This window comes from Monodelphis domestica, chromosome 6 (assembly GCF_027887165.1).
Source record: "Monodelphis domestica isolate mMonDom1 chromosome 6, mMonDom1.pri, whole genome shotgun sequence".
Classification (NCBI taxonomy): Eukaryota; Metazoa; Chordata; class Mammalia; order Didelphimorphia; family Didelphidae; genus Monodelphis; species Monodelphis domestica.
In genome coordinates, this window is record NC_077232.1 from 90,289,320 (window position 1) to 90,361,408 (window position 72,089).

The following is a 72,089-nucleotide window of genomic DNA, read 5'->3' on the forward strand; positions in this document are numbered from 1 at the left end:
ATCTTGTACCTTCAAGGTTGGTGATGATCAAGTGTGACAGCGAATACAGTCAACAAGTATTTAGCCAGCAATTGGGCTAAGCACATAATTCTAGGAAATTCAAAGGATTGTGATTAATATATTATTAAAATGATAACCTTTGAAATGGTTAACAGTGGATACTATGGTGCATTACTCAATGATCAAATTTACAATAATCAAAATGTGATATACATTATGAACTTAAAAACCATGTTCATTTGTATCACCTTGGGAAAAGAGAACAATTACTGTGAGGCTGTTGCTTGCTCCACAATACTTGATAATAGTATATGTTTTTAAATGAAACCATTACCATCTAGCTATTTGGATAACTTGTTCCTTCCCTATTCCATTCCAATTAAAATAATAGGCATTTACCAACAAGTAATGATGAATGTGTATCAGCTCTTTGGCTAGACTTTCCCTTTATGAACAAAGGGAATCGCCTCCATTCTAGCTAGGCGCCCTGAGAAATGTAGTTCATGCAAGAGTTTGGACTAAATGAGGGGTTTTTTACCTATTTTTATGACATGGACCCTTTTTGAATACATAAAGTAAAATGCATAAGATTATTATAAAAAACAATTAAACCAAAACCCAGCTATAAAAAAAATAATAAGGCTCACAGCCCCACATCAAGAATCCCAAGACTAGAGCCAGTTAGTTAGCACAATGGATAGAGCATCATGCCTGGAACATGGAGGACCTGGGTTCAAGTCTGCTTCAAATACTTCCTAGCTTTGTGAGCCTGGGAAAGTCACTTAACCCTAATTGCCTGCCTTTTCCGCTCTTCTGCCTTAGAACCAATATTTAGTATGATTTCTAAGTCAGAAAGTAAGGGCTAAAAAAAAAAAAAGAATCCAGGACTAAGACCACTCTGAGTTCTTACAATCTAGGAACTCTCCCAACTATGCTGATATTATTATTTAATATTGGATAGTATGGCCCTAAGGTGGTGATATTTATGATATAATAATATAAGATGATAAAATAATAAAAATAAGTTTATGAACATCATGGAGCTATTGCATGGTTTAAACAGCAAAGGTAGATTTTATACAACCAGATGAATAGCTCAAACAAATTCTGGAAGAATTATTAGAATCAGGAGCCAGATGGAAGGGGAGGCAGACTGTAATTGAGGCAGCATTGATGGATCAGGCTTGGCCACTGTCACCCATATGTCTACTTGGAACTCCTACCTGCCATGTCAGTCAAGTATTTTTAAACACCTACTATGTGTCTTGTTCCATATTAAAAACAGTATAGGGGCCAACTGAAGACTGCTCTGGCTCCCCAAGGAAACATCAACATGCTTCAGTTGTGCTACCTCCCCTGAGATAAAGCATCCAGGGCCATGACCTCGGGGGTGCAAAAACACCCAGAAAGGCAGGACCAGGAAACTCCAGACTTTCTTCAGTTTAGCCCTGGAGGGTTCTGGGAGCCCTTCCTACCATTGACTTCACCGCTCTCTCATACACTGCCCTGAAATATTCACAAGGATTGGACCAGTCAAAATGAATAATTATGGAAGTACAAAGCTATCCAAGATACCTACTGAATGTGTTGGAATAGGGCAAAGGAGGGCAGAGAGGTACCCAGCCCCATAAACCATACCAGTTCCAGGCGCTTTTTAACACTTCCTCATTCCCCTAGACCACTTCCTAAGCAATAAAGGATTTGCCCCCATGTTAGCTTGGAGTGATACTTTAAATTGGAAAGCAACTAGATATGTGTCAGGTTATTTAACAACTGAAGAACCTGTTTTGCTCATTTGATTTTACATATCTCTTGGTTCCACATAGCACATGCTGCCTCTTGAAAGACTGCACAGGTAGAAAATCATCTCTTGAGTTTTTTGTTTTGTTTTGTTTTGTTGGCAATTCGCCAAAAGTTGTTGAGAGTCAAGTGCAGTGATCAAAGTGAGGAATTGTTCAAAAATCAGGTGTGACAAAAAGGTAACTAGACAGATTAATTTGTGTTTCCTCTCCAGGGCTAAATCTATGATGTTCTAGTTTTGAAGGCAATTCTCAATGAACAAACAATGAATATTTATTAAATGCTTACTAATGATAACCACTGAGGAAACAAAAAAGAGGAAAGAGGCAGTCCCTGCCCTCAAGAGCTCAAACTCTGATGGAAGAGACCATATCCAGCACAATGATAATATCATTAGAGCGTAGCTGGGTGGCACACTGGATAGAGGGCCAGACCTAGAGTCAGGAAGACTCGTCTTCAAATGCAGCTTCAGATACTTACTAGCTGAGTGATCATGGGCAAGTTATTTAACCCTGTTTTCCTCTATTTCCTAATCTGTAAAATGAGCTGGAAAATAAAATGGCAAACCACTCCAGTATCTTTGCCAAGAAAATCCAAATGGGGACAGGAAGAATCAGACAAAACTGAAAAAACTTAACCAAAAAAAAATCATTAGAATAAATGTTGGTCTCCCAGGGAGACTAGTTTGAATGGAAGAACATTGTTTTGGATGGACAAGTAGCTCTGACCTGTTTAGTTCATTTATTTAAAAAAAAAAAAGGCATAAACATAGTTACCTTATCTAATAAACTCCATTAGCTTCCTATTAAATTCAGAATCAGAAATAAAATCCTTTTTTGGCTTTAAAATCCCTTCATAACCCAGCCCTTCCACCCTTTCCAATCTTCTTACACCTTCCTCTCTTCCATTTACTCTGAGATCCAATGACATTGGTCTTCTTGCTGTTCCTTCCACATGATACTCCATCACCCAACTCCAAGTATTTTCATTTTCTGTCTCCTCATACTTGGAATTCTCTCCCTTCTCATCTCCAGCTCCTAGCTTCCCTGGTTTCCTTCAAGTCTCAACTAAAGTAGTATCTTCTTCAAGTAGTCCTTTCCAGTCTTCCTTCATCTGAATATCTTCCCTTTGAATTTTCCCCAATTTACACTGTACACATCTTGTTTGTACACAGTTGTCTCATGAGTGTCTCACCCCAGTAGACTATGAGCTCCTTGAGAGCAGAGATTACTTGGGGATTTTCTTTGTATCCTTTGCATTCAGCACAATGACTGTGTAGTAGAGGCATGGAGAGAGAGAGGACTTGCAAGCCAAGCATGCAAGAAACAAGCAGGCAATGGCTGCAATGACCACCACACCAAAAACAATTTGTCTGAACATTTTTGTTTTTCTTCCTCCACTACCCTGCCTGAAGGAATGTGGGTACAGTCAGGCTTGAGGTGCCAAATGTAATAGATTTGATGATCTGTGTGAACTATTTCTGGTTGTTGCAGTGACTCATGTACTCTGGCTTGGGACTAGAGAGAGCTGTTAGTATGGGGACACACCTGAGGGTACCTAATTACACTGGAGATAGATGTACTTTGAGAGATACTGAGAGAGATGCTGCTTACAGATAGAGGGATGCTGCCACAGGGGAATGCTCTGGGGTCTGCCTACACATCACTATTGATGGCTAATGGATCAATATTTTCCTAATGTCCTCCTACCCTCTTCCTTCCTCACTCCCTCCCTTAACCACCCACTTCTTAAAGCCTTTTGGCTTCCTCCCTCCCCCCTGAGTGGACTATAAAATGCTATTGTTTTCTTTCTCAGGTAAGGAGTTTAATGGGAAACAACAGGATGGGAAATTGAGGTAAGATGGATGAGGTTTTCCCTAACCCATAATGAGGGATAGGAGGAATTTGGGAAATCAGTCCAGTTTCAGCTGTGACTCCAAGACAGCCAGAGAGAAGGACAACTGTTAAAATCTTCTTTTCTTCTTCACAAATCCACCAAGGTCTCTCAGCCTAATTTCAGAAGCCCCCCTCAAGGGTCCTTCAGCCTGAGACAAAAGCTAACAAGATTAGTTCTCAGCTTCTTCCCTCTTCATTCAGGCTTGCCTCCTGTCTTGGTCAGTCCCCCCAGAGAGAACAGAGGTTTCTTAGTTTCCCCTGGCCAGCTCAATTGCCTCCTCCTCCTGGGAACATTCCATTTGGAACCTTCTTGATTTTGCAGATCAGGTCCCAGCTTGTTTCTTGCATGCTTGGCTTGCAAGTCCTCTTTCTCTCCATGCCTCTACCACAACTGGCACATAATAAGCTCTTAATAAATGTTAATCAATTGACTGACTAGTCTTATAAAAATGGGACAAGGAAGGCTATATAGAAAAATGTCATTGACTATTGTTATTGTTATATGTTGTTGTCTTTACCTTGACACCAATCTTGGGATTAAACAATTTTGTCTTGTAATTTTTGTGGATTACACCAAAAGGACCGATGAAGAAAGGCTTTGCCCATATTTGAAACAACTTAGATAGTTTCATACTTGCCTCCTCTGTGGGCTGAAAGAAAGCCAGAATCTTTTTACAACAAGAAAAGGAAGTCAGTGTATCAAGGCAGAGCAGTAATGAACTGATGGAAGAAGAGACTACAATCTTTCTTAAGAGAACCCTTAGTTCCAAGACCAAGACAGGAATTATGAAAACAATGCTTAATGGTATTCTACAGATACCATGCTGAGAGATGATGATACAGATTAAAAGAATGTGTGGGAATGATGGTAGGGAATGCAGAAAAAAGACAATAAACCAGCCTTAGGACCCTAAGTAGCAGTACCAAATGGTGCTTTGAAGTTGAACCTTGTAGAGGGAGGATGAAACAGAGTTGATCTGATAACTGGGGAAAACTATTACCTTGTTTGTTTGATTTTTTTCCATTCTCTTCTGTCTTAAATATATCCATCCTATGGTTATGGCTTTTCTTAGTCAAAGAACTTATAGGTATCTATGCATCTTTTGAGAGATAAAAGTCTATCCTAATGTTCTGAGTAGAATCCTGGATTGGGACAAGTTGAACCTGAGATTTTATTATTCAGAAGATAGCTCAAGATTAATATTCATCCTTTGGAGCTCAAGATCTGACACTTGAGTTTTAAGTGCCTTGGTTCATAATTTGCTGAGGAAAGGGGCACTGGATGTGGATTTGAAGTACCTGTGTTTGAGTCCCTGGGAAGGATGACTAGATAGAGAGCATGGGAGATCTCCACTGTTTTAATATTTCATATTCTCTGTCTTAAAGACCTATATGGCTCTAACATTCTGTGTTCTAAGATTCCTTCCAGCTTTTTAAAGTAATTATGTGCACAAATCCTTTCCTTCTTTATTTTATTTTTAAAGATTTATTGTTGTGTTTTGTTTGACATAACAACCATCTGCAGGTTATTGCAATTCTGTGAGAGGTCTCATATAACAAAGTAAAATGTAAATAAAACTAACAATATAGTAACCTCATTTGAGAATGCATGCAATATTCCATTCTATGGTCTCGGTCTCTGTCTGTCTGTCTCTCTCTGTAAAATAAAAGAAAGCTATCATATAAATTGACCATATTGATAAACAATAAACTCCTATAAATCAATCGACAAAGTGTATCAATAGTGACAATCTCCAAACCCTGCCCCATAAACTAAGAAGGGCAGTTTCCTCACCAAAGCAAGGATTCCCCCAATTTCCCCAGTCCTAATTTAGCTGATATTCATGGGCCCAAGGAGCTTCCAGGTTTTGTACATTCAGGTTTCAGAAATGAGCCTCAGACCCAAGGCAATAGGGGTAGCAAAATCTGGATGTGGGACCTCAATCAAGTCACTCTGGACCTCAGTTTCCTTATCTGTCAAATGGGAGTTCTATTAAATAAACTATTAGGTCCTTTCCAACTTTGAATGTAACAAGCCATACAATGTTTTTGAAAAAGGAATAGATACATTGGGGAATTGAGTCATATATAGATAGCTGACCAGACCAACCCAATGAATACATTTTGAATGATCAAATTCAAAATATACTTATTAGGGGTAGGCTAGGTGGCACAGTAGATAGAAGGCCAGGCCTGGAGTCAGGAGGATCTGGGTTCAAATTTGACCTTAGACACTTGCTAGCTGTATGGTCCTGGGCAAGTTACTTAACCTGGTTTATTTAATCTTTGTTCTGTCTTAAAAATGGTTGCTAGGACAGTAGGTAAGAGTATGTCTACTATATATATATACATATATGTTATATTGTGTTTTATGTGTATGAACATATATGTGCATTGCATTTTCATTTTCTGACTCAGTCTCCCTTTTCCTACTCTCCTTTGTTTGCTTCTCTGATTTCATATATGTATGTATGCATATGCCTAGATACTTATGGGCTTTTAGAAATACAAAAATCAAGCTGAAATGGTACCTGAGCTTTTATTTTATAGGACAAGATAGTATGTGTACATGTATTTGCCAAATCCTACATACAAAATATGTCCAAAGGAGATATAAGGAAATATCAGGTGGAGAGGAACAAGCAGAAAAGGTCTCATATAAGCACTTGAGCTAACTAGAAGATAAAATAAGGATTCTAAAAAGTAAGGACGAGGGAGGTATATATTCCAGGCATGGGAGATATTTTGCACAATGAGGAAAACAAAAATAATTTTATAAAGTCTAACATTAAGTATTGATTGACTTCACCACAGTTCAATTCATTAAACTTTATTAAGCATTTCAGAAATGTAAGATCTTTAGCTTGACTGAAGGTTCAAAGAGAACAAGGAAACAGTCTTCCAATCTCAAGGGGACAGGATGGAACTACATATTTATTCATATTACATATATATACACATTTATATGAATAATTTTTGACATAAGGACTGATGAGGGGATATACACTTTGAGGACTGAGTATTCACTTTCATCCTCACTGAGATGATCTTTTAATATGGAAGATTCTTCTTCTGAGAAAATGACATCATCATCAGCCTTTGGAAAATTCATTGCAAAATGAAACATTGCCAAAAGCAAACATTAGCAGGCATGTTAGATTTCCTGTCGTATCTCATCTATGGGACAAAGTTGTCATGGGAACTTACCTCTCTCTTCCTGGAAAGGCAGTGAAATAATCCACTTTACCACTCTCCTGAGGGATCACATGGAGAGAGAGAGTTGATTTTTAGCTGGTAAATAGATCAGTGGTGTGCCGGTAGATGTTAACAACCAACCCTCAGAAGGGGGAAAATGGTACACTGGACATACTTCCAATTTATTTTTTTTTATTTTTTTTAAACCCTTACCTTCCATCTTGGAGTCAATACTGTGTATTGGCTCCAAGGCAGAAGAGTGGTAAGGGCTAGGCAATGGGGGTCAAGTGACTTGCCCAGGGTCACACAGCTGGGAAGTGTCTGAAGCCAGATTTGAACCTAGGACCTCCTGTCTCTAGGCCTGGCTCTCAATCTACTGAGCCACCCAGCTGCCCCCCATACTTCCAATTTAATCTGCATTGTCAACATTTTCTACATCACCTTCCTCAGTCTAGTCAGTCTTCTTCTTCATCATCATCATCATCATTATCATCATGCCTTGATTTAATTAAATTAATAATGATTTAAAGCATTTGCTGACTTCCAATGGGTAAATGCTCACATGACTGAAAATTTTAAAATTAGCTCCTATAAGCCCATTTCCCTTCAGAATTTGACTCATGCCAGTTCAGATTTATTAGGAGGCTCTATTATTGGAAGGCTACAATACTAGATGGACTCAGTCACCCCTGAGTTCAAATCCTTTCTTTGATTCTTGCTAACCATGTAATCATGGAAAAATCATTTAACATCGTTTAGCTCTGTTTGCCTTTTTTATAAAACCAGTATAATAATGCCTCCCTAAGAGGATTGCTGTGAGGCCTATAAAATACTTCACATAATTAAGGCACTGTATAATTTTGTTTGGGGGATTGGGAGGAGGAGGGACAGACCAATGATTTCATTGATAAAGAGAGAGGAGTTCTCTCTACTCATATAGGTCACATAATTATCCTAGCATTTATCATTTTTAAAAATTGTCTTTAGAACATAAAAAGTTAAGTGACTAGTCCAGGGTCATATAACCAGAAAGCATCAGAGATTGAACCCTAATCGCCCATATTCTGGAAACAGTTTTCTCTATTTCCCTATCCACTACTCCTCATTGTCTCTCACGTAAATGTATTTGAGATATATTTGTATAAACATCAGTTCCTTTTACTGTGGTGGCAAGTTCACCAGGAGCATATGGTGATCTGAGAAGCAACTATGGGCAGGGGAAAAAAGCATAAGGAGTAAAGACAGAGTCTCTACTCTTTGGAAAAGTACCCCACAGAGAATTTAGCATCAACATAAAAACAGAATATCATTCTCCAGTGGTCAGCACTGAGAAAGGGGATGAAAGGCAATGGTAAATGTGGCTTTTGTGAAAGGAACATATGTCTGGCAGGACAGCTGACAATTCATTCATTTTCCATAGATATTATTTTTTCTGACACCCAACAATTCACTTATGAACTCTGTCAGAGATTAGAAGAACTCATTCATTCGTGAAATAAATGTGGATCATGCTTCTATGAGCTCACTGTTGTGAAAGCTGGCCGATGCCTCTTGGTGGATATATGCATCCATTCACATTGTTCTTAGAATGAGGATGATGATGATCAGATTGATCTTTGTAGTTCTCAAAGCCCTTTTGCATATATTTCTCTCCTCTCATTCTTATCATAACCTTCTGAAGCTGGCCAGACAAGTTCTCTTCCATTTTCCAGATTAGAAACCCAAATCTCAGAGAGGCTAAGGAATAATAGCTAGCATTTATAGGGCACTTTAAGGTTTACAAAGTGCTTTATAAATATTATCTTATTTGATCCTCCCAACCAATACAGTAGATAGGTGCTATTATTAGCCCTAAATTATAGATGAGGAAACTGAGGCAGACAGAGTCTGTCTCACTAAGAGTTACCCAGCTAATAAGGGTCTGGTGCAGGATTTGAAAGCAGTATTGCCTGACTCCAATTCACTTTTCAATCCACTGCACCACCTACTTGTCCAAGTGCTAGAATAGGACCTGGAATACTCTGCTACAGGCTCCTACCTGATGAAAATGACTGCTGACGAGTCAACAATATGATTGGAAGTGAGAAGTTAAAGATTGGTTCCCCAAACTTCTTCATCCTGCTACCAGGAGTTATGGCTGAGCTGCTCAATGGACCACAGAGATAGATGAGCCAGAGACTGCAGATAGACTTTATTTTAATAATATAGCAGCTCAAGAACCAGGAGAACCTTATACATAGAGACAGATAAACTGTGGCACAATCGAATGTAATGGACTTCTCTACTAGCAGCAATGCAATGATCCAGGACAATTCTGAGGGACTTACGAGAATGCTATCCACATCCAGAGAAAGAAATGTGGAAGAAGAAACCCAGAAGAAAAACAACTGCTTGATCACATGGTTTGATGGGGATACGATTGGGGATGTAGACACTAAATGATCACCCTAGTGCAAATATCAATAATATGGAAATAGATTTTGATCAATGACACATGTAAAACCCAGTGGAACTACTTGTTGGCTACAGGAAGGGGGGTAGAAGGAGGGAAGGGAAAGAACATGAATCATTCAACCATGGAAAAGTATTCTAAATCAATTAATTAAATAAAATCTTTCAAATAAAAAATATAGAAGCTCAGTTTGGTTCTTTTGCATCTCAGCCTGACCTCCTCCAGCATCATCATTAGTTGGTGTTAAGGGTACAGCAGGTACTTAGTAAATGCCTGTTGATTGATGGGGTGATCTGTCTCTCTATTTTTCTGTTCTCTGTCTCTCTGTCCCTCTGTCTCTCTCTGTTTCTGTCTCTGTCTTTCTCTGTCTCTATCTCTCCGTCTCAGTTTTCTCACCTGTAAAATGAGAAAATCTTTTCTACATTTACTTCCTATGTTAGTATATATGTCCCTCAAGTATAGTATAATCTATGTAGTATATATACAAGGACAGTATATGAAGTTCTCTCAATAAACAAAATAAAAGGCTTAGAGTTTAAGCACATAATTTCTCACATTTATATAGCACTTCAGAGATTACAAAGCAGTATCCTCCTAATAATTGGTGAGATTACAAAAAAAGTTTTGTTTTTTGGAATTTAGAGGGGGGCTGGACAGTCAATAGAGTAAGGGGAAATGATATAGACCTATGATGTTACTAAAATGGGGAGACAAATGAGGAATTCATTAGTAATATTTAGTATACAGCTAGATCCCAATCTTTGCCAACAATGAATCTCCTGAAGTGGTAGTATGTATTTGAATTTGCATTATGCAAAATTATAATTATGTAAAATATGGTCATTAGTTCCATCCCAATGGAAGCATGTAGGGTAAATTCAAATAATGTGACCACTTCATTTGATTCATTATTTTCACTAATTGAGACCAACCTATTGGATTTTAGCAGGTATCCTGTGGCATTGATTGACTAAGTGATTTGCTTCTAGTCCCATCCTTAACATTTATCAGAGATAAGATTTGAACCTAGCTCTTCTTGGCTCTAGGACCAGCTACATATCTCACACAAATTCACCACCATCATGGTACCCTCAAAACAAAGTCATGCAAAATTGCCAGTGAGGCCTTTCCCAGATTGAAATATAAATGAGAAGTGTTTAATAAAATTCAAATACTATTCCACATAAATAATGTTCACTTGTGATTTTCTAGGTCAATATCAGGCCAGTTCTATTTCTTTTTGAATTAGACACTACTATGATTACACAGAGGGTATCTCCAAAAACAGGGCAGGGAGATTAAGCATAATTTTATGACCCCTTCTCTCCCATCTTCCTCCCCCCACCCAACAAAAAATAAATACAGAGAATCAGAGAAGTTGAGAGATTTGACTAGTCACACAAGTGAGTAAGTGATAGAGCAGGAAATTGAAGCCAGACCACATCCTCTGCTTTTTCCACTGATTCACATTGCTCTTCCAGTTTCCATTCCATAGGTACTATATGGATCTTTCTGTACATAGTCCCCTGAAACCCAAGAATAACCCAACCTTTGAAACAAGCAGAGATTGTTTATTCTAATTCCCAAAGTCATAAAGGGGCATATTTTTCCAGAGACCAATGGGTTCTTCCAACCACCACCTGTCCAACAAACCCTAGATTTGTTTTCCCTTTTACTAGGAGCCTATTTCTTTTTTTAAAATTTTATTTAATTGATTAATTTCTAATCTTTTTCCGTGGTTCCATTATTCATGTTCTTTCTCTCTCCTCCTCCCATCCCCTCCCATAGCCAAAACACAATTCCATTGGGTTTTACACGTGTAGGAGCATATTTCTTGAAGGATCCTGGGAGTCTCTAAGGTTCCAATAAGGCTAATTTAAGAGGCCCCAAATCTCAGGATGCATCCAAGCCTTCATGCTGATGACCACCCTTGTGACACTACTCTCCATATAGCAAATTCTTTCATTTTGTGGGGAAAAAAATGTGTTTTAATTTTCCTCACCTACGATCAAACATGGATCTGTGAATTGGAGTGATGACTCCCCAAAGACTTCCTGTAACCTGGCCATAAAAGTATTTTCAAAGGCTGGCTTGCCTGCTGGGTGGGAAGTAAGTGGGCCGCACATTCCACCTAAGGCTTCTTACATCATAAACTTTCATAATGGAGCTCGACTGAGGGTTAAGCATAGCCCAAGATGAAATTCCAGCCCTAATTCACACATTCCAGCAGTTGCTATGTTTGGGTGACACTTAATCACTTCTCCTATCCCTACCTATCTTTAGAACATTGCCAGAAATAACTTCTCTTGCCTGTTTTTTTTTTCCTATCATCTTTTTCCATTGTGTGTTGGAATCCTACACTCACTGGGGACAACAGACTCTGATTGAGGTGCATGCATATACACTTGGCTCTTGGGTGTGTATACCAAATCAGAAAGAATTGGAAGTTTGTTCCACAAGAGTTTCTGTCCGTCTAAAGGTTTTGAATCATTGTTATAATAGTTCTATTGGTGAACTCATTTAATGAGCATCAATTAAACACCTACTGTGTTCAGAGTATTGTGTTAGGTACTAAGAGAGACAGTCCTTGCCTTCCTGTTACTTACATTGAAGTTGATATAGTTTCTTCCTTTGATACTTCAAGAATCTTTGGTTTCATCACTGTGGTGGTTGCAACCCCTCTATACCTCATAGATGATTTCATAAATTGCTGTAGCAAAAAAAAAAAATATCTGATGACCATTCATCTTGGGACAAGTCAGTATAGATTCAACTAGGCTGTCTTTCAATAGCCACAGAACCCATCACCAGGCTGTATTTGATAAAATATGTCATAGCATGGCTTTGGAGAACAGTCTAGGCCATGATAAGACTCTGGAATGGGGATCTTTGGAGATAAATTAATTTGTCAATCAACAAGCATTTATTAAGCACTTTCTATGTGACAGGACCATGTTAAGCATTTAGCAATACCAAAAAGTAAGGCAAAAAATACATTCCCCAAAGAGATGAGATCTCCTTATAATGAGGAAGGCCACATGCAAAAAATTATGTGCTCACAAGATAGGATATAAAGTAAAAGTAATCCCAAAGAGATGTCACTGGGGGTGGTAGGGAGGGGACAGGAAATCAGGAAAGCCAAGAGGTGGGAGTTAGGAGGGAGACAATTTCAAGCATGAGGAACAGCCAGAGAAAAGACACAGAGATGGAATTTCAAGTGTGCAAAATAAACATCTACATGCCCTGAAGAGGACCAGAAGAGTCTACATTAGCTTCCTAACATTAAAAAAGTACATCTTTTTTTCCTTTTAAACATTATTTTATTTGGTCATTTTTAAACATTATTCACTGGGGAAAAAAGTACATCTTAAAAGTTGTATTACTGTTTCCCATATAGCTGTCCATCGTATACACTCCCATCCTGCCCTGCTAAATGCTAATTTGTTAGTTCTTCTACAAATAATAATATTACTTAAGTTGTGTTTTCTAACTTCAAAGTGATTTCTTATTTCATATTCCATTTCTTATATCTTATTGCAGTCTTCTGAGGCAGGTAAGATAGGATTTGTTACCATATTCTTTCAAGTGATAGAAGGAAGAGGATGGCAAAAAAGGAGAAGGAGGAAGAGGAGGAGGAGGAGGTCAAGAATAAGAAGAACAAAAACAAGAAGGAGGAGAAGGAGGAGGAAGAGGAAGAGGAAGAAGAAAGAAGAAGGAGAAGAAGGAGGAGGAGGAGGAGAAGGAGAAGAAGAAGGAGAAGAAGAAGGAGGAGGAGGAGGAGGAGGAGGAGGAGGAGGAGAAGGAGGAGAAGAAGAAGGAGAAGAAGAAGAAGAAGAAGAAGAAGGAGAAGAAGAAGGAGAAGAAGAAGAAGAAGAAGAAGAAGAAGAAGAAGAAGAAGAAGAAGAAGAAGAAGAAGAAGAAGAAGAAGAAGAAGAAGAAGAAGAAGAAGAAGAAGAAGAAGAAGAAGAAGAAGAAGAAGAAGAAGAAGAAGAAGAAGAAGAAGAAGAAGAAGAAGAAGAGGAAGAGGAAGAAGAGGAAGAGGAGGAAGAGGAAGAGGAGGAAGAGGAGGGGGGGTGAGCCTGGGTTCTCTTACTCTAGACCTGAAAATCTTCCAATTACACCATTATTCATCCCATATAGAACTGTCAGGAGATTAAAGCCATTCTAGATATTGCTTCTAGTCTATTGCCAGGTAAATTATGATTCGTGGGGTAAGATCTGGAATGTTATGCTCCAAGTTTGATTCTAATCAAATCTCAACCCTAGAAAAGGCTCAGTCTTAACCTCCTGCTATTCAAGCAATCACTTACACCAAAACTTTCAGAATCTTCTTCAAGAGATTTGTGATGACAAAGGAGGTTCAGAGGGTCCTGTAACATAAGGGAAAGGGGGTTTCAGCTCTATTTTCTGAAATGTCATCAGAGACAGGGCAGGCAATCTGATGTTGGGCTCCAGATATCTATCTATTAAACAGAATTTTAAATGAATCATTCTGTTGAGTGGGACAAAATATGGTCTGCTGAAGACTATAGACTGCAAACTAGATGTCTGTCATAAGTAGGAAATGCTCCCTTATAGGATACTAGCTTCCTGGGACAAAGCCCCAATCACCTGATTCTAGTTACTGCTCTACTATATGTGAGTATAATTTCATCGCTAATGAGAAGACTTTCATCAGCTTCCAAAAACCCCTCTCTATCTTGGTCCTGGGTTTAAAGAATTCCCATAGTCTAACATCATACAATCTACTCACAGCAGGGTTTGTTTTCAGAAGCTTTTCTAAAGGAGACATGGAAACAGAGAAGTTAACAGTTTCTCTATGGCTTTCAGTAGTCACAGTTACTACCCCCTCCTGGCCCTAGGAATCTTCTGAGTTTTAGAGATGTGATAGTACCAGAAGTTTCTTAGAACTGTTGGCCTGGCCTTCTTCCAGGAATCTGCAACTTAAATAGGACTACTCAACAGAAAGATATGTTCAGAGGAAACAGCCCCATTTCATCCTAGATCAGGTGGTATTTACCCCATGGAGTATTTTCTCTAGTCTGGGGTCAAGTACTAAGCACATACCCAAGGCCAGGGCCTCCGAAGCTCTAATAACTCACAACCTTCACACCTCTTTAAGTATATAATTCTGGAGTTGGAAGGGAGCTCAGAGGCCATGTAGTCTATCTCCTTAATTTGACACATGAAGAAATAGAATCCCAGAGATATGGAGCAATTTGCCCTAGGCCACAGAATGGAACAGGCATCAGAGGAAGTATTTGAACTTCTACAGCACTCACAAACCTCTTTTGTCAGAAATTTCCTTCAAAGATAGTCATTAAGGGGGAAAGTTATAACTTCCAACAACCAGATCGACCCCTTTCCACTAAATTATGATTATATAAATGACCATCACAAGGAGAGTATAGCCCTTTGAAAGACTTAGGAACTCTCAATGATCAAACACAATTCCAAAGAGCTCATAAGAAGACATGCTATTCCCCTCCCAATAGAGAAGTAAGAATGCTGATTAAGAAACAGTATATTTTTGGATGTGGTCTAATGTAGGAATTTGTTTTACTTGGCTTTATAGATTTGTAAGTGGATTTTGTTTTTCTTACCTCACTTTGGGGGTAGAAGGGAGAAAATGTGGATCTCCATGAATAGAAAATAAAAATGGAATTTAAGACAAAGAAATATAAATAGCTAAGAGGAGCAAATTCATTTATCCAAGCAAAATAGCAAATGGAGAAATTAGGATACACCATAAAAATACGTAAGAGCAAACAAATTCCCCTGATGGAAACAAGATAAAGCCTCAGTTGGAATCATTCAGAGAGATTCTAATCTTACCCTAAGGGAAATTATCCATAGTTCTTTTTCTCAAGATATTTTATTTCCCAACTACATTAATAACAATTTTCAACATGTTTTCTAAAGTTATAATATCTAAATTATCTTTTTCTTTCCCTCCCCAGCTTAGAGATGATAAGCAATTTGATCTGTAGTACTGTATCTGTATACATATATTATCTTACAAAACATACTTCTATATTTATCATTATTGTAAGAGAATATCCATATAAAACCAAAACCCCAAAATAAAACCATAAATAAACTAACGTGAAAAATAATTTGCTTTGATCTGCACCTGATTCCAACAGTTCTTTCTCTGGAGGGGGAGAACATTCTTTGTCATAAGTCCTTCAAAATTGTCCTGAATCTTTGTATTGCTGAGAATAGCTAAGTCTTTCACAGTTGATCATCGTACAATATTGCTGTTACTGTGTACAACATTCTCCTGAGTCTGCTTCTTTGCTTTGCATCAGTTCATGTCGGTCTTTCTAACATTTTTCTGAATTCATCCTGCTTATCATTTCTTATAGCAAAATAGTACTCCATTAGCAACATGTACCACAATTTATTCAGGCATTTCCCAGTTGAAAATTCCCTCAATTTCCAATTCTTTGCCACCACAAAGAGCAGCTATAAATATTTTTGTACAAGTAGGTCCTTTCCCCTTTTTATAATCTCTTTGGGATACAAGCCTAGTTGTAGTATTAGAGGATCAAAGTGTATGCACAGTTTTATAGCCCTTTGGGCATAATTCCAAATTGCCCTCCACAATGATTGGATTAGTTTACAACTCTACCAACAATATATTAGAGCCCCAATTTTGCTACATCTCCTCCAACGTTTATCACTTCCCTTTACCAATCTGATAGCTTTGAGGTAGAACCTCATAGTTGTTTTAATTTACATTTCTCTAATCAAAAGTGATTTTGGGGGGCAGCTGGGTGGCTCAGTGGATTGAGAGCCAGGCCTAGAGACGGGAGGTCCTAGGTTCAAATCTGGCCTCAGACACTTCCCAGGTGTGTGACCCTAGGCAAGTCACTTGACCCCCAATTGCCTATCCCTTTGGAGCCAATACACAGCATTGATTCCAAGATGGAAGGTAAGGGTTTAAAAAAAAAAAGAGTGATTTTTGAACATTTTTTCATATGATTATTGATAGCTTTGATTTCTTCATCTAAGAACTGCTTGTTCATATCCTTTGACTATTTGTCAATTGGGAAATTATCCTTAGTTTCTAAAACCTCTCAAGAGGTAAGATGGAAATCAGGACATTTTTAAGAAGCCAAACTTCCTCCATATTATCTCAAGGTTCAAAAATCTTTCTCTATCTCTGACCTGATATCAGTTCCAAAGAAGATCTAGAACCAAAGATTCCAGCTCTAACTCTAAAAACCTTAGGAACTAATTATGCCCTACATGCAGGCAGACAACATCTAATCTTCATTCCCTTCACCAGTCAGCATTCTTCTTAGCAGCACATGCAAAAATGCCCCCAAGTCTGTCTAGAAATCTGGGTTATACTATCATCTAACTTTGTTATATAATTCAATAGACAACAGAGAGCCCACTGAGGCAGCAGATGGTAAAATGAATAGAGCACTGGCCTTGGAGTCAAAAAGACCTGAATTCTAATTTCATCTCAAATATTTAGCAACAATAAGACTTTGGAAAAATTACTTACCTCCTTCCAGTCTCCTATTATGGAATCTAGGGATAATAATAGCACTTTCCTCACAGGGAAGGGCAGCTAGGTGGTGCAGTGGACAGAATGCCAAGCCAGAAGTCAAAAAGGCTCATCTTCACAAGTTCAAATCTGGTCTTGGACACATACTAGCTGTGTGACCTTGGGTAAGCACTTAACTCTGTTTGTCTCAGTTTCCACATCTATAAAATGAGCTAGAGAAGGAAATAGCAAACCACTCTAGTATCTTTGCCAAGAAAACCCCAGATAGGGAAACAAAAAGTCAGATATGACTGAAACAATTAAATGACAACAACTTCACAGGGTAGTTGTGCAAATCAAATGAAATAACATATATCAAGTGCTTTGTAAACAAGTGTTGAATAAATATAAGCTGCTGTTGTTGTTAATACTGTGTTCTAAACCCTATACTTGGTGCTACAACTACAAACAATTTTTTAAAATATGGGGGGGGGGGGACAGCTGGGTTGTTCAGTGGATTGAGAGCCAGGCCTAGAGATGGGAGGTCCTAGGTTCAAATGTGGCTTCAGACACTTCCCAGCTGTGTGACCCTGGGCAAGTCACTTGACCCCCATTGCCTAGCCCTTACCACTCTTCTGCCTTGGAACCAATACACAGTATTGACTCCAAGATGGAAGGTAAGGGTTTAAAAAATAAAAATAAAATAATAAATATACAGGCCATGTCATCAAGAAATTTACTATCTAATTCAGGGAAAGATAGTACACACATAACTAGGGAAACAAAGAAGAGTGAGCCAAGCAGAGAGGAGAAATTTTAGCCAACAACTATAAAAATATAGAGGAAGATATATTTTTATCACATATTTGATATATTTCCTATCCATGTAATATAATACTGTATAACACATAACATAATATATAACAAGAGATATATTTATCACATAAATATTGGTCAATATTTATCACAATTTGATAGAATATACATGTGACTTCTAGGATAGGCTATAAGAAGCTGCCATCTCCCTAGTCTTAAATTCTATTCCTCTCTTAATTCAACCTAAGATTGGATTTTTTTGTCTGACATATCATGTTTTAACATATATTGAGTTTGTAAACCATAAAATTCCTTGATTTCTTCACACAATCTCTTTTTATAGATATTATGCTGTTTTTTTTTTCTTATCCCAAGCAAAAAATGTTGCATTTATCTTAATTAGATGTCATCTTATTGGGTTGAACCCCAAACCCTAGCTCATTGAGGTCTTTATAGATGTGTAATCTTTCTGGGTAATCTATTTCTGTTAGTTATCCTTTCAAGTTTTGTGTCATCTTCTAGTTTGCTAAATGTCCCATTTTTGCCTTTATCCAAGTCATTGGTAAAAAAAATAGCAGCATAGGGTCAAACACAGACCACTGAGGATCTCCGAAAGAAATTGCCTTTTAAGTTGGGCTTCTTTAGTTCTGGCCACTCATCTGGGTCAGAGTCCACTTAATTTTGCTATTATCTAAACCACATCTCTCTAATCTTATCAAGTCAAAAGAAAAAAAAAAGATGTCTTTGAAAGACTCTATATAGGTGAGACTCTCTTGATATGAGAGTCTTTGTCAATTTTCTTTCTTAAAAATCCAGGTAACTTTATCCACATCATTCTTATGCTTGGCAGTACAAAAATAATCTCTAACGTCCTTTCCAGCTCTGATATCCTCTGTCCTAAAGTCCCTTCTAATTCTGAGATCTTTTCCAGCTTTGAGACTCTGTGACAAGAGTTCATCCATCATTTTGAGAAACTCTCAGATTGACAAGCTCCATCTTCCACCTTCCTAGACCTCAGGCATCAATGAGTTGGGCCATTTCTCCAGTACTTCAATGTCATAACCCTTTCCCTTTTCATGCCCTCCAGTCTTCTCTGCTCTGACTAACTGGAGGTCTGTTCAGGAGCTGAAAGGATAAAGTGTTCCATTTGTGTTTGTTTTGTTATTCCCTGCCCCTCCTCTTTCTCACCCTCTAGCTGGATTCTGTGCCCAGCCCTGGCTCTGGAGACTGCAGGAAATTGAGAACTGGAGCTGGTTGTTCCTTGGACCACCCCCAAAGTGGTTTCCTACATTGGTTCTGAATGCTGTTTAAATGAGAAGCCACGAGTGCCTTATTTAAGCCCCTGAGCCCAGAGTGTTGAGTCTTGGATCTTACCAAACAAGAGCAGAACCATGAAGCGCCTGTTTGGCTTGGTGGTACTTTTCTCCATTTCCCTGTTGGCTAATGCAGCTCCTCCAACATGCTACTCAAGGATGCTAAATCTGAGCAAAGAAATCATGGATTCCTTTAACACACTGCAGAATGAGGAGCCCTTGGTAAGTATATTACTCTTTTAAAAAATATATTTTAAGAGCTTCCATTTCTTCCTCAGAAAAATTAGGCAACTGGACTCAACAATCTCTAAAGCAACTTTCAGTTCTAACATTCTGTGCTCTAAAGTCTTTTCCATCTCTAACATTCTTTGTTCTAAGATCATCCAACTCTAACAATTCATGTTCCCATTCTAACATCCTTTCTCTAACTTCCGTTTTCTGAGATTCCTTCCAGCTCTAATAATCCATGATCTCTGTTCTACATTCCTTTTCAGCTCTAAAATTCTGTATTCCAAGATCCTTTTCAGCTCTAACACTTTAGGTTCTAAAATCTTTCCACCACAAGCATTCTGTGTTCTAAAATCCCTTCCAAGTTTAAAAATCTTTATTCTCTGCTCTAAGTTCCTTTTCAGCGCTAACTTTCTATATTCTAAGGTTCACTTGAACCCTGACATCCTATCTTTTATTGAACAAGATTCCTTCTAGCTGTTTAATCTTATGACCCTATGAAAGACTGGCTTATGGAATTTGCTGTGTCTCTCAAGAATATTTAATAATAAACCATCTGTGCTCCTTACTTCTAGGAGCCTTGTGTGGAGGGGCTGCCCAGGCTTTACTTGGATATTCACGTAAGTTGATTCTTTGTCAGATCTAAACATTAGAAGTTGGAGGTATGTACACATGTTGGGTTCAGAGGAGAGAAGAGGAAAACTATTATTACATGGAGGGTATGGCTGGAGATGATAGATCATCAATCATACAAGGATGAAAGAGATTTGGAAATATTGCCTTAGCAAACAATCTGAGTGGAATGTAGATCAGTGTAGAACAGTCATATAAGAGGGGATCTGGGGAAATAAAAGACAGGGTTCATAGAGAACAAATATTGTGTAGTCAAACTAACACTGAACGTAGAATTAGATGTGTTAGTTCAAATCCTATCTCTGGGGCTTTATTCGCTATGTGATTTGGGGGAAATTCCTTAATGTAAACCCTCAGTTTCCTCATCTATAAAATGGTCCTAATGTTTTCATTGCCTAACTCACAAGATTGGCCCAATATGCACATATATCTAGGAATCTGGGTCTTTGAGTCATATTCTATTATCCTGTTTCAAATGATAATACAATTAGTCTTAGAGCTGGAAGGAAGGGGGCTCGAGGAGATGTACCTCATTTCACACAAGGGTAATGAAGTTATACATTGGAGCTTAAAATCTAGGTTCTCCAACTCCAAATGCAGTGCTCTATTCATAACATCATCTAAATGAAAAAGTCTTCTAAATGCTAAGCTTTATCTAGAAAAAGATAAGGGCAGCTAGGTGGCTCAATGAATAGAGCACAAGGTTTGGAGACAGGAGATCCTGGGTCCAATTCTGGCCTCAGACACTTCCTAGCCGTATGATCCTGGGCAAGTCACTTGACCCTATTTGCCTACTGTTTACTGATCTTCTGCCTTGGAGCCTACACCTAGTATCAATTCTAAGATAGAAAATAAGGGTTGTTTTAAGGGTTTGTTTGTTTGTTTGTTTTGGTTTTTTAAGAAAAAAATAGAATGACTGCTAGAATTTCTGACTTGAATAAGAACTAGTTTTCCTCATTTAAAGCAAGAGATCTTCACATTCCTGTTGTTACCTACAAAATAGCATTTTACTGTTGCTCCAGAAGTAATGAGTTCTAAGCAATATGAATGGGACCATCAGGAGAGAAGCAATAATAGGAATGATAAATTTGTAGTCATTTCTATGGTAAGTACTTTATCTGGGGAAGATGTACAGCACTGGGTAGTCAACAAACATTTGGGCTCTATGATCAACACCCCAAAAGACAGAAAGACTTACCAAGTCCGCCTCTGTGCCCAGGAAAATTAGTATTTATAATATACTAGGAAGTATGATCTGATAGTTAAGACCCATATGGGAATAATTATAATACAGGCAGAAGGCAGAACAGTTTCAATAAGAGAAGTTTGGGCATCCCCCATAGAGTACTTATTGCTATTAAGAAACATGCCTTCAAGTGAAATAATGGTAGTTACAGGGGGGCAGTACATGCCATAGGAACAATGTTATAACTGGGAGAGTAACTAAATGATGTTACTAGTGGAGTTTTACAGTCTTCTCCTAGGAATTAGTTATATAATGAATAACACATTAACAGCATCATAAGTTGATGATTAAGTATCTACAATGTACCCAAGCACTGTACTGAATTCTGGGTACTTCTGAGAACCTCCCACCGCCAGTCCTTGCTTTTTTTAAGCCCTTACTTTCCATTTTAGAATCAATACTGTGTATTGGTTTCAAAACAGGGGAGTGGTAAGGGCTAGGCAATGGGGGGGTGGGGGTCAAGTGACTTGCCCAGGGTCACACAGCTGGGAAGTATCTGAGGCCAAATTTGAACCCTGGACCTCCCATCTCTGGGCCTGACTCTCAATCCATTGAGATACCCAGCTGCCCCTTCAACTGACCCTTTTTTAAAAAACACACACACAACAACAATTCTTACCTCCCACCTTAGAATCAATACTGTGTATTGGCTCCAAGGCAGAAGAGTGATAAGGTCTAGGCAATGGGGGTCAAGTGACTTGCCCAGGGTCACACAATTAGGAAGTGTCTGAGATCAGATTTGAACCAGGACCTCCCAGTCTCTAGGCCTGGCTCTCAATGCACTGAGCTACCCAGTTGGCCCCTCAGTTCCTGCTTTTAAGGATTTCATAGTCTTAATTGGGAAGATAGCATGCAGATGACTAAGTAGTCATATATTAACAATGCAATTGTGAAATGGTCTTATGGAAACAAATATAAGGACTAGTCCTGGGAAGGAAGAGAACTTCAGACTTTGCTTGGACTCTAGTTAAATTAATAAGCAGCAGGCAGCCGGGTGGTTCAGTGGATTGAGAGCCAGGCCTAGAGATGAGAGGTCCTGGGTTCAAATTTGACCTCAGACACTTCTTAGCTGGGTGACCCTGGGCAATGTGACCCATTGCCTAGCCCTTACTATTCTTCTGCCTTGGAACCAATACATAGTAACGTCTCACAACTGTTCCTGTGGTTCAACTGAAAGAGAAAGATAGACAATATGGCAGAATGGTCAATGAGCAGAACTGATAATTAAGTATCATTAAGACAGAATGTAAAGGTTTTAAAAAATCAATTAATTATCTATCTATAGACAAAACCATTTACTTCTCTAAAAATTATTCCCTACTTGGGTCATTGAGGCAAATCACTCACACAAATACTGCCAGTCAAGTTACTGAATTTCTATTTAATATTTTTGTACTCTGAGATAGTCTGATGTGCTCCCAAATCAAAAGGTGGTATTCTGGGAGTGAAGGCTGCAAGCAGAAGAGCGATCCTTCCACCATGTTCTATCAATGTAGTTGTCTTCGTGGTATGGGTCCCAGACTGGTGTTCTTCAGCTGCCACCCAATGGCTTAGCTGTATAGATAAACAGTCCAGTCACTGATGGCTAGTAAGGAGAAGTCTGACTGATGCCTGAGGTCAGAGAATCATTCAGAGTTAAGGGACTCTTAGGACAGGGGGAGTGTCAACATTGGGATTTGGACTGAAGACTTTAAATGAATCAACAATCAACATGTATTAATCTTTTGCTTAGTCTGAGTTAGTTTTGTGCTTTGATTTCTCAAAAAGAAAAGCAGCAAATACTCTTATCCAAAGATTTTTGGGAGCAAGAGTCCCTGATGAGTCCAGTTATTAGAGAGGTAGGTAGGTGGCTCCATGGGTAGAAAGTCAGGCTTAGAGATAGGAGGTCCTGAGTTCAAATATGACCTCAGTTCCATTAAACAAGGTTTGATTGGAAACATGCTCGGCAGTGAGGAAAACAAAAAAAGAACAGATCTTATAGATCTAGGAAGGAGCTAAGACAAGAAAACAATCACAATACAAACTGATGAGCATTGATGACTCACATCACTGTATACACAACTCTATCTAAAAAAAAACTAGTGGATTACAACATTAGGCAGAATGTCATGGAAGGTCTAAGAACTATTCCTGTGGTTCCACTGAAAGAGAAGGAAAGAAAATATGGCAGAATGGACAATGAGCAGAACTGATCATCAAGTCAGGAAGCTAATTTTAAATCTCAATTCTGATACTCATAAATTCTGTGACAATAGACTAGGCAAGAACCTCTTTAAACCTCAGATTCCTCATCTGCCAAATAAGAATAATTAGTCCCTATTTAATTTAATAATTAATCATTAAACAAAGACAAACACTTTTATGTGATACTTTATGGTTTGCAAAACACTATAGATGGCATTTCACTTGATCCTCATAATAACTACGTGTGTAGCTACTATCATTATCATAATTTTGCACAATAAGAAACTGAGGCAGAGAGAGAGGCAAAGTGATTTGACTAAGGCTCTGCAGTTAGTATCTGAGATAGAATTTGAACTTGAGTCTTCCTAACTCCAAGCCCAGGACACTTGCCCATTATGCCACCTCACAACCTCTATGTGTGATAATTGATATTTATATTGCATTTTAAAATGCAATAAAATTTAAATTTAAAAATTGATTTAATATTATGGAAAGAAAAAATAAGTGACAATCACCAACATTTTCATTTTATACATGAGCTAGAATTATTTGCCCAAAGTCATACAGCCAGCTAGTTGGTCTTGGGTGGTCTGATCCCTAAAATAGTGGAAGACTTTTCCCACTATACCGCCCTTCAGTGCATACCTTTAATCTCTTTCCTGCCACCAGAAGCAAGCCAAGAGTTTGGAACAGATTTATAATTAAGCAACATGGAATGCTGAGAGAGAGCTGGCCTCATAGTCACAACTGGGTTCGTCTTACCTTCAACATGTCCTGGTTTTGTGATTCTGGGCATGTCAGCCTCTCAGTGTTCTAGGCAAGTCCCTGGGACTACAAATTGCAGAGAAGGTTCCAATTGGCATTGGTAAAGGGATTTTCTTCACTAGAGAATCTGGTCTCTATCCCTGTCCTATAAAATCCTCTAAGCTTGTGAAACACCTTCTATACATTGTCATTTGATCTTCACAGCAGTTTAATGAGCTAAGTGCTATGGTTATTCTCACTTTCATCTTGCAAAAAAAGAAAGCTGGTTGCTTTGGGTCTCACAGTCAGTAAGTATCTGAGGTGGGATTCAAACCAAGATCTTTCTGGTTGTAGGTCCAATACTCTGTCCTTCAGCCATGATGCTACTCCTCCCCACCCACATGGGTATTATGAAGATCTAATGATGTCGTGTGAGTAATATGCTTTGCTTCTGATAGTTCCCCTTAAGTATTAGAGTGGGGGGGGGGCAAATAATCTCTGGCTCAGTACAGAAGGGAAGACGTTATGGAAGAGGTGACATTTGAAGTGGACCTCAAACGATGTGTTGCAGAAAGAAACGTTGGGAAGGAAATATTTCATCAGTAGCTTTTGAATCAATTGATGACAATTTTTAAGAAGACAAAAGACAAAAGACAAAGGTCAGGTCCCAAGTCATAACAAGAAATGTATATGTTGACTAAACTATTTCCAAGCATTATTTTTTCATTATTGGGAAATATGGAAAGGAAAGGAATCCTAGATTTACAGTCAGGAGCAACTTGTATTTATATTCTAAAGCTGATACTATTTGTATGACCTTTATCAAGCACTGAGCCTCAGTTTCCCCATCTATAAAATAGGGATAGTAATGCCTATATTACCTACCTTATAAAATTATTAAATCAAATGAAATAATATATATGAAGCCCTTTGTGACTACTTTATTGTTGCTCAGTTGTATCTAATTCTGGGACCTTATTTGGTGTTTTCTTAGCAAAGATCCTGGAATAGTTTGTCATGTCCTTCTCTTGCTCATTTTTAAACTGAAGAAAATGAGGCAGACTGGGTTAAATGACTTTTCCAGGGTCACACTACTAGTGAATGTCTGAAGTCATATTTGAACTCATGAAGATGAGTCTTCCTGACTTTAATTCTGACTCTATCCACTGTGCCACCTTACTGTCTGTTCATGACTACTACAAGACCAGATAAATGTCTGCTATTCTCACTCACCATCTTCCTCCACAAGAAAGGTCTACATAATAAGTAATTAGAGCAATTACTATTAGCATTTGTAAAAATGGTGAATTCCAGTGGCTTTTTCAAGATTACCTAGTCAGTCAGTTAACATTAGAGCTCTGACTAGTTTAGGCTTCTTGATTCCTAGTTTAGTCCTCTTTCCAGGACTCCATTAATCACCCCTATGCTGCCAATGTTGCCTATGTAAATACTGAGAATATAAAGAACATTGCCAGAGAAGAAAAAAGAACTCTCTCATAGCTCCTGGAATATAGTTGGTGCTTTCTAAATGCTTTTCAACTGACTACATCCTTCATGAAGACATATGAAAGTCACTTCTTTCAAACAAAGAGCTTCTACTCAACTTGCAGGAGCTCGTCTTCCACTGTCATTCTGTTCCATGAATCGTCTATCACTTTGCACTTTCAGAATTACTGCGTGTTGGCCAAACTACGGGACTTTGTAGCATCACCCAGGTGTCGGAAAGTTACTCAAGTGGGTGCCCTGAAAGACAAAGTGCGGAAACTGTACACCATCATGAACTCATTCTGCAGACGGGTATGTTAACATTTTTAGTGACCTCTTTTGTTTGCCCTGATCTACCGAATAATTCTCACACTTCTTCTCTATGTGGGAAGCCTACTATGGGATATAACAGATTATAAAACATGGTCTCTGTCTGAATAGAAATTATAATCTATTGAGGAAAATGAGCCTCGTATACATAAAAGCATAACCACTGATATAAAGTGGATTATAGCAAATGCCAAATGAGTGCATAAGTGCTCAGAGGAGGCAGACACCACTGTCATTTGGGGTAATCAGGAAGAGGAAAGACTGAAACTGAGTCTTCTAAGCAAACAGGAAGGATACAGATGATAGGTGGCAAGGGAAAAGAAGAGAATTCATGCAAGAGAGTGGTGGCAAATAAGAAGAGACAGCTGGGTGGCTTAGTAGATTGAAAACCATACTTAGATATAGGAAAATCTGACTTCAAATCCAGCCTCAGATACTAGCTGGGTGACCCTGGGCAAGTCACTTAACCCCCATTGCCTAGCCCTTACCATTCTTCTGCCTTGGAACCAATATATAGTATTGATTCTAAGACAGAAGGTAAAGGGTTAAAAGAAAAATAAAGTTAGAATGTGGAAGGTCTTGAATGCCAGGCTAAGGAGCTTAATTTTTCCTTGAAGCAGTAAGAAGCTATTAAAAGGAGGTTATGGAATGATAAAAGCTATGCTTTAGAAAGATTCATCTGGAAAATTAAATAGGGTGGATTGGAAGAGGAGAAATGAAAGCAGGGAGGCCATTTAAAATGGCACTGTAGTAGTCCAGACACAGATTATAAAGTAGATCACAATGGAAATAGAAAGGAAGAAACAGATTAAAAATAACTGTAAAGAACAGATGGGGCAAGATTTCATAACTGACTTAAAGTACAAGAGTAAAGAACTTTAGTATCATATATACTTCAGGTCATTGTTAACTTCTCTGGGCTTTCAGTTATTTCTGTTGATTAGACTACATAGCTTTGTAATATTCCCCAAATGTTGAAAAGATGCTGAAGTTGGTGGGGAGAGACAGAGAAAAAGGAAGATTAAAAAATTATTCGAGCCTGTATTATGAAATGTGATCTGTAATGTGATTATACCCGGTGAACTAGCTTAATCATACAAGGCAATTAATCTAGTGGAACAGGAAGGCAGCAATTTTTGCCAATAAGACTGATGAGAGCACCAGCCTCACTCCCTCTCTGGACTTAGTAGTAATTTACTTTAAAAAAACTTTATCTTCCATCTTAGAATCAATATTGTTTATTAGTTCCAAGGCAGAAGAGCAGTTACAGCTAGGCAATGGGGGTTAAGTGACTTGCCCAAGGAAACTCTGCTAAGAAATATCTGAAACCTAGGAATCAAATTGTAAAACTGAAGCTAGCAAGGACTTCTAGGCTGGGTCCTTAACTCAGCTCATATTGCAGGGCTGAGTTTATTAAATGGAGGAAGAGTGAGGAATCTAGGTGAATACCCTGTAGCTTATAGAGAGTCTGGTTAATTGGGTGTGCTCTTAGGATGATACTGGTATGGTCAGCTATCCTGAAAGTTGCCAGAAATGTCAAGGCAATGGGGTCAGCTGGATGGCTTAGTGGATTGGGAGGCAAGCCAAGAAATGGGAGGTCCTGAGTTCAAATCTGGTCTCAGACACTTCCCAGCTGTGTGACCCTGGGCAAAGTCACTTAACCCATTGCCTAGCCCTTACTCCTCTTCTGATCCAATATATAGTATTTATTCCAAGATAGAAGGTAAGGGGAAGAAGGAGGAGGAGGAGGAGGAGGAGGAGAAGGAGGAGGAGAAGAAGAAGAAGAAGAAGAAGAAGAAGAAGAAGAAGAAGTCAAGGTATGGCATCCAGAAAAGGGCTGCCCAATGATCAGTTTTTGTCACCAAGATCAATGGCAGCTACCTACCTCACAAGACCTCTGGGCCCTTGCTTTTTCCATCTCTGAACCTGTACTTAGCATGCTCAGGAGCACCTCACTATTACGGACTTCTTGAAGTTTTATCTGCCTCTTCTCCCTTCTTTTCTAATGCTGGCACTCTTCTCTTGTTTCCGCAGGACTTGGTGTTCTTGTCTGATGACTGTGAGGCCCTGGAAAACCCCATCCAAGCACCCACAACTGTAAGATCTCAAGTTAGGTCAGAGCTGAAGGAAGTTCCCAAGATGTTTCCAATGACACCAGCTGCCAAAACGTCATCTGGTTAAAATCATGTACCCAACAGTGCTTATGTGTGTAATCCCCAATTCTGCTGTGCATTTTTCCATCTCCAGGAAATGAGCAAGTCCATTGGCTAGCTGGAGAGCTGTATGTCAAAACTGGACTAGAAAGCTTGCTTTTCACTGGATATTTCCATTTAGCCAGGAGGCCTGATCTGTTTATTTGAACAGTAAGAATGAAATGCTAGATTTGTTTATTCCTCATGAATGGCTGCCTTTATAGCAAGCAAAAGGAGGTGCTTTCATTACAAGCCTAACTTGGTCAGAGCAAAAGCTCCTTCCATTCTTGTTTAAGCTTTGCGTATAGTGAGCTAGACTCTTTTGCCCAAGCTGGCCATAAGAGAAAAAGATTCTGCAGAGTCTTGTTTAAAATACTAAACCTATCTCTGTATTGTTTTTCAAGTTTCTTTTCAAAGATGGTGTTAGAGAAAATGTCCTTTCAAGCTTTAATTAATGCAAACTTTAATTAAAGATCACTTTTCATAGAGAAACAATTGTCTTCTCTGTGACTTATCCAATTGTCATGAATGTTCTCTTCTTTTTTAACAATCCTCTTGTAACTTGCTTTTCTAAGCAGATTCTGTTTCTACCTTGAAAGTTACTGTCACTGGTCATGTTTTCGGGTCATGACATAACATGACACCCAGTCTGATGCCACCATGCAAGGCCACCACTTCTTTATACCTTTTAGGGAATCTCTTCTTTTTCATTGCTCTGACTGTCGTCGATGGATGTGTCAGTGGCAGTCTGATGCAGGCTTTTCTTAGAGGTGTATTTTGATTCATGCAAGGGAAGATGCTTGGAATGAAAGAAGGAAAGCAAGAATACATCCAGTGTAGAGACCAGGACACCATAAGAGGAATCTCCAAAGGAACAAGACATGTCTATGTCTTACTTAGAATGGAAATAGAGGGTTGTCCAAGAAACTATCTTCTATCAACAGCAAAAGAAAGAGATTAATAAGCTAATGAGAAATTCCCTCTGAACCCAGAGCCCAGATGAGAGCTAGGCATCTCTACTCACCCAGTCCACTGTGAGAAATCATGATTTTTCCTATATAACAGGGTACTTTCTCTCTGATACTGAAAAAAAACCAACAGGTATTCTATAGGGAAGAATATTATACTACCCAAATATGTCTTCTTTGTATTAACAACAGGTTACAATTAACTGGGAAGCTGGTAGTTTCTAGCATGGAAGATTCCAGAGAACAAGTGCATGCCAAGCAAGAGGAGTAAATGTGTCAAGATTAGATGGCTTGTGGTAAAGAAGGTAAGCACATAGAAAGAAGCAAATGAATATGGTAGCATAATGTTCAATAAACCCAAAAACTATAATTACCTGGATCAGAAGACTAGAAAGAAATCTGCTAGAAATTAGATTTAGAGCAAGATCGAACATATGCCACAGTAAGCTCCAAATGAGTACATGACCTAGATAACAAATGTCACATAATAAACAAATTACAAGAACAAAGAAGAAAATATTTCTCACCTGTCTAGCTAGAGAAAGAGTTCATGAACAGATAAAAAAGCAGGTCAAAGAAGACAAAACAAACAATTCCGATTCTATGAAATCAAAAAGTTTTTTTTTTTCATAAATAAAAACAATGTAAATGACAATAGAAGGGAAATAGTTGGATAGGAAAAAAGAAACCTATACTTCAAGTTTCTCCATAATATTAGACCTCAGATAATCAAAATGCTTATTACTAATTCAAGTATACAGGAATTACAACCATTCTCTACCAGATACATAGATATCAGATATGAACAGCTCTCAAGGGAAGAAATCCAAGCTATCTTGAGCCAGGGGAAAAAAAAAATGCTCCAAATCAAAAATAAGTAGAGAAATGTAAATTAAAACAATTCTGAGGTTCTATCTCACACCTATCAGGTTAATAAAGACAACAAAGAAAGAAAATGAGAGTTGTTAGAAGGGCTTTGAGAAGACAAGGCTGGGTATTATGGTCCATAATTGAGAACTATGCCTCAAAAGTCACAAAGCTGTTCATATCCTTTGATGAAGGAACATAAATGACAAGCCTGAGCCCCAGTGAAGTCAAACAATGAAATAAAGTTTCACATGTATAAATAGTATGTATAGCAAACTCTTATGTTGTAGCAAAGAATTATAATCAAAGTGAGTATTCATCATCTGGGGAATGACTGGACAAATTATGGTATATGAATAAAATGAGATAATATTGTACCATGAGAAATGAGAAAAGACATGGGATTAGAGAAATCTAAGAATATTTATATGCACTAATGTAGTGAAGTGAGCAGAACCAAAGGAATAATTGATACAACACATTAGAAGGAAAAATTCTTTGAAAAGAATTAAGAACTCTAATCAATGCAATGATGACTCTAGTAGGCCAACAGGGAAGCCTGCTTCTGACAGCAGTGATGGATCCAGGGTGCAGAGAATGAAATATGTTTGTTTGGAGAGGGCAAATGGATGAATTTATTTTTGCTAAACTATGATTATTTGTTATAGTGACCGTGTTTTTCCTTTAATTGGTAGAAAACTTTGTGAGAAAACAAGAATTCAGTAATTGTGTTGTTCAAAAAAGGAAAAGAAATGAGGATAATTGAAACATTTTAAAAATGCAAACTAGGGAAAGGAAGAAGTTCAAAAATAATAATTTTGATAGTAACTTAGAGATATCACTACAGATAGGGATATTGAAATATATATAAACAAATTCCATGTCATATTGATTCATTTTTTCATATATAATCCTATGTTCTCTCTCTTTCTCTCTCCTTCATTTAAATTCAATATTTTTTAACTAATAAGGCAGGCACAGAAAGAAGGTAACTCCAAGCTTGTATTTAATTATATGGAAGCCAGGTTACACTTAAATACTTTCCAGTTTCCAGAGATGCTGTGGGAAACAATTGACAATTAGAAAGTGGTCAAATGATATGTATGAATTGACAATTTCAAAGAAAGAAATTCCATTAATCTATACCTATCTAGGGAAAAATGCTCCAAATCACTAATAATTAGAAAAATGCAAATTCAACATTTCTGAGATTCTATCTCACATTTATCAAACTGGCAAAAATGGCGATCGTTGGATGAACTGCACAAAGGCAAGCACACTAATGTTCTGTTAATAGAGGTGCAAACTGGTCCAGTTATTCTAGAAAATGATTTGGATCTGTTCCCCGAGTCACCACCCAGTACAAACATTTCAACCTAGTGAGACAACTAGTAGGACCATGTCACTAAAATACAAAAGAAAGGGAGGAAGGGATACAACCAAATAAAAATATCTCTATCAGCTGAATATGGAACTGGAATCTAAAGAGATACCCACCAATAGGTAAATGGCTGAATGAATTAGTGTATATTAATCTAATAGAATATTATTGAGTCCTAAAAATTATTGTTGAAAGGGACATTTTTAAAGAAACTTGGAAAGACATGTATGAACTGATGGAGAATAAAACTGAGAGAACAATTTACACAATAACAACATCAGAAAGAAAAACAATTTCAAAAGACTTAATAATTCCAATCAATGCCATGAATGATGAGCCATGATTCCAGAGGACCAGTGAAGAATCATGCTCTCCATTGCTCGACAGAGATTCACAATAAAACAAGTATTTTCAGACATGGACAATGTGGGAATTCATTTTACTTAACTAGTCAAATTTATTGTGGGATTGGGGGTCTTCTTTTCAGTTTGGGATAAAATACGTTAATGAGAAAAATGCAAGCTTATTAATTGAAATAATTGAAAAAATAAAATAAAATTACCTTAAAAACTAAATCAAGGAAAAAGCATGGATTTTCTGAATAACAAACATATATGGAGCACTTGCTGCCTGTCAGGCATTGTGCTAAGTACTTTACAATAATTATCTCATTTGAGTTTAACAACAGCCATAGGATGTAGGTACTATCATTATCAATCCCTTTTGCTAAATAAGGAAACTCAATCAAACAAGGTTATGTGACTTTCCCAGGGTCATACAACTAATAAATATCTGAGGCCAGATTTGACCTCAAGAAGATGATTCTTGACCCCAGACCTGGCCCTCTATACACTATGGCTCCACTTAGCTGCCCTACTAACAGAAAAAAAAAAAGACACCCAAATTTGCAGACTTTCCTAAGTCACACTTCTGTATTTCAGAAAGTTCTCCCCTGGTTCTTCCTCTTCAAGCACTATTACTCTATGATAGTAATCATTTAGGAAAACTAGAAGACAGTAAAGGTTCTTCCTACTTGTCTCCTCCCAGATAAGCCCTTCAACTCCATCTGCCCCAGTGACTACATTTGTAAAATGGTATAATAATAGCACCTACCTCCCAAGGTTGATATGAAGATACAACGAACTTGAAAAGGTGCTTGCAAATCTTAACACACTATATAAATCTTAACTATTATTAACAGCTTGGACCAGCTATGTGGAACAGTGGATTAACCCTATTTGCCTCAGTTTCCTCATCTGTAAAATGAGCTGGAGAAGGGAATGGTAATCTATTCTAGTAATTTTGCCAAGAAGACTCCAAATGAAGTTAGGAAGAGTCAGACATGACTGAACAACAAAGCCCTTGCTTTATCTCCTTTTATCTAGTCTTAAATGAGGGCAGACAGCAGGCAGTGAGGGGTAGTAATAGAAATAAGACCCTCATAAAATCTTGCATTTCTTATTAGTTAGCACTGGTTAAACATCAACTGCAAAATCTGCCATTTCAGCATTAGTCAAGCAGATTGATCAGTTTCCCATTCTGTGTACTAGATCTATAATAATCAATACTGGGTATCAGCTTTGTGTCTAATGTTTTAGTAATTACTCATATTGTTCGTTATTTACTTTAGTCCTGAACCGTAAGACATAATTAATCCAATGTGCTGCATCCCCTTCCTCACAGTCTCATTCCAAAAAGGCAGCAAGACCTCTTCCGCATTGACAAATGATGACAAGGTGGACAATAGGGGGAAAAAGAACCTGTGCACTGGGGACTCTGCCATTCAAAAGAAACTCCCAAGCCTGTGCATGTTTCTTATTCCCTATGACATACCTGGCAAACACCAAAGCACACCTCAACCTGAATTTTGCCATGCCCATTTTCCAGGGTTCTCCTTAAAGGCGAAGATTTCTCTGGAATGGGAGATGACTAGTCCTCAGACCCTAATAAATATGCCAACCCTGATCCATAGAGTTGTGGGGTTGTCTCTCCACACTGGGGTTGCTACTCCACCTATAGGGTTAGGAATCCATACCTGGGGCTACTTCTCCATTACCTATTGGGCTATTCAGGCACACTGAGATCTACTACTCCATCAGCCCAGGGCTAAGCAACTGCTATTCTATTAATGCTGAGGAGCTGCTATTCCACACCTGGAGAACTGCTATTCCATCAACTCCAGAGAGGTTACTCTACTAGCTCAGGCTTAGCCAGCAGCCCTAAAACTATCTGATTAGCCTCCAGGCTATTCCACCAACTATTAGGCTATTGTACTACCATAAATCTTTTCTTCTTCAAATAAAATTCCTTTCTTACTTCTGGATTGAGTGGAGTTTGAATCTCCCATTCTTAGGGTAAAGCCCTGCTACAAACTTGGGTGTGTTTCTCCCACAATATTAAGAAGCCCCCCCCCCCTTTTTAAGAAAGGTATTGGTTCCTGCCTTCCGACTATTGTCCAAAACTACTGTTTTCCTTCCCCAAAGATCAAATGCCTTACTTCCCTTTCTGTGGCTAACCCATGCAACAGTCAGTCCATGAATCAGCTAAGGACTCAGTTAATTATATACTTAATTTCAACCTTATGGTTACTTTCCCATTTTATTATTAAAAAGTATTCTATTCTATTTTATTACATTATGTTATGTTATATCATTTATATTATATTATATTATGTTGTGTTGTATTGTTATATTGTGTTATGTTATATCATATTATTTATTTTTATTATTATATTATAATTCTGTAAGGAAGAGTTAGAAGGTGGTAGAACATCAGAGATATGTTATGGTGGGCGATATACCATTTGATAAAGCCCATGTAACTAATTTTCATAAGGAAGACTCTCCCTCCTGCAGATAACTATTGCTGTTCTGAAGACTGAAGATAAGGGATCTCAGAGATTATGGGGCCTTCCAACCCATGTTAAGACCAATGATAGGCAAACCTTCCTCAAGGGTAGTAAGCTCAGTAGATCAAGGTTTAATAAGCTGAAAATACAACCTCCATCTATGGAGGGGAAATAAAAGAACATGCTACAGCTCTTTAATAATACTACCTTTTGATGGAGACTCTAATCAATCACCCTACTGCAAATATCAGTAACATGGAAATAGGTCTTGATCAATGACACATGTAAAACCCAGTGCAATTGTGTGTTGGCTACTGGAAGGGGGTGGAAGGAGGGGAAAGAACATTGAATCCTGTAACCATGGAAAAATATTCTAAATTAATTAATTAAATAAACTTTTTTAAAAAAGAATACTACTCTTTAAGTGACATATAGGAAAAACCTCTTGAGGAGCAGTGGACTGTTATTTAAATTAGGCATCAGAGGTGCTCCCCCCAAAAGTAACCATTGGTTAGCAGAGATCCCCAACTTAGGGTAGCTCAGTTCAGTCCTTCATCCTCTCAATGGTGTGAATCTTAAAACTATTCAGACTGTACTTCAGAAGATTTGATTAAGCTATTCCCCATTTTTAACAATGGAGGTACTTTTCTTAAATTTTTATTTGGTCATTTCCAAACATTATTCATTGGAAACAAAGATCATTTTCTTTTCTTCCCTCCCCTCCCTCCCACCACCTCTCCCATAGCCCACGTGCAATTCCACTGGGTATCACATGTGTTCTTGATTCAAACCCATTTCCATGTTGTTGGTATTTGCATTAGAGTGTTCATTTAGAGTCTCTCCTCAGTCATATCCCCTCAACCCCTGTAGTCATGCAATTGCTTTTCATCGGTGTTTTTACTCCCTCAGTTTGTCCTCTACTTGAGGATAGTGTTTTTTAGATCCCTGCAGATTGTTCAGGAACATTGCATCGCCACTAATGGAGAAGTCCATCACCTTTGATTGTACCACAAGTCTCTGTGTACAATGTTTTCCTGGTTCTGCTCCTTTCGCTCTGCATCACTTCCTGGAGGTCGTTCCAGTCTCCATGGAATTCCTCCACTTTATTATTCCTTTGAGCACAATAGTATTCCATCACCAACATAAACCACAATTTGTTCAGCCATTCCCCAATTGAAGGGCATCCCCTCGTTTTCCAATTTTTGGCCACCACAAAGAGTGCAGCTATGAATATTCCTGTACAAGTCTTTTTCCTTATTATCTCTTTGGGGTACAAGCCCAGTAGTGCTATGGCTGGATCAAAGGGCAGACAGTCTTTTATCACCCTTTGGGCAGAGTTCCAAATTGCCCTCCAGAATGGTTGGATTAATTCACAACTCCACCAGCAATGAATTAGTGTCCCTACTTTGCCACATCCACTCCAGCATTCATTACTTTCCATAGCTGTTATGTTAGCCAATCTGCTATGTGTGAGGTGATACCTCAGAGTTGTTTTGATTTGCATCTCTCTGATTATAAGAAATGTAGAACACTTTTTCATGTGCTTATTAATAGTTTTGATTTCTTTGGCTGAGAACTGCCTGTTCATGTCCCTTGCCCATTTATCAATTGGAGAATGGCGTGATTTTTTGTACAATTGATTTAGTTCTTTGTAAATTTGAATAATTAAACCTTTGTCAGAGGTTTTTATGAAGATTGTTTCCCAATTTGTTGCTACCCTAATGATTTTGGTTACATTGCTTTTGTTTGTACAAAAACTTTTTAATTTGATGTATTCCAGATTATTTATTTTGCATTTTGTAACTCTTTCTAAGTCTTGCTTGGTTTTAAAATCTTTCCCTTCCCAAAGATCTAACAGGTATACTATTCTGTGTTCACCTAATTTACTTATAGTTTCCTTCTTTATGTTCAAGTCATTCACCCATTCTGAATTTATCTTGGTGTAGAGTGTGAGGTGTTGATCCAAACCTAATCTCTCCCACATTGTCTTCCAATTTTCCCAGCAGTTTTTATCAAATAATGGATTTTTGTACCAAAAGCTGGGGTCTTTGGGTTTGTCATAAACTGTCTTGCTGAGATCATTTACACCAAGTCTATTTCACTGATCCTCCTTTCTGTCTCTTAGCCAGTACCAAATTGTTTTGATAACCACTGCTTTATAGTATAGTTTGAGATCTGGGACTGCAAGTCCTCCTTTCTTTGCATTTTTTCCTTCTTTTTGTCAGTTGATGCCCAATAGATTTGGCTCCACCCTCTTACTTTCACCCTATGTGTATCTACCTTTCTCATATGTGTTTCTCGTAGACAGCATATGGTAGGGTTTTGGACTCTAATCCGCTCTGCTATTTGCTTGCGTTTTATGAGTGAGTTCATTCCATTCACATTCAGAGTTATGATTACTAGTTGTGTATTTCCCAGCATTTTGATTTCTGCTCCTTTACTTGCCTTTTCTTCTTTCACTATTTCCTTCTACACCAATGTTTGCTTTTGAACAGTTCCCCTTGTTCCCACCCTTATTTTACTTCCCTTTCTACCCCCCTCCCTATTTATCCCCCCCTTATTTTCCCTGTAGTCTTTCTAAAATTAACCCCCTGCTCCCTCCCTCTCTTGTACTGCTTCCCTCCCCACCAGACCATTTGTTACCCTTCTACTCCCCTATAGGGTGCAAATCTATTCTCTGCCCCCAATGGATTGGATTGTTTTTCCCTCTTTGAGTCACTTTCAAAGCACGTAAAAGTTGAGTATTTCCTGTCTCTGACCTCTTCACCCTTCCAGTGTATTGATGTTCTCCCCCCTCCCACCATGAGCTTCTTTATGACATATAAATTTACCCCCATTTGTTTCTTTTCCCATTTCTTTTAATATTAACCTATTTAAAAAAAAAAAAAAACCCTTACCTTCCGTCTTGGAGTCAATACTGTGTATTGGCTCCAAGGCAGAAGAGTGGTAAGGGCTAGGCAATGGGGGTCAAGTGACTTGCCCAGGGTTACACAGCTGGGAAGTGTCTGAGGCCAGATTTGAACCTAGGACCTCCCTTCTCTAGGGCTAGCTCTCAATCCACTGAGCTACCCAGCTGCCCCAATATTAACCTATTTTTAAGCTCTAGTTATATATATATATATATATATATATATATGCATACTCATGCATATGTATTTTTGCATGCATATATCTATATACCTATTTATGTCTTGTCTTTTCATCTTATACAGTTTGTTGCTGTTCCCTCTAAGTATACTTCTTTTTGCTGCCCAGCTAATAAAAACAGTTTTTAAGAGTTACCAATGACCTCTTTTCTTATAGGGATACATATCATTTTAACTTATTGAGTCTCTTAAAAATTTTTTTTGTTTTTCTTTTTCCCCCTTTTTTTTAATTACCTTTTGATGATTCTCTTGAGTTCTGTGCTTGGACATCAAATTTTGTGTTCAGGTCTGGTCTTTTCTTTACGAATTCTTGAAATTCTTCTATTTTGTTGAATGACCATACTTTCCCCTGTAAGAATATAATCAGTTTTGCTGGGTAGTTGATTCTTGGTTGTAGACCTAGTTCCCTTGCTTTCCAGAATATCGTATTCCATGCCTTTCTTTTTTTCAGTGTGGATGCAGCCAGATCCTGAGTTATCCTCACTGTGGTTCCTTGGTATCTGAATGACTTCTTCTTGGCAGCTTGTAATATCTTTTCTTTGGTCTGATAGTTCTTGAATTTGGCTATAACATTCATGGGTGTTGTCAGTTAGGGATTAAGTACAGGAGGTGATCTGTGGATTCTATCAATCTCCACTATTCCCTCTTGTTCAAGGACTTCGGGGCAGTTTTCTTTAATAATTTCCTGTAATATAATGTCCAGGCTTTTTCTTTTGTCATGGTCTTCTGGTAGGCCGATAATTCTTAAATTGTCTCTCCTTGAATGATTTTCTAAATCCTCTGTTTTGTGAATGAGATGCTTCATATTTTCCTCAATTTTTTCATTCTTTTGGTTTTGTTTTATAGTGTCTTGCTGCCTTGTGAGGTCACTAGATTCAAGTTGTTGTATTCTGGTTCTTAAAGACTGGATTTCATCCTTAGTTTTTTGGTCGTCCTTTTCCTTTTGGTTGGATTTTCTTTGGAGGTCATCTTTCATCTTCTTCACCTCATTTTCCAGCTGGTTGATTTTGGCTTTCAAGACACTATTTTCTGTTTCCAGATGATTTATCTTAGTTTTTAAGTTCTTTTCCCAATTGTCTTTTATTTTATTTTTTATTTTATTTATTAATTATCTTTTAATTGTGTTTTGAATTGCATTTTGAGTTCTTCCAAAACCTGTATCCAATTCGCTGGGATTTCTGATTTTTTCTTTGCTGGGTCCTCCCCCTCTGTTTCATTCTCTCTTTGCTCATTACCTATGCAGAAGCTGTCTATTGTAATTTCTTTCTTCTTTTTCTGTTGTTTGCTCGAGTTTACCCCTTCTTTGCTCCCTGTATTTGGCTGTGCTCTTGCTCCTCTCATATTGTTTTGGTTTTGGGGCCATCAGTCTCCCCTCTTGGAGCTTTGTCAGATCTCTTGGTACAGTCTCTAGGGGAGGAATGTTAGATTCCCTGTCCTCTGGAGGCTTTTGATTGGATTGAGTTCAAATGGGTTGGGCTGTATGTGGTATGAAGCACTGAGGCTCTGAAGACTCCTGGAAGGCTGGGCCACCCAGGCTCTCTCCAGTTCTCTCCAGCTGCTTCTCCGCTGTCCGCAAGTGCCTTTGCCTGCCTCCCTAAATTCTGAGGAGTTCTGATGGGATTAGTTCAACTGGATTGGCCTGGATGTGCCCGAGGCAAGGGTGAGACTGGAGCCCGATGGAGGGACCCAGCCACAGCCCATTTCTCCCTGGCTTCCTTCCCACTGTCCAAGCTGGATGTTCCAAGCCCGGCGCCCCACTGCTCCCAAGGTAGACCCTGCAAACCAGCACCTTTGCCCGCTCAGAGGTTCCCGCTCAACAATGGAGGTACTTGATCAGGAATGTATTGAGAACTTTTAAAATTACTCCACCCTACTCAGACAGTGCCTTAGGAGAAGATAAAGTTGCTAACTCCTGACTGAACAATGAAAAGTCCCTAACTCATACCTTATAGTAAAGCTAGAACCTTAAGCTAGGTCTATTTTTAGATCTAATACAAAAAGGTTCTCAATACCTATAAAGGTTAAATTAGTACCTAAAAGGTCAAGCAACTTACAAAAGGCAAGCTTAACAAAGAAGTGTGAAGTACTCAGAAGATATAATCTACCCAGAGAAGATAAGAACTAAAGAAGGTGTGAACTAAGAATGGGCAGTCCTGGGAAAAAGTGTCTACTGTGATTGGTAGATGTGAAAATTTAGGGGAGGTGACACAAGAGAAAATGTCTTTAAAAGGAAGGAGAGTTCAAAATTCAGTAGTTGGAGCTCGTAGAGTTTTTGGATTGGAAGTTAGTTGGAGTTGGAGTTCAGAAGTTTGGAGCTTGCTTGAAGATGATCTTGTGGTGAGTGATAAAGACTGACTCTCTCTCCCTTAGGCTCAGGCCTAGGTCATTTGGCCTAGGCCCTTTCTACTATTTTCTCTTTCTCTCTCTCTCCTTCCCTTAATTCCTTCATTTATATTAATTAAAATCTCCATAAAACCCAGCTGACTTGGGTATTTTCATGTTTGGGAATTTTCCCATGGCAACCACTTAATTTTAGATTTTTAAATCAAGACACTAAAAATTATCTTTACAATTTGGCCGAAACTTTTACAGTTTTGGCAATTCACAGTCTTGGCAAACCACATTTTCACAGTTACAGGCACAGTTCACCATTGTGACTATAATACAGTTATGATTCTGATTCTAAAGGGCACATGCCAGTTCTGATACCCAAAAGATTGAAAGAACCCAGAAGTTCATGCATTACCTCATATGGGTGACTCCATCAGAAGGAGGCAGGAGAGACTCTGAGCAGGACACTAGCATGGATGCACTGGGTAGGTTATGGCCTAAGAACTTTAGAAGCTATAATGAAAGAAAGAAAGAAAGAAAGAAAGAAAGAAAGAAAGAAAGAAAGAAAGAAAGAAAGAAAGAAAGAAAGAAAGAAAGAAAGAAAGAAAGAAAGAAAGAAGGAAAGAAGGAAAGAAGGAAAGAAGGAAAGAAGGAAAGAAGGAAAGAAGGAAAGAAGGAAAGAAGGAAAGAAGGAAAGAAGGAAAGAAGGAAAGAAAGAAAGAAAGAAAGAAAGAAAGAAAGAAAGAAAGAAAGAAAGAAAGAAAGAAAGAAAGAAAGAAAGAAAGAAAGAAAGAAAGAAAGAAAGAAAGAAAGAAAGAAAGAAAGAAAGAAAGAGGGAAAGAAAGAAGGAAAGAGAAACAAACAAACAAAGAAGGAAAGAAGGAAAGAAAGAAAAGGCCAGGCTTTGGAGAATTCATTGTCATCAACAGTCCTCTCCCTTTGTTTTGACTTCCTAATATAATATTGACACCCCTGCCTTGGAACTCTGCTGTAGTAATCAGCCTCCCCAATCTTGTCTGGATTTTTTAAATGCTATTTTTCATTTTTTATCTCCCCTTCAACACACAATCATCCAAACCTACTGGCCTACTTGCCATCTTGACATATAATTTCTTGTTCTTATATCTTTGACTTTGACCTGGGCTGTCTCCCAGGCTTGGAGGACACTCTCTTGTCCCGTCTATTTTTTATAATTTCTCCATCCTTTCACAACTATATCAGCTAATGTGTCATCTTCTCCAGGAGTCCTTTCTGTCTCCCCTTAGGCACCAGTGCCATCCACTGGGAGTAAGACCACATTTAGATACCCTGTATGTTGACTCTAGATCCAATGGTCTAACCATGGAGACATCTAGCTATCCCTCTCTAATTAGGTTTTAAGAATTTTTTATTTAAATGACTTGATGCTCTATGGCAAGGTCAGTAAGCTACAGTGTAATAACAAATCCAGCCTGCTGGCTGAACAGGCCTGCAAGCTAAACTTTTTTTATTTATTTATTTTATATATTATATTTTAAAATACAATAAAACTTTTTCAAAAAGAGTAAAAACTATTCTTACTTCAAGGGCTACAAAAAATCAGGCAATCTGACAGTAGATGGCCAATCCTTGTTCTATGGATACCTTAGTACCAACCCAGTTTGGCTTTCCTATTTATACTTTTTCCCCTTTCAATTTGAACAATCTCCTCTGGAGACTGCCCTTTCTCCTAACGAAGAGTTTCCCTAGTCACTGGTATGGTAAAATTGGAGGAAAAGCACTTGTTCTGTCTAACTTTCAGAATCAATTGAGATGAAGCATATTGCAACTATAAAACAATATGCAAATACGAGCTATTAATAGATGGTGGTGATGATGGTGATGGATGATGAAAATGGGAAGAGGTTCAGCTATAAATGCTGGACTTAAAATAGGCAGACTAATTGCCCTAATCATTTTTGGAAGCCAATGAATTAAGCCAACTGGAAAATGGTATTATTAAAATCTTCATTTCAGGCCAAGTTGATTTACCAAATTTTTAGTAATGTGAAGAAGCCACCACTCTCATTTACAAATTACTCAGACTAGTAGATATGTTGTATCAAGAGCTGATGATTCAAATTCCCTGTCTGTATTGGAATTTATTAAATATTACAGGCAATAAAATATAGTGACATCAGGCTAGAAAGTGTCAAATCAGCAGTCTCAATTTAGTTTTATTTTTATTAATTGCCCTATGTGATTCTAGTGTTCCTGGGATTATTTTGAAACAAGTTATTCTCAACCCATTTTTATTGCTTTTGCAATCAACTTCCAGAAATTTCACACCATTTGTTTTTCTAAGTATCCACCAATTTATGACTTTGGGTGTGGCAAAGAGACTATAACTCAAAAGAACTGGGAAGAGTTCTTATTTTTATTACTTTTTCCATTTAATTCATTACTCTGAATGCCAACTCTCCAGTATTCACCTTAACCTTAAAAACATTAATAGATAGTATGATTATACCAAATTGAGAGACCTTTACAGATCATTGGAAGGGTGTCACTATCCTGAGTTTGGGTAATTGACTTCATATCATCTGAGTAATTCTTTTTTTTGTTGTTTTCACTTTTTTTTAATTTTATAGTATTTTATTTGATCATTTCCATGCATTATTCATTAAAGACAAAGATCATTTTCTTTTCCTCCCTCCCACCCCCCATAGCCGACGCGTGATTCCACTGGGCATCACATTTGTTCTTGATTCGAACCCATTGCCATGTTGTTAGTATTTGCATTAGAGTGTTCGTTTAGAGTCTCTCCTCTGTCATGTCCCCTCAGCCATTGTAGTCAGGCAGTTGCTTTTCCTCAGTATTTCTACTCCCTCAGTTTGTCCTCTGCTTATGGATAGTGTTTTTTCTCCTAGATCCCTGCAGATTGTTCAGGGACATTACACTGCCACTAATGGAGAAGTCCATTATGTTCGATTATACCACAGTGTGTTTGTCTCTGTGTACAATGTTCTCCTGGTTCTGCTCCTCTCGCTCTGCATCACTTCCTGGAGGTCGTTCCAGTCTCCATGGAATTTCTCCACTTTATTATTCCTTTTTGCACAATAATATTCCATCACCAACATATACGACAATTTGTTCAGCCATTCCCCAATTGATGGGCATCCCCTTGTTTTCCAATTTTTGGCCACCACAAAGAGCGCAGCTATGAATATTTTTGTACAAGTCTTTTTGTCCATTATCTCTTTGGGGTACAAACCCAGCAGTGCTATGGCTGGATCAAAGGGTAGACATTCTTTTATCGCCCTTTGGGCATAGTTCCAAATTGCCCTCCAGAATGGCTGGATCAGTTCACAACTCCACCAGCAATGAATTAATGTCCCTACTTTGCCACATCCCCTCCAGCATTCATTACTTTCCTTTACTATCATGTTAGCCAATCTGCTAGGTGTGAGGTGATACCTCAGAGTTGTTTTGATTTGCATCTCTCTGATTATAAGAGATGTAGAACACTTCTTCATGTACTTATTAATAGTTTTGATCTCTTTATCTGAAAACTGCCTATCCATGTCCCTTGCCCATTTATCAATTGGAGAATGGCTTGGTTTTTTGTACAATTGATTTAGCTCTTTATAAATTTGAGTAATTAAACCTTTGTCAGAGGTTTTTATGAAGATTTTTTCCCAATTTGTTGTTTTCCTTCTGATTTTAGTTACATTGGTTTTGTTTGTACAAAAGCCTTTTAATTTGATGTAGTCAAAATTATTTATTTTACATTTTGTGATTCTTTCTGTCTTGCTTGGTTTTAAAGTCTTTCCCCTCCCAAAGGTCTGACATGTATACTATTCTGTTTACCCAATGGTTTCCTTCTTTATGTTTAAGTCACTCACCCATTTTGAATTTATCTTGGTGTAGGGTGTGAGGTGTTGATCAATTCCTAATCTCTCCCACACTGTCTTCCAATTTTCCCAGCAGTTCTTATCGAATAGTGGATTTTTGTCCCAAGACCTGGGATCTTTGGGTTTATCGTATACTGTCTGGCTGAGGTCACTTGCCCCCAGTCTATTCCACTGATCCTCCTTTCTGTCTCTTAGCCAGTACCAAATTGTTTTGATGACTGCTGCTTTGTAATATATCATCTGAGTAATTCTGCAGATGGAGATAATTAATTTATGATACAAATGAAATTCCAATTTTGCCAATTTTTCATCTATGCACAGAAATCTGTTGTGAGTAATGGACTCTTCTTAGAATGTCAATCTGTACTATAGGACCAGAGTATGGGGTAAAAATTCATAATGAGATCCTTTGGGGAACTTGGATAAGATACTTTGACCAAAGCTCAGTATTCTGATCTGTTAAAAGGGAATAATTATTTTTGTAGCAACTCCCTCACAAAATGGAGGTTATTTGTAAATCATAAAATACTATAGAAAAATAAGCTCTTATTACTTTAACCTCAAAAAGTTTTACATTATTTATATTATTTGGTGCTGTGATGTCAGTATGACAGAAACTATTATTTAGGATACATTGGCCTGTTCTGATCACTGAGAAAAAGGAAAGGTTGTAGGGTAAGTGAGGAAAAAGCATTTCCTCCTCTTATCAGTGGTTTTGAACAAATCCCTTGTTACCACCATTACTGCAAAAGTGAATGGAAATAATTCAGGACTGTGGATAATTTTGTATGTTTCTTTGTTTCATAGGTTGTCATGGCCAAAAAATTTATCATCATATGAACAGCCTCTGAGTGTTGAGCCTCCCTGTACTTAGCAAAGCTTGTTTTCTGATAGTAGATTGGATCTGTTTCCAGAGCTTACAATATGGAAGTATGAAACCTGACAGAATTTGTCTGCCAGATTAGTCTTTGAGGACCTAGGATCATCTCCATACCACAGTAACGTACCAGAGTAGTTGGTTTACAGACTCTTAAATAACAATGCTACATTAATAATGCAAGCATTAATTATAGAATCCAGGTCTTGATTGACTCAATGGATTGGGAATCAGGCCTAGAAATAGGAGGTCCCAAGTTCAAATATGACCTCAAACAACTCCTAATTGTGCCACCCTGGGCAAGTCACTTAACCCTGGTTACCTAGATCTTACCACTTTTTTGCCTTGGATTAATACCTACTATTGATTCCAAGATGGAAGATAAGGATTAAAAAAAAAAATTCAGGAATTGGAAGGGATCTCAGTGGTTGCCTATCCCTATCCACCATTCTGAAATTTTTTATTGTTTCCAATATCTACTTGAATATCTCTGCTGATGGAGGATTCAGTCTGTCGAAATAGTCTATTAGATATGGAAAGAGCTTTCATTATTATCAAGTTCTTCCTTATATTAACTGAAATCTGCTTCCCTATACTTTCTCCCTTTTGGAACTACATAAAATAAAATTAATCTCTTTTCTGTAAAACATCTCATTTAAATATTTGAAGACCAATATCATGACCCTCTTCCTTCAAGTTTTTTTTTCTCTTAAATAGTCTCATTTCATTCACAAGGTGGTACATGATTAATTACCAAATGCGGTTCATTTTCAATATTGTCTAACTCTTCATAACTCATTTGGGTTGAGTTTTGTTGGCAATAATACTGGTGTGGTTTGCCCTTTTCTTCTCCAGTTATTTTGCACATGAAGAAACTGAGGCAAAGAGGGTTAAGCACCTTACTTGCCCAAGGAAATACATCTGTGAAGTGTCTACCACCAGTTTTGTACTCAGGAAGATGAGTTTTCCTGACTTCCTGAAATTTCTGGAACTCTATCTACTGTACCATCTTGATGCCTCAGATACAGACAGAGATGTAGATACATAATTTGTTCAGCACTCAGAGAAGGAAGACATTATTCTGGATTGAAACAGATAAGGAAGAAGGTGAAGATGGGAACCAAACCTGATCTTGAAGGCTGAGTATAATTTAGCCAAGTAGAGAGGAGCAAAGAAGGCATTCTGGTTGACTCAAGATCATGACCAAAAGTTCAGAGGTAGAAAACAAAAAGATATGTTCACAGGACATAATATAGAGAGGCAACATGGTGGAAGGAGAGAAAATACTGAGTCTGGAATTAGAGAGTGCAGTATTGAATCCCTGCCCTGCTACTTACCACCTCAAAGACCCTGGGCAGGTCACTCCTTACACTCTTGAGCTTCCATTTTGGGGGATAACTACCTCACAGAGTTGTTATGGGGAAAGCACTTAATAAACCTGAAGGACTATCGTATCATGGATTATTATTGTTGTCAAAACGTAGGTGTTATACTTTCTAAACCCACATTCACTTAAAGAAATCTAAGTTAGAGAATAGAATTCTTTCTGATCAGCAAAAAGAAAAGAAAGTCTCCAATGCATTTCCTTCAGTAATAGTGATGTCTTTATCTTTAACTTGAAGCAGATATGGCACTTAAAACTCCCCAAAGAGTTAAGATATGAAGAAAAAATCTTTAAACACTCAAGATCATATTCTTAAAAATCATAAGGTCATAAATTCATAGGCTTAGAGTTGGAAGGAGCCTGAGAAGCCAACTAGACCAATTCCTTCATTTTACAAATATGGAAACTTGGACTCATGGAGATGAAGTGATTTATCCCCTGGTAAAGTGATGAATCTAGATTCAAATCTAAGTCCTCTCACTCAAGCTCAGCATTTTTTCTACTGTTCTACTTACCAAATGTTCCCAGGAAGAAGTATGTCATCATCTTTTTTTTTTAACGCAGTTGTCTCTCATATTGTAGAAGGGTTATGGGGTAATGGAAAAAACTTTGGGTTTGGAGTGGGATTTCTTACTTCAGGGTCTATATCCTAACTCTGACCCAGTTATTTTATGATTGAGTAAGATGATTAACTTCCACGAGCTTCTTTATCCTCTGTGATATGAGAAAAAGAAAAATGATAATAATAAGGCTTTTAGGAGGAAAGTACTTTAGTATTAATTGGCATATCAAGGAAGCCCCAATAGCCTTATGCTGTTTTAAGCTATTTAAGTTGACATTGAAGTTGAAATATCATAAAAATGACTCTAAGACTTTAGGGACCACTCAGTCCTTAACTCTTCAGAGTTTGCAAGTCAACAAGCATTTAATCAAGTATCTGTTAAGTTTCAGGCAGGCAATGTGCCAGATACTGGGAAAGTACAAAGAAAGGCAAAAAAAAAATCTACTTTCCAGCTCACAATCTAATAAGGGAGACAATATGCAAACCACTATCTACAAATAAGCCAAAGAAAGGATAAATTAGAATGAATTTCAAGGGGAAGACACCAAGATCAAGAAGAACCAAAGCAAAATACTTTGTGCACATTATCTCACCTACAGGTATATTCTTTCTATTTTGAAAATGAAGAAACTGAGTCAGAAAGAAACATTTGACTTGCCCATAGTCACAAAACTAATAAGTATGAAAAATTGGATTGAAACCAAGGTCTTCATGAAAGTTTATCACTCTACCCACTGTTACATATTTCCTCTGGCAGTTCTGCTGAAATGAGTCACAATCATCATTTCATGGATGTATGTTAATATAGTTAGTGTGTCACTGAATGATATCAGACTGATCTGTAGGCTAAATTTTTCTACCAATATCAAACTGAATAGGCACACTGATTTTGATCATAGGATCTTCTTCCAACTCATCTTACCAATGCTCAAAGATCTGGGATTTAAAGGCAGTTAGGGATTTAACAAACGATGCCCAGATTTGCTAATACTAGGAAGCTAAAGCTCAGTGAACAGTAAATTCTTAATATTTTCTAGGTAGCCCACCAAAACTGTGTAAAACTTTCCTCTTATGGGCATTCCTATGATTCTAGCCATTCATTCATCTTGACTCAAGGATCAGGTGAGGCAAGAGAAAAGTGAGGCAAGAGAAAAGCAGAGAGAAAAAGTGAATTAGTTGCTTGGTTCAGTGATGGAGATCCTGGCACAGGTACCTGCTAATGGAGTGTGTTATCCATCAATGGATATAATGGGAAGAAAGAACTCTAAAGCATCCTTCAGAACTAAAGCCTTCATGGAGAGAGCAGCCTTTCTCCTCAATATACAAGAGGAAGATAATACCAATGTTAGTAGTTTGAAGTGGGTTTTTTGGTTCAAATCTGATTTCAATCACAGAAGGAACTCTCAGTGTAGAAAATCCTTTCACAAACTTTTTGGAAACTTCAAGAAGTCTTAAGGAGGTGAAAAAGTAAGTAGGCAGGAATCTGTTTTCCTAACTCCTAAATCAGTCCTCTAAATAGTACCCTCCACCCCCCCACTGCCTTTTGTTAGCAGTTTAATGCAGAAAAAGTTGCAAAACAGTTCAGCAAGGTCATACTTCTGAATATGGTTTTTATATAAGAAAATAAAAACAAGGTGTTTTTGTTTAAAATAAGCTAGACAATAAAAACCTTGTTAGTGTAAAATTAGCCAAATATTGCAACTTGCTTTTGGGAAGGCATAACAATATAATCAAGACATATATTCAGAAAAGAAAATTAATTTGAATGGGCTGTTTTTATGTTGAAAAATTGAACCAAAGCCCAAAAGCATTATGGGAAACAATCCAAAGCAGAAAGTACACCGTGGAGAGTTACTGCAGGGGATTATGGGTCACTTGGGGGTTGAATGCCCTTGATTCCTATTTGCCCCTTAAAATAAACCTGGGAAGTGTAATTAGTTTCCTCTAAAAATCCCATTTTTCCATTGGTTCCCCACAACAATCCCCTCTTGTGTCATACATGCAATGCATTGATAATGCTTTTTCCCATTTTATCTATGTTTCCTACCTCCTGAAATCTCTGATAAGCCCTCACCACACCTGCTCCAGCCCTATCCTAGATTTGCAGCCTGGGAATTTGGGATGTTAAGCCCAGACACAATATCATTATTTATCACCTCACTGCAATTTCCACTTTTCATTAAAATAGATTTATATCCTCATCTTATCACGGGGCTCAGATTGGGTTTCCTCCAAGGATATTAATAGCCAAGAAAAGCAAAGAGATAACTGAAGACTCAGTTTGAAGAGAGAGCCTCTTTTTAATCTCAGAGCTGTTTCTTCTTAGTGCAATGGTTCACTCTACATATTATTAATTATGGCAAACCTAGAGAGGCTGTAATTCTGTGTTAGCTTTGGTGTGGGGGAGTGTGAACCTCATTGTCAATCATACTCAGTTTGAATTCCAAGTGAACTCTTTATTTCCATAAAGGGTTTCCCATTTTCCCCCCAAGTTCCACAGATAATATCATATCAGGCATCACCTTTACCTTTGGGTCTTGATATGCTAGAAAGATCACAAGATTTGGCATTAAAGGACCAGGATTATAGCCCCAATTCTGGCCTTTGGAATCATATGTGATCTTGGCCAAATTACCTCATCCCTCCTGAGTTTCAGCTCCCTTGTCCATAAAATGGATTAGCTGTACCCAATTAAAATCAATTCGGTGAGTATTAATTAAGCATCTGCTCTGTGCCAGGCACTATTCTTTTCGTTGATGTTAGGTTGTGTCCAACTCTTTGTCACCCCATTTGGAGTTTTCTTGATAAAGATTCTAGAGTGGTTTGTCATTTCCTTCTTCAGGTTATTTTACAGATGAGAAAACTGAAGCAAACAGGGTTAAGTGATTTGCCCAGGGTCACACAGCTAATAAATATCTACACTTGGATTCGAACTCAGGGAGATTAATCTTGCCCATCCGGGGCCCAACTTCTATCCACTTTGAAACCTAGTTGCCTGTAGCATTATTCTCAGTGTGCATAAAAGAAAATTCTCTGCCTTCAAGCAACTTCATTATGCTAGAGAGGAACTAACATACACATGTATATTTTTTAAAATATACATTTTACAGTTAGGTGGCCCAGTGAATAAAGTGCCAGGCCTAGAGACAGGAGGTCCTGGGCACAAATTTGACCTCAGACACTTCCTAGCTTGGTGATGCTAAGCAAAGCACTTAACCCTAATTGCCTAGCCCTTCCTGCTCTTCTGCCTTAAAACTGACCCTCAGTATCTATTCTAAAACATAAGATAAGGGTTATTTTTTAAACTATACAAATAATTTCAGAGGAGGTAGAGAATGAGAATTAATAATATGAAGGGGGATCACAGAGTAGGAGGGGACCACTTGAGCTGAATCTTGAATGGAGATAGAGATTCCAGGAAGACGAGGTCAGGGAGAGTGAAATCCAAGCATGAGGATAACCTGTGAAAAGGCATGGAAGTGGGAGAAGGAATGACGTGAACAGAAATAAATAGGACAATATGGCTGGGATTTTAAGTATATAGTGGAAGTGATAAATAATTTCTGGAAGGACAGATTATGGTAATATTGTGAAGATGACTTCTAAGATTTCTACCAGTTCTAAATATATGATTGTATGACCTTCAGCAATCTTTCCTCTTTCTGGAGTCATTCAATTCAATTCGATTCAATTCCATTGTTATAAAAAAAAAATCTATCAGCAATTAAATAGAAAAAAAAATCTATCATCAACTGACTGGGTGGAGTGATTATATGATATCATAGAATCATAGAGCTAGAAGAGACCATAAAGATTATCTGGTCTAACCCCCCCTTTTTTTTTACAAAAAAGGAAATTGAGTCTCAGAGAGAATTGCCTTATTCACATTCACATGGTTAGTGAATGGAAAAGTTAAGACTATGAAGAAGCCAATTCTCTTGTTTCCTAGTCCAGTGCTCTTTTCATTATGTTTCCCTATGTTCTTTGATTCCTTACCAATGAAAGTTATGATGACAAAAATGAAGATGAGGTCCACCCACTACTATGTAGTCTGCCATCTTGATAAAAGCACTCAAATATATCCTCCTAGGGCAAGGCTTCTTTGAGTACCTTGGACCCATAAGAGGTCCTCAAATAAAAAGGTTTCAGAGGATCCATGAACTTGGATGGGAAGAAATTACAACCTTCTTTTCACTAGCCTTTTGTTCCCCTTGAAATGCTGTGTTTTATTTTTTGTTTAAATAAAAACATTTAAAAACATTATTCTGCAAAGGGATCTATAGTCTTTGCCAAACTGTCAAAAGCATCCTTGACACAAAAAAGCAATATGGCAACCTTGTGGTATTAGGACTGCCAGTAATTGAGAGTAGATAGCCCTGGCATTTCTACCTGGGTAGTTAGGAAATCCATGAATGGGAAAGGGACTGGTCTATTGGAGAGAATTTATGCATTTGCAGTCATTATTCTGAAATGAAGCCCACAGGTGTCAGCAGATTGCCAGTGGGTCTATGACACAAAAGATGCTATGAACGCCTGCCTTAAATCCTTTCTAGAGGAGCCACCCGATGTGCAAATGCACTTCTTATGCTTTTCTTATCTCAGGGGTACCAGGTAGAGCTCATTGAGCATTGTTGGGGAAAGTGAAAAGGACAGTCGTGTATAAAAGTCTGCCTTCCTCCCAACAACTGCTGAAAGTGACCCTGACTGCCAGTCCACCCAGATAAAGGAAATGGAGCAAAGGATCTCCCAGGTTCCCATACAACAGTAATAACTAACATTTCTGTAGTGCTTATAGTGTGCCAGGCACAGGGCTAAATTGTTGGGGGGTGGGGAGTCACAAATATTATTTCATTTGATGCTCACAATGTCCCAAGGAGGCAGTTGCCATTATTATCCCCATTTTGCAAGGAAAAGTGAGGACAAACAGTGCTTAAGCTATTTGCCCAGGATCACACAGCTAGTAAGTGTCTGAGGCTGGATTTTAACTCAGGTCTTCCTGATGCCAGATTCAAGGCTCTATCAATAATCATACGAGAAAGGTAATAGATATATTATGCCCATCTTATAGTTAATGTCTTAAAGAAGTGAAATGACTCCCCTAAGGTCATAGAAACACGTCATGTAAGAAACTAAAGAGAACTTAATGACCATTAGGTCAACCTATGCCTGAAAAAAATCTCTTCTAATGTACAAGATATTTAACAAGTGATTATCCAACTTTTGCTTCAACACACCTTCAAGAGACGGCCCCCTCTCTCCAAAGCAGCTCATTCTACATTGTTATTCATTATGTATTTTTTTCCATATACTTCTGTGTACATGTTGTTTCCCCCTCTAAAATATAACAACTATAAAAGCAAGAACATTCCAAACTAAGTGCCTTCTGATTCTTTTATTCATTTTTACATCATCCAACAAAAATGTGCCTTTTTGTAACTTCCTCCCATTTATAATTTTTCTCTTAGTTCTTCCCCCTAAAGCCAAGCAGAATAAGAGCATCCCCTGCTCTATAGTTCAACACATAGTTGAAATACATAATTAACACATAACACATAATACAACACATAATTAACCAATAGTGAAGCTTGGAACCTAGGACTGTTTCTGAGCCCCAAACTCAGCAGTTCTTTTTAAGCTGTCTCTTCTGGGGAACTCAAGGCAATGAATGTATATAAAAAAAGCAACTCTCAAGGGAGTGATTGAAAGTTGGTACATTTTTACTTCCTGATCGTAATTTCTATAAAAATGGAAACCTTCTCCATTAATTTGAATCACAACTACATGAAGCTCAGTTTAATAACTCATTTCGACTATAAAAGTCCATCCTCAGGGATTGGGAGGGGGGATTGGTGGCAGCAATTTGCTGGTGATGAGCCATCAGATGAAGCCTTCCAAGCATGATTAATTTATGAGGACTTCTTTCCCATTGACATAACCTTTGAAAGGTAGGATCAGCCACACTTCATGGCCAGAGGAGGTCCCTCTGGTAAACATTCTAAATACAAGTTAGTAAATACTCAGACAAACCATTCTTTCATGCTATTCTGCCCTTTTCTTTCCATTACCTAGTCTGGACTCATCCATGAAATTGAGTGAAAAATGCCAACACATTTTGGGAACCTGGAAAACATGGCCCCGTGTCTATGAGGCCATTTGTGTGGATTGCTCATAGGCAAAAGATGCTGCTCAGGGAATCAAAAGTCAGTTTGTCTAATGTAATTAATTATGAACAGATTTAAGTATTTCAAATGGGTCCTGGGCCAATAAATCAAGTATTTATGACTGGATTTTCAAAACAAAGTACCAATATGACCTTTCTACATGTTTATTACTGCAGTTAATGCAAATTCTAAAAGTCAAATTAGAGCCATACATTCTGAAAACTCAATCCACAGTGACATTATTATTAATGCTTTAAGTGATTGAAGCCAAAAATATTTTTAATCAAATCTGCTTTCCCCAATCATTACTCTATGCTTTTGCATTGGCTGGATAATAAAATAAGTTTTATTTTACTGTGAGTAATGGAATGTGTGGTGGAGTGAAAAGGGCACTGAGCTGAGAGTAAAGAGGCCTAGATTCTAGTCCACTAACTTACTAGTCAAACTAGTTGTGTGACCTTGGGCAAACCACTTTTCTCTACACATCAGTCTCCCCAAAATGTAAAAATGAGTTAAATAGGACTGAATCATTCCTATTGAATGAATCCCCTCAAGACCTAATCATTCGGTGATTCTATTCAGTGTCATATTTTTCATATACCAACTTTCCATTTATAGATGAGGCATTCTTTTCTCATACATCCCCCAGTGTGGAAGCCCTAAAATGATTTTGAACTTCTCTTTGCCCTTTAAAATTATGAGCTTGAGAAGAAAAACATATGATTGATCACATGGTTCAGTGGGGATATGATTGGGGATATTGACTTTAAATGATCATCCTATTGCTAACATGAATAATATGGAAATGGGTTTTGAACCATGATACTTGTAAAACCCAGTGGAATTGCTCATCAGTTTTGGGAGAAGGGAGGGAGGAGTGGAAGAAAAAATCATGAAACCCATCACCATGGAAAAATATTCTAATTTAATTAATTAAATAAATGATTTTTAAAATTTGAAAAAAAAATAAAAATAAAATTAGGAGCTTGAAAAACACCAATAAACATGAAAATTTACAATAAAAAAAATTAAAAAGATGGTATATCCAGGGGCAGCTAGATGGCTCAGTAAAGAACCAGGCATAAAGAATGTATAATCTATATCTGACTATTTACTCTTTCAAAGAAAGGGGTGGGAGCAGAAAGGAGAAAGAATTTGAATCACAAAATGTCAAATAATAATTGTTAAAAATTGTTGCTACATGTAATTGAAAAAAAAAAATTTAAACCCTTACCTTCCATCTTAGAATCAATACTGTCATATTTGAATCCAGGACCTCCCATCTCTGGGCCTGATTCTCAATTCACTGAGCCACCCAACTACCCCCCAATTTTTTTAAAAATAAGAAAATTTTAAAAGAACTGCCACCATTCACACATATGTGAACTAGTGGTGTGTGAACTAGTAAGTAACTTGTGAGCTCTCTTATCTAGTGACTTACCAAGCACAAAGTAGTACTTAAAATTCATGATTTGATTAAATTAAAGGTTGCTGATGTATTACATTAAAAATAAATTAAGAGAGTCTAATTCTCTCTTCACACAATACTAAAATCACGTTTTGACTTTGCTTTATTGGTTGTCTAAATATAATGTAAAGAATAGTTTCATATTAATAATACAGATTAAACTTAAAAGTATGTTATCTGCATTTTTTTCAGAGATCTAGTTGTTAAATATTTGCTAGAATACCCAAGAAAAAAAACATTATTTTCACATGTTATGATCAGTTTAATTGCAAAAGGAAACAGAAAATAAATTGTCTTAAATGTGAAAGTTATAATATCTTCTAAAGAAAGGTTGATGTTTCTGTTATATACTAACATATGATGACTTAAAGGACAGAGAAATAGTTTTTTTTTTTTTTTAACCCTTACCTTCTGTCTTGGAATCAATACTGTTTATTGGTTCCAAGGCAGAAGAGCTTAAGGGCTAGGCAATGGGGGTTAAGTGACTTGCCCAGGGTCACACAGCTAGGACGTATCTGAGATCAGATTTGAACCTAGGACCTCCCATCTCTAGGCCTGGCTCTCAATACACTGAGCTACCCAGCTGTCCCCAAAATAGTTTTTATTTATTAAAAACTATTTTAGAAATCCAAGTAAAGTAGCAGTTATCTGAAGCAAAAAATTATTAGAATTGAATTTCTTGGAAGAATCTGGAATGGCTGGCTATATCTGCCCAGCACTGTGGACTTGCATCTCATTTGCACAGAACTATTTAAAACTTAAGAGTTTAAAACTCAGAAAATGAAAAATCACTAGCTAGGATCACTAAAATAAGGACTACTAATTTTACAGGGAAGATTTTGGCTTTATAAGTGAAAAGTGGGTGCTAGAAGATTCTAGTTTATTGAAAAGCAGTGACAAGTAATTGGTGAATATTAAATAACATGGCAAAGACTGAAGAATTGACCAAGAGAAGAAGGGGCATCTCTGTCAGAGTTCTATGAAGCAGCAGCAGCTGCAATAATCAGTCTCCAGAAGACTTCCACTCTGAGACTCTTGATTAATTGGATGGAGGGATCAATCATACTGGAAAAGAGCTTCAGGACCAGCTGTTGCCCTTCAGCACCACCCAGAACATGAGAAAGGAGAAGCCTTCCAGAAGTAGACATTGCTCTCTACTAGTTCTACCTATCGTTCAGAAAGGGAAAACAGGGTATCAGTGGGGCAGGGGACATAGATTTTATAGGTGATTTACTGAGAGTTTTGTGTGCTATGAAATAGTTCATCAAACGTGGTAGATGAAGAGCTGACCGGGAGCATCTTTCTTGCCCAATGAGGGTTGCCAGGATGAGCTTTACAATTCTCTGGATTCAAGGGAATTGTACCCAAATTAAAAGCAGAACACTTTCTCTGTGCCCTCTTAAAGGATTGTGGGCTGGAAGAGGATGTTAACACTTCACTAGTTGGAGGACTGAATAGAAGATGGGTCTAAGATGAAGAGCTATAGGGAAGAGAAGGGGAGCAATGATGAGAGAAGCAGTTTCTCAGGGTACAGATGTTCTTAAATGTGCCGATGACATCAAAGTTTGCAATCCAGATTAGTGAATTACCTCCTAGTGAATTACCTCCTAGTGAATTACCTCCTAGTGCATTGGGTTTCTTCCCTGATGTGATTTCCTACCAGGTTTCTATTGTCTTAAAAAAAATAAAAGAGAGAAAGGGAAGGGAATGTACCACCCTGTCGAGGTGATCAATTTCACATACTCTTCAGTCTGGCAGTTTTTCTCTAATGCCAGCTTCTGTCACACTATAAGCATGTTCCTACTCTAAGGGTAGCTAAGTGGCACTGTGGATAGAGTGCTGGACTCAGAATAGGAAGATCTGAGTTCAAATCCAATGACTGTGTGACCCTGGACAAGTCCTTTAATCTCTATTTGCCTTGGCTTCCTCATCTAAAAAATGGGGATGAGAATAGTGCCTATTTCCCAGGGTTATTGAGAGGATGATGCAATAATTGCCAGGTATTTGGCATGGAGTAAGCACTACCTCAATGTTAGCTATTATTGCTCTCCCCTACAGATCCTGAGTGATTGGTAGACTATGACAAAGATTTTTGTGAATTCTGATATATTTATTATTCCTGCACTTGCTTTTATACTTGAGTATCTATAATGGTATCATTTCTTTTCATTTTTTTCATATGTCGATGGTCATGTTTCAGATTGAATCATTATAGTAGGGTCTCTGCAAATGAGAGCACATTGATAGGGGTTTGAGAATTATAACGGTGAGTAGTATATGATTGAAAATCTGTTACCCTAAAAAAGAACTACATATCCCAAGAACCCACTGACTTCCTGTCATTACGTACTTCCTGTAGACAGAGGATAAAGGTTGTGGGCTTTGGAGGCTCCCTCTCACTGATGTAGAATCAGCATTGATGGTGGTGAGTGGGGATGGCTAAAAAATGGCTAACCAGTCATGGGCACGTTGTCATTATTTTGTATCTTCTTTATTCCTTGATTTCTAATGCTCATTAATAAATCTCTTAAAATATGATATTATTGAGATTTAATTTTAACTTTTACAGTAGGCATGGTCTATTCCCCACAAGGCAGTTATCCCTAGAACTCAGAAATTTTAAGTGTGCACACAGGACAAGAGCCAGCCCAGAGGGTGAGTGGATGACTCACAGTTTGTGTGAGAGACTACTGGCCACTGTGACAAGGAAATCACTTTAAAAGACTGATATATATTAATTTAAGGTCTCCAAGGAATTCAGCTATGTAATTCCTTAATGAAAACTCAGGCAGCAGTAAACCTTTTATGGAGTTTAATTACAAACAGGAGGAAGAAAAGTATGAGAGAGAGAGAGAGAGAGAGAGAGAGAGAGAGAGAGAGAGAGAGAGAGAGAGAGAGAGAGAGAGAAAGGGGAGAGAAGGGAATAGGGCTTAAATACCCCCTCTCCTTAGGCTGAGCCAAAGGCCCAAGCCCTTAGATAGCTGAGGCAAAGAAAAGAGATCAGTCCCTATCACTCACGTGACCAAAATGGAGAAACAGTCTCAGGGGCCTCCACCTCCAGCTTCCTTCAGAGCAAGCTTCTCAGAGCACAACCTCTCAGAGCAAAACTCTCCAACCTCCCCTCAGTCCTCAGATCCCTCTATCTTTAAGGAAACCATCCAAGTTCCCTCCCCTCAGTTCTCACATCTACCAATCACATGTCTTCCCTGTGCCAATGGTGGCTCTAGCTTAACCCAGGACCGTCCAGAGGTCTGTGGCTTTGCACATGTCTGTTGAAGGTCATATTCTCAAATAATTAAATCTTGATCCTTTGCTGCAGCCCTTCCTAAATCCTGTTACCCTGAGCAGGGTGGAGATTGGAAGTTCCAAGACCTGGTTCTGTCATTCCAAGTATCTCTATTGTATCGATTCTAAAATCAATCATGACTCAAAGAACTTCCTATTCTATGCTTAAGCATAGGTCAAAGCCCTTTCCATTGTTCAGCAAAAGGTTTCTGTCCTAAAGAAATCTTAAGTAGGGAGGAGAATGACCCTCCCATGCCAATGGGGTTCACATTCCAATAGACTATCAGTAGGAAATTTTTTCAAGTATGAAATTTCCCAATGGTGAAATTTCCAACGTTTATAAGTCTAAGAAATTTTAAGGTTTACAATCCTCCCCTGATGATCATTGGGAGACTAATCTCCCCATTGATCATTTAACATAATCATTTTGTAGTTCTAAATGCACTTCTAAGTATATATATACACAATATTCAAGTATAAAGTTGCTGGGAGCCCACTTTCTTACATATAAGTTTTCTGTTGGCTTTCCCCATAAGATCTACACTTTACAAATCTGGCCTCAGACACTTTCCAGCTGTGTGGCCCTGGGCAAGTCACTTAACCCCCATTGCCTAGCCCTTACTGCTCTTCAGCCTTAGAACCAATACACAGTATTGATTCCAAGATGGAAGGTAAGGGTTAAAAAAAAAAAAAAGATCTACCCTTTATGAGGCTCATAGAGTGAGAGGCCAGATTTAGCTGTCCTTGAGTCCTTCTCTAGGAAGAGACTCACCTAGTTGCCCAGTTATGGAATGAGAGGGAGAGGGGATGAGATCTTTTAAATGGGTATTTAATCTCAACTCATAGCTTAGTGTCAAAGAGGATGGATACCAATATTGCCAGGATTGGGATAACACATAAAACATGGGTATCAGCTGTGTGGGATTTAGACTAGTCAAAAAGAAATAGAAAGCAAAGAAATATGTAATTCATGAAACAAACCAGGCAGGCACCAAGATTTTTCATTTTCTATCCCATCCCCAACCCTCTGGGTTGGGAAGAGAGAAGAGGATGACATACCCTTGCATTGTTCAGCAACATGAAAAAGCACTTCCACCAATAGCAAAATTATACACATGTATTTATATGCATATGTATAAATATACATGCACACATATACATGTGTATGGGGTGTATGAGGTGCTCAGGGAGGGGTAGTATCTCTGGTTTGGAAGGCTTGTCGTGCCCTCGTAGGGCAGCTCTCCAGCCTCTGACCCCCACCTGACACCCAGCTCTCACTTGTGGCTCCCAGTAGCTGCTAGCATGCGGCAGCAGCCACATCCCGGGCAACGGCTTCAACAGGCTGGCTAAACCTTGTGAGGGTAGCCATCAGGTCGACCATCAGGTGAACCAGGGCTTTGCTCACCCAGCATGTGAAGACTGCTTCGGCAGAACAGGCGGAAGAAACCAATAAGAAGGTTCAACGGCTGAGATGGCGATGCAGCAAGGCACTGTGGAGTGCTTAGGGCGTGTTGGAGCACAAAAGACAACACGGCCATCCAATGCAGCTGAGGAAGTCTCCAGGTATAACGATTTTTCATGCCATTGGACCCAGGCTTCCAATGCCAAGAGAGTGGGACTGTCTCTGTGCATCGACTTTTCCACTTAAATCTTCATGCACAGGTAAGTCTTTGTGCACAAAAATGCACAAAGACAATCGTCATCCTCGGTTCGAGAGACAACCAACAACAACATATACATGTAGTACATATATGTTTATATATTTGTTATTCAGTCATGTCTGACTTTTACTAACCCCATGGGCTATACTACACCAATGCAGTCCATAGAGTTTTCTTGGCAAAGATACTGGCATGATTTGCAAATTCCTTCTCCAATAGAATAAGACAAACAGAGATTAAGTGACTTGCCCAGGATCACACAGCTAGTGAGTGACTGAGGTGAGATTTGCACTTAGGTCTTCTTGACTTCAGGCCCAAAGCTCTACTCACTGAACTAACTAGTTTCTTGTGTATGTGCAGGAGGCTTATTTAATCATAAAAGTTAAAATAATGCAAGTATATAATTACATGCATATGTAAATAAAAGTATATTTAGGACAATGCAAGTATGTACTTACCAAATATCTGTAAAGCCTAGAAGAACTCTCATGATTTGATGCAAAGTGAAGTGAGTAGAACAGGGAGATCATCACACACAGGAACAGCAATATTGGAAAGATGATGAATGACTTAGCTCTTCCTAGCAATACAATGATCTAAGACAATTCTGTCTCATGGTGAAAAATGCTATCCACCTGCAGAAGAAAAATAGATGGAATCTGAACACAGATGTTTTTAACTTTCTTTCCTTTTCTGTTGTTGGGTTGTTTGATTTTCATCTGGTTTTTTGATCTGTGTTTTCTTTCACAATGTGATTAATATGGAAATATGTTTTGCCTGACTGCACATGTATAATGGATATCAAATTGCTTGCCTTTTCAGTGAGGGGAGAGGGAAAGGAGGAGAGAATTTGGAATGCAATGTTTTTTTTTAATGAATGTTAAAAATTGTTTTTAACATGTAATTGGAAAAAATAAATTTGTTTAGAAAACATAACAAATGATTATTGTTTACTAAATAAATTGAAGACATCTATCTGTTGTTTAATAAATGCTATTGCTGAGGATAACAATAATGGGTAATTGGGGATAAAACAAGTATTTCTACTTTTTGATTCAATTTAGCTGTGGATTGCTGATCATCAAGATTCCACAATTCTCAAATCTCCTACTTGTTAATTTTTTTCCTCCTGAAGTTCATAGCAAATACATTTTATTTTTTTAAAACTTCATACCAAACAGTTCTTTAATTTGTCAGAGAAAATCATCTACTTTTTTAGAAGTCAGAAATGTTTTATGTTGTTACATTTATAATCATTAAATAAATAACTTCTTTTTTCAAAAACAACACAAATATCTGTGACTGATTTCCTAGAGGAATCTTTTCAGCCAGTTTCTCTTAATAATTGCCTTTAAAAGGGGGCACCTGGGTGCTTCAGTGTATTGAGAGTCAGACCCAGAGATGGGAGGTCCTGGGTTCAAATTTTGCCTCAGACACTTCCTAGCTGTGTGACCCTGGGCAAGTCACTTAAACCCCATTGCCTAGCCCTTCCCACTCTTCTGCCTTGGAATCAATACACAGTATTGATTCCAAGACAGAAGGTAAGCATTTAAGTCAATCAATCAATAAACAAACAAATAAATGAATAAATAAATAAATGAAAGAAAGAATGAATGAATAAGTAAATAAATAAGTGAATGAATAAACTAATTAATTGATTGATTAATACATAAACAAACAAACAAATAAATGGTTGTCTTAAAAAGAGGAAGAAACCTTTGATAACTTGTCTCTTAGCTGATTGTCTAGAGTAGGAAGGCTATTTTATTGTTAGCCATTCTTACCTGATTACCTTAAGCAATTTAAAATCTAATAAGAAAGAAGCCTGAAGTCCCACTACTAACTATTGCATTTAAAATCAATTGAGTCTGAAATGTGAAAGAAAGGAGTTATTTTGAGAGCTGAGTCTGTTACCTTGTTATTGGAAGGGAAAAAAAGGGATTAACTGAGCGGAGGTGAAATAAAGAAAATTCCTTCACTTTTTAACAAATTGCATCTTTATCTTCTGGGAGGAATCTTGGGTCCATGGGACAAATCAGCAGACAAGTTTTTTAAAATGGGGAAAGGTCAAGTCAGCAGGGCACCCCATTTTAGTTTTGGAGAGCCCAACTCCAGCCCTGATATGAAACCACCATCCTTCCCTAAAGAGAAATAGGATCCCCCAGACCAAAGTTCCAACCATAATTAGGAAGAGTGATCAGAAAGCTGAAGCTACAGATACCACAGCCAAGGAGCACAGTTCAGCAGGTCTCCAGACAGCGACCATCATGTTCATGTCCAATAACATAAGTATCCCTCCCTCGTTGCCTATTGCTCCCTACTGCAAACTCCCAGCCCTTCCAGTAGGTGTTCCCTCTTGTGAACAGAAATGTACCAAACACATATTGTTTAAAGCACTTACAGGATAGTCTTCTGTGAAGTCCAAAAGCAGTTAGTTCCAATAGACTGAATCCGGGGGCTTGGATTATCACCCCATGGTACATATACACAGGAGAAATTGTGCCTATTTTATACTGAAAATTGCCTCATTTCATAAGTATTGTTGGTACGTGTCCTCTGATCAAATCTTTCACTGATGTAAGGAGGTGGCCTTGGTTTCTGACAGGCATTGCTGACCAAGTAAAGGGTGGGTGAGTTCTCTCCAATTGAAAAGGCTTCAAGGTTGGAACGTGCCAGTCATATGGGTACCAACCTGCAAAGGGCACAACGATTCATCATCGAAAGACTGGCTCCCGGTGATAAATTCTCTTGGCCATAGAAACACACAAAATCACCCACTAAAACATAGAATGACTATGATCTAGGTTGGTTCCCGTATCAACTAGATAATGGTGTTTTTAAAAATGAAGCAGAAACATAATTTTATATTTAACATTTTGAAAGTCATCATGAAAGTAAATAGAACATCCTGGAAATCAAAATTACCTGCATTCAAATCAGGCATATACATACATACATATATATGTATATATATATATATATATATATATATATATATATATATATTTCAAGCAAAATCCTTGACAATTCTCTTCCCACTCAATGTACCCAAAAACCTGTGAAGTTGGGGGCAGCTGGATAGCTCAGTGGATTAAGAGCCAAGCTAGAGATGGAAGGTCCTAGGTTCAAATATGGCCTCAGACACTTCCTAGCTGTGTGACCCTAAGCAAGTCACTTGACCCCCATTGCCTAGCCCTTTCCGCTCTTCTGCCATGGAAGCAATATACAGTATTGACTCCAAGATGGAAGGTAAGGGTTAAAAAAAAAACCCTCTAAAGTTATGCTGTAAAGCACTTGCCAACCTGCAGGAGTAAAGGGAGTTTTCTCATATGGAATTTCCCCAAGAAATCACAGGTCTATGCACCACCCCCACCCCAATGTTAATATTTTAATGGGAAAGATATAATTAGCATTGACATTTTCTCATGGAACTTCAGGCATATTATATGAAATATCAATGTTCCATGAAACAAAAAAGTTTTTATATTGAATTTGTTAGATACTTTCCTCATAACACCAATACAAAGCAAGAAGGGTTCATGTTATTGTAATTTTACAGATTGAAAAGTTGAGGTTCAGAAAGGAGAAGTCATCGGAACATAGTTACATGGACAGGAAGTGTTAGAACTGGAACTCAAGTCATTCATCCATTCATTCAACAAACATTTACTTAACCCCTATTTTGTGCTAGGTGCTGTGAGAGATAATAAATTCAGGGGGAAAATACTTCTGACCTCATGTAATTTACAGTTTAGTAGGGGCAGAAGATACTACAGATAACTTCAGTGCATAATGATGCACGATAATTGCACTAGGGAGATCTAAAACAAAATCTATCATTCTTTACACCAAAGTGACTCCTTAAAACTTGCCACTTCTTCAAATCTAAACCATTGCTATAGGAAGAGAAACCTTTTAAGGTAGCCTACTATTAAATATCTCTAGTGCCATCTCTAGACACATGCAACAGTGTGGAATGGCAAGTATGACTTCACTTTATCTATGTTTTTTGTTTTTTTTAAACCCTTATCTTCCATCTTGGAGTCAATACTGTGTATTGGTTCCAAGGCAGAAGAGTGGTAAGGGCTAGGCAATTGGGGTTAAGTGACTTGCCCAGGGTCACACAGCTGGGAAGTGTCTCAAGTGAGGTTTGAATCCAGGACCTCCCATCTCTGGGTCTGACTCTCAATCCACTGAGCCACCCAGCTGCCCCCATGCCTCCACTTTAAAAACTCAATATCAGAAAATTTTATTTACACACAAAACAGATTGATAAAAGGGTAGTTATCTGCTTTATAAACAAATTCACACCATTTTTTTCTTTAAAATAACCAGTTCCTTTCACATACTTAAAATATTATTTTATCTAAACAGATTAGATGTAATGGTGGCTTCACAGACACATCTGTTGTACAAAATCACCAGAAAGTGAAGATGCTGTTACAATTCAGTGGCACAAGATAAATCAATGCCCTACCCTTTGTGGGATGAGTTCCCTTTGGCAGCTTCATCCAAATGTGAAACCCCCTCAACTGTGGAAACACATTGGGATGCATTAGAAATCAAGTCACTTTTCCTTGAATCCTGAATTTCCCATGTTTTTTGGCTTAATTTCACCGGTAATTTGAGCTGAGTGGGTTTGTAACTTTCCCACATACTATTTAATACCCATGGAACATTAGATGTCACAGTTGAGGAAGAAACAAAGGGGTGCAGAGGCTACTGTAAGATATCCATTTGACCTTCTGGTGTAACTTGGTCCGGGATGGTAGAGGACTAAATTATTTCAATGGTTCTCCATTGTGGGTGTACTCCTTCCATTGGAGCAAACCACAACCCATTCATATGCTTCTTATCCTGTGTGATTCTTGTCTGTGACCTTTCATGCATCCTCCATAGAGAATACGCTTGTCAAACTGGTGGATTTCCTCTGGGTCTTTAATATTCTGTGGTTATCAGTGCAGGAGACCACCCATCTGCTATCATTCACTCTTGCTACATGATTATACCACCTCCTTTTCTAATCCCATATTGCACATGTCCTCAATATTGCTTCTCCCACATGTAAGTCATCATTGGAAATATGTTGCTGCCAACAAACTCCCTAAGTAAGGAAACATACACACAAAACCATTTCCTAAGATTCTATTCTTTTCCTTAGGGAGGATCCAGGGGATAGCCAGGTTGCACAGTGGATAAAATTATTAGACTCATCTTCCTAACTTCAAATCTGACTTTGGATGCTTTCCTAGCTGTTTAACTTTGGGCAAGTCACTTAATCCTGTTTGCCTCAGTTTCCTCATCTAAAAAATCCAGCCCCATATATTTACTGTCTGTGTGACCCTGAGCAACTCACTTCATTCTGCTTGCCTCAGTTTCCTCATATGTAAAGTGCACTGGAAAAGGAATTGGCAAACCTCTGCAGTATCTTTACTAAGAAAATTCCAAATGGGGTCATGAAGAGTCAGACAAAACTGAAACAACTGAATGACAATAAAAATCTTAGAATCCAGAATGTTTCTTTGGAATAAGAATTAAGACACCCTATGCAATCACCCAAATGCATTACAAATATTTTTTCCTCATCAGTTCCAGACTGCCTTACATCATCTGCCCTGATTAGCTCTAGAGTGGTCCCAAGAGGAGAGCCTGGTCCATACAATTGAGACTGGCTTGAGAAAGATCTTCTGAAACATAATCTGGTTCTAGAATCCATCTGTGAGTTCTGTTAAATTATATACAAATTCTGGAACTGTTAGATTGAAATACATTCTCAAAAGCTATCTGATGAATGAATGGTTGAACTAGATCCCTGTATCAATCAATCAACATTTATACTGACACAACTCAGAGTAATCCCCCATTCCCAAGTTAGCCTCAAAGAATGAACTTGTCCCCCAGAATATTTGAAAGCTGAGACTGGATAATACTACTACTTAAAGTTGTCAAAAGATCTTTGATTTTTTCAGTACAATGACCGTTCTTTGAGCAGCTAGATGGAGCACTGGATAGGGACCTGGGCATGAAATCAGGAGGATATGAGTTCAAGTCTGGCATCAGATACTTACTAGCTGTGGGACCCTGGGCAAAGTCACTTAACTCTGTTTGCCTCAGTTTCCTTATCTGTAAAATGAACTGAGAAAGTAAATAGCAAACCACTAGTACATTTTTTTGCCAAGAAAACCCCAAATGGGGTCACAAAGCTGGACGTGACTAATAAACTAAACAACTCTCCCTCAACCAAGGCAAATCACAGCTCATTTATTACTTAGCACATTGCCTTTATGACTTAATGTGGCAAAAACACCACCACCACCACAAGAAGAGAGAGAGAGAGAGAGAGAGAGAGAGAGAGAGAGAGAGAGAGAGAGATGGAATGAGGTAGGGAGGGAGGAAGGGAGAGAGGAAAGTAGAAAGGAAGAATTAGTAAGAACTGCCAGAGCTTGTCCTCCCTTGTCACAAGTTTTGTGAACTGAGAGTCCTCTCTAGCTATGATAAAGCGTCAAAGGAAGTCTTTAGCAAAGGAGTTACAATAGCAAAAATAATAGAAGTAATTTTTTTTAACTTAAGGGAGTAGAACTTATTCTACCAATACATGTTGGGACCTTCTCTGAAAGAATATACTTGGGAAGTTGCCTGAAGCTACTTGCCATGAGTCAGCCAATAAAACATTTCCCAAAGCACCTACTGGCAACTAGGTGGCCCAGTGGATAGAGTGTTGAGTCTGGAGTCAGGAAGACTCATCTTTGTGAATTTAAATATGACCCCAGACACTTACTAGCTGTGTGACCCTGGACAAATCACTTCACTTTTTTGTCTCAGTTTCCTCATCTGGAAAATTAGCTGGAGGAGAACATGGCAAAGCACTCCATTTTTTTTTTTTGCCAAGAAAACCCCACAACCCAAAACCACAGAGTTGGACACAACTAAACACAAAGCACCTACTATGTGGTAAGCACTGTGCTTAGTACTAGGGATATAAGATAACTTCCATTCTCACAGAGCTCACAGTCTCATGGGTCACCCAGGCAATATGTATCAAAAGCAACGGGAGCCCAGTTCTTCCTGATTCTGAGTCCAGTTGCTCTCCAGACTACATTGGTTCTCAGTAGTCATAACAGTATTAATAATAATAACAACAGCTGATATTTTGTGTAGCATTCTAAGGTTTACAAAGCACTTTACATAAAATACAAATCATTGACCAAAAATCATCCTTTGTTCTTTACATAGAGTGCTTTACATGGTACTTTACATAGAGTCTTTCCCCCATGACAACTCAATTGATGTTGATAGTACCAGGATTGTTATCCCTTTTTTATAGATGGGGAAACAAGACTTGGTGTGGGGTTGATTTCTGAAACTGTTCCAAATGAAAACTGATCTCCTCGGCTGGGCTTTATCCAAACGCACCTCCCTGGAACTACACTGGAAGGAATGCAGTAACATTCCCAGCAGAATGAATGTTCTACTGATTTACTCTGTCTAGTTGTCTAATCATGGTACATATCTACTCATGAGACTAGATTTAAATGTCCAATTGAACACAGTAAATACAGTTAAACACAATTTGGATGCCTATTGTATGCCAGACACTGTTAGAAATCAGGGACACAAAGACAAAAAGGAGTCTCTATGTTCAAGCTGTATGACATCTAAGCAGGAGTGTGCAGAAGCCAAGTGGAGCTGACTCGGGAGAATCGGATGTTAAATTGTCAGTGTGAGTGCTTATTTGCACTTTGGAAATCAATGAAAGTTACAAATCAGGGTTTAACTTACTGAGTCGGTAATTTCAAGACTTAAGAAAGTGGTGAAGAAAATATTAATAATGAATAATATAAATAAAAGTCCTGTTTACTTATTTTATTCTGGAATATGAGTGGTTACACTTCTATCATGTGTCTGGACCTCTGAATCTTTCACCCTAAGTCTTAGTATAATCCACCTAATATTGTAAGTCTTTCAAGACCCTCTATCTCATGAAGATCTGAATTAGAGTTTACCAGTGAGAAAAGCATAATTGGGACTCAAAAAAGGATGGGAACAAAGTCTATATATTCATAAAAGGGATGCGTAGGTTATTTATGGACTGATTAGCATGTTAGAGAAGTCCCTAGAAACTGTCAAAAACAATTCAGAGCACAGAAGAGCCAGCCAGAAACTCAGAACGATACAATCTTGGAAGGGACCTTGGAGGTTATCTAGTCTAACTACTCAGTAGATGAATCTCCTCTCCAATACCCCATATAGACAGTTCTCTCTATAGCATCTGCTGGAACATCTCCTATAACAAGAAACACACTATCTCATTTCCTTCCCAATATTAACTTAAGATATGCTTCAAAAAGGTTATATATATTTCCGAAGTCATACAAAGACATTTTCTTTAAGAAATAAAGATTCTTAGTTTCAGGGAAAGGATAAGAATGAGGACCTCCAAAGTCCTAGATCTGTACAACTCTTTACATCATGATCACCATCACTAACATTTTAAATTTTTCAAAGCACTTTACGGTGCTTTACAGAGATTTGCTATCTCATTTCATCCTTATAAAGACCCTAAGAATAGATACCATTATTATCCCTTCTTTACAGATGAGGAAAGAAATTGGTTTACTTAGAGTCATACTACTAGTAATGTACAAGATAGGATTTAAAGTTATATATTCCTTACTCCAAATTCAATGTTCTATCAACTGCCACCTAGCTTTCTCAAGAAAAGAAATCCCTATTGGAATGATGTGCCTTGATAACCAATTCACTTATGGAGCTCCTCTCTTGAAATCATCCCCATGAGAAATATAAACCCCTAAAGCAGAGTTAATATAATTAGATCAATGAATCTTTCTAGCTTCAGGCTCAACCATGGGGAAAGTAAAGATTATGATTCTCTTCCCTCTCATTTGCCATTTCAATTAAGGAAATTATTTATGCAACTTCTAGAAAATCTGTTCTGATATGCTTACCTTATTGGCTATGGCATAAAGTTCCAATTTTCCCCCTGGAATAAGGAGTAGAGAGCCTGTGAACAGTCATTTCATTTTCCAGATGAAAACTTGGTTGAATGATTATTTCCAAAGGTTAATATAATAGAAGAAATGTCTTTTAATATATACTTTCCATTAATTAATCCATTACAAATCCAATATCCCAGAGGCAGGGTTGGAAAGACTAGTCAAAAGAAAACAAAGAATATCTTTCAGTTTGGGGGATGGGGGGATAATAAAAGACTTTTGTGATTATACTATATAGAGTTTTGTCTAAAGTAATACTAATGGTAATTCTTTCACTAGCATCTTCTTCTGATGCCTTATGGTGTAGCCTCTTGAAAGCTAAACCAGGGGGAAGGTAAACTTTGGCAGGTCTTACCAACTGGAAGTGCTGGGTCTGAAGTCAGGAAAACTCAACTTCCTGAGTTCAAATCTAGCCTTAAACAGTTGCTACCTGGGTGGCCCTGGGCAAGTCACTTAATCCTTTTGCCTCCGTTTCCTCATCTAGAAAATGAGCAATAAAGTGAAGTGGAAAGCCATTCAAATATCTTTGCCAAGAAAACCCCAAATGAGGTCACAAAGAATTGGATGTGACTGAACATAAAACACCTGGTATGTGATGGGCATTGTGCTTAGCAAAACTGAAACGATTGAACAACAATCACCAACTTGGAAGATCTCAACTAAAATCTTATCAATGGGCTGACTGCATGTTTATCTTTCATCCAAGGAACAGTAGAGGTAAATTCATCTACAGGAAGAATCCAAGATAGTGCATATCATTTTCCTTCCACCTTTAAAGCAGGGGCCAGTTCACTGTCCCTCAGACCATTGGAGGGCCAGATTATTAAAAAAAAAAAAAACTATGAACAAATCCCTATGCACACTGCATATATCTTATTTTAAAGTAAAAAATAAGGGGGGGGGGGTGTTCAACATTAGGAAAACTATCCACATAATTGACCACATCAACAAGCAAACCAACAAGAACCACATGATTATCTCAATAGATGCAGAAAAAGCCTTTGATAAAATACAACACCCATTCCTACTAAAAACACTAGAAAGCATAGGAATAGAAGGGTCATTCCTAAAAATAATAAACAGTATATATCTAAAACCATCAGCTAATATCATCTGCAATGGGGATAAACTAAATCCATTCCCATTAAGATCAGGAGTGAAACAAGGATGCCCATTATCACCTCTATTATTTGACATTGTATTAGAAACACTAGCAGTAGCAATTAGAGAAGAAAAAGAAATTGAAGGCATCAAAATAGGCAAGGAGGAGACCAAGTTATCACTCTTTGCAGATGACATGATGGTCTACTTAAAGAATCCTAGAGATTCAACCAAAAAGCTAATTGAAATAATCAACAACTTTAGCAAAGTTGCAGGATACAAAATAAACCCACATAAGTCATCAGCATTTCTATATAATTCCAACACAGCTCAACAGCAAGAACTAGAAAGAGAAATCCCATTCAAAATTACCCTAGACAAAATAAAATACTTAGGAATCTATCTCCCGAGACAAACACAGGATCTATATGAACACAACTACAAAACACTTTCCACACAACTAAAACTAGACTTGAACAATTGGAAGAACATTAACTGCTCATGGGTAGGACGAGCCAATATAATAAAAATGACCATCCTACCCAAACTCATCTATCTATTTAGTGCCATACCCATGGAACTTCCAAAAATTTTTTTTACTGATTTAGAAAAAAACATAACAAAGTTCATTTGGAAGAACAAAAGATCAAGGATATCCAGGGAAATAATGAAAAAAAAATACAAAGGAAGGGGGTCTTGCAGTCCCAGATCTCAGACTATATTACAAAGCAGCGGTCATCAAAACAATTTGGTACTGGCTAAGAGACAGAAAGGAGGATCAGTGGAATAGACTGGGGGCAAGCAACCTCAGCAAGACAGTATATGACAAACCCAAAGATCCCAGCTTTTGGGACAAAAATCCACTATTTCATAAAAACTGCTGGGAAAATTGGAGGACAGTGTGGGAAAGATTAGGCTTAGATCAACACCTCACACCCTACACCAAGATAAATTCAAAATGGATGAATGACTTGAACATAAAGAAGGAAACTATAAGAAAATTAGGCGAACACAGAATAGTATACATGTCAGACCTTTGGGAAGGGAAATACTTCAAAACCAAGCAAGAATTAGAAAGAGTTACAAAATACAAAATAAATAATCTGGATTACATCAAATTAAAAAGTTTTTGTACAAACAAAACCAATGTAACCAAAATCAGAAGGGTAGTGCCTCATTCTCATTCTCATTCAGTTACTCTCAGAACAAGGAGCCACACAAAGGATGATGTCACCAGAAGTAGTACTGCATGTGAGCTATAGTGCACTTTGTGGCACAGCCCCATACAGTGCTCCTCTCACTAACCACCAATGAAAGAGGTGCTCCTTCCGAAAGTGCGGTGGGGGCCAGATAAATGGCCTCGGGAGGCCACATGTGGCCTGCAGGCTGTAGTTTGGGAACCCCTGCTTTAAAGGAAAAATCCAAACTTAAGTTTCTGAAAGTTTGCAGTTATCTTTCAGTTTGATTCTTTGTACTAAGGAAGAAAAACTCTGCATTCAACATTTTAGCTAACATGTGCCAGTTGCAATTTATTAGTATACAAGCATTCCTACTTAGATCCAAAGGAGCAAAAATGTTTCCCTGCTAATAGGAATTCTTTATGACCAAGGCAGTATTCTCTTAGATGCTACAGTAAACATGAAACAAAAGACAAAATTCTATAGCACGGTAAAACAAAAAGGCAAATTTAAGTTAGAGGTTTTCTTTGTTTGATTTTTTGTTCATTAATTTATTCTTAATTCATTTATCAGACTGGAACTATAGTTGTTAATGATGCTGATGATATTCCTGAAACCAATTATTCACTCTTTAACTACTTCCTTTTCAGTCTGACCAAAGACATTAACAAAACTGAGTCTCTTAGAAAATTAAGATTCTTTCTGATCTTGATTGAGTTTTCTATTTAAATTTTTTAAAATGAGCTGATTAGGTCTTTAATTCAAGTGAAATAAAAGGTTTCTCAGTTGTATATTGTCGCTTTTGTCCCTTTGCTTTGGTTAAATCTAAAAAAAAAGACTGATAAAAGATTTGGTTTTGTTTTCTTTTCAGGTAAGAACAAGGACTTGGGAGTGTAATGTTGTCATAATATTATTTCTTAATATTTTTAAAACAAAAAGAACTTATCTTAACTGAAAACAATAAAGAATGCTCAGAACTTAACCCAAAGATAACCATTCATTCATTAGTTCATCCATTAGAAACACAATGTACTGGGAATTGGGTTAGGCACTTCAGAAGGAGATTCAACAATTAATAATCAAGCAAGCAATAAACACTGAAGAGTCTGTGTTCTAGGTATGTGCTAAACCCTGGGGAATCAAAAAGAGGGAGAGAGAGAGAAAACACAGTCTGCCATCAAGGAGTTTACAATCTAATGGTAATAATGGGCAAACAATGAATAATTGAATTTAATAATAAATTGCAAAGTGCCTGCTGAATCCAGGGGACTAAGTAAACTGATGAGTTCCCTGAAGAAATTTAGATTCTGATGGGGATAGAAAATAAGTACACAGTTAACAGTAACGCCAGAAAGAATGTGTTGTGCAATAAAAATGAAAAGAAAGTGTTTTTTTTCAGAGTCTCACAAGATAGAAATGACTGACCAATAATAAAAATGGAACATGATATTTGTGAGAAGGGAAGGAATAATAGTAGATAAGGTGGAAAAGTAGATTAGAGATAGTCTGTGAAAGGTCTAGAAAAGCCAAGTAGGTAACAACATTTGGAAACAAAGCTGGAAAAAAGTAGATAATCTTGATTAACCAGATTATTAGGATAGTGGTGGGGAACCAAAATCATTTGTACCCATTACAGTCCAACCCCCTTTTAACTTTTTTTTAAAGTAGAATAAAACTTTAAAAATACTTAGAAGCATGTCTATTACATATTCTATTTCTTTTCTTTATGATCTTTCTACTTTTTGAGGTAATTTGAAGTTCAATAAATTTGCCTTTAAATCATATTTTCTGTTACTTCTTATATTTTTCACCCCCAAAGTCTTAAGGCTTAATTGAAAAGGGGCAAATGGCTTCCTGTGTTCTACCCATGTAGAATTCCACAAAAGCAGGGTTTCTTAACCGGAGATCTACCAGTGCCATGGGGATCTATGACTAGGTATCGGAAGGTCTACAAATATGGCTTTATTTCAG

General features: G+C 37.9%; 1 protein-coding gene across 1 annotated transcript; it reads left to right on the top strand.

Annotated features, from left to right (window-relative positions):
• The first annotated feature begins 18,870 nt into the window (after positions 1 to 18,870).
• On the top strand, positions 18,871 to 28,527 carry CYTL1 (cytokine like 1). Its single transcript, XM_007496743.3, has 4 exons — positions 18,871 to 19,194; positions 19,776 to 19,820; positions 25,676 to 25,804; positions 27,857 to 28,527. Exons 1-4 carry the CDS (start codon positions 19,051 to 19,053, stop codon positions 28,001 to 28,003), a joined length of 465 nt encoding a protein of 154 aa, XP_007496805.1. The 5' UTR covers positions 18,871 to 19,050; the 3' UTR covers positions 28,004 to 28,527.
• The last annotated feature ends 43,562 nt before the right edge of the window (positions 28,528 to 72,089 follow it).

Bases quoted from the DNA above. Each gene is read 5' to 3' on its own strand.
- CYTL1 (XM_007496743.3), top strand. From the start codon at position 19,051: ATGAAGCGCCTGTTTGGCTTGGTGGTACTTTTCTCCATTTCCCTGTTG. The intron at 19,821-25,675 runs GTAAGTTGATTC...TTGCACTTTCAG, and splicing joins GGCTTTACTTGGATATTCAC to AATTACTGCGTGTTGGCCAA. The intron at 25,805-27,856 runs GTATGTTAACAT...TTGTTTCCGCAG, and splicing joins TGAACTCATTCTGCAGACGG to GACTTGGTGTTCTTGTCTGA.